Source organism: Diadema antillarum, unplaced genomic scaffold (genome assembly GCF_040938485.1).
Source record: "Diadema antillarum isolate AM-2024a unplaced genomic scaffold, OU_Dant_1.0 seq00001230_RagTag, whole genome shotgun sequence".
Classification (NCBI taxonomy): domain Eukaryota; kingdom Metazoa; phylum Echinodermata; class Echinoidea; order Diadematoida; family Diadematidae; genus Diadema; species Diadema antillarum.
The window spans coordinates 786,617-858,705 of record NW_027272018.1 but is presented as its reverse complement, the minus strand read 5'-3'; the positions used below and the strand labels follow the sequence as shown (position 1 = coordinate 858,705).

Below are 72,089 nucleotides of genomic sequence, written 5' to 3'. Positions count from 1 at the left end.
TCATTGAATCATTATCCAGCGATCAATGTGTCACCGAAGCATGTGGTTGAGAATTTTGGACCGTGACCAAAGGCGCGAAATAGGACAGACAACTTGTGCAGACGACCTTGGCATCATCCACAGCACGGAGGGATAAATTTTAATACTCACAATGTATCGAGTAAGTTCTATAAACAGGTATGATATCTGCAAAATACCGACGAATGTTGTGGTTGGGCGTGATCTCTGCAGTGTTTGCATAGATTGGTAAATACTGAGGTGTGGATGCGTGAGAGCTGGTCTTTACCAATTGAGCGTCCTCTGGTTTCCACATAAAGATTAATTTTTCTAGCATAATAAAGGAACACTTGGCTTACCTCCTTCGAAGCCAAGGGGAGTAATTTTACCGTCAAGATAATGTCAGTAACAAGTGGAGGAAATGCGAGCTTTTCACTAAACCTGAAATTATGTAGAATTCTCTTTATACTTCTTTAAATCGTTGCCCTATACTGTGACATAACAAAATATTGTAGTCTGGATACCTATCCAGTGATGGCGGTAGCCCTACCGAAACATTAAGAATTCTTACCTTTTGGTCGGATTGTCCGATAATTTCCCTCAAACTTCACTGATGTACTCTACTGATATTTCTGCATTCACTAAATTCACACAGATTGTAATTTCCTCACTGTAAAAATACGTAATTTCTTTGCTGTCATAGCATGGCCGAATGAAATTCAACAATAATTTCATTTTAACTTCCAGTGTGTTTTGACACTTCTTTTTTTAATCCTTCCAGCTGTGACGGAATGTACTGAGGATATTGATCTATATCGGAATAGGATAGATCATGAAGCGTTCATTTCACCAATGCGATGAAAATAGAAATATAAATAAAAGCAAACGACATACACAAACACATAATGATACATACACGCACACACGTACACGAACCGCACTCGTTTTAGGTTGGCCGTTCATATTGCAGATAAAACACTTAACTAATCAAATATCAGCCATATTGTGGACTCACTCTAGAATTTTTGCGAAAAGAAACGTTTTAATAAGGATGTAAGACAAGTAATCAGATAAAGGCTCACTTTTATTTACCTTATTGTCCATTAATTTTACAATGCTTATCGTCGTTATCATCATTAGCAATATCATCTTATGTTATCAAAAACACAATTTCATGTAGGATTTCTTTAACAATGATATGTTGGATTCACTTGATTCTTTAACCACCATGCAGTTATGTATCGACAGAGTCAAACACAGAAAGGAATTTTAGCACCGGTTACAGTTTGATGCAAAAAGAATTGCAGAACCAAAACTGACGATATTTTCTCCCCCATCTTTGAAACTTAAAACTGGTCCCTCATGGACCGTTATCCTAAGCGTGGATGATTACTCTTTTACAGTCATATCCAAGCGAGGAGAACTAAAAAGTTACTCGTTCCTCGTTTTCTGACAATCAGTGCGGGGATTTAGACAAGTGCAACCCAGAGTTCACGGGTACTTAAATGGGCTGTCAACACCCTTTCGTCCAACTCTACCCACGATTATCCAATCGACCCTAACACGGCTTTGTTTCGCCAATATTGCTTCAATATGTTGACTCTGTGGTCTCTCTTTTCTTGGGGAGATCAAAGGAAGAAGAAAAAACGGACGGATGTGAGAGAAGGGAGTTGTATCAACCTCAGACATCGTACTTTCGACAACTCTTTGTTAGAACAAAAAGAGAAAGTATTCTATTTATTTGTTTGTTTATTTATTCTATTTATCAGTTGGAAGGATAAAGCCCTGGGATACTGGCTGAAGTTTTCCGAGAATTCTTGTAGTTTATAGAATAATGGAAACCATGAAGATGGTGATGATGACACACAAGAAGTAGGTCTCTAAATGTGTCTCGATCACATAAAAGTTACCATCTTTTCCTTCTTTAATTTTTAAGTTGACCTTCGTGATAAGGTTTGCGGCTTCGACAGTTGAAATAAAAAGATGCCAGTGATAAGCAGAGTAGAGCTCAAAATCAAAATCTGAATTTCGTGATCATGGTTAATGTATCGAGGTTGCAGAGATGCTGCGTAATCATCGACCTTTCCCTAAGTTCTCTTTTTCCATTAGAAAACCTATGTGTAAGGTTTGTCTTATTTTTTTACTACTACTATGCATGATACTACTACTACTACTACTACTACTACTACTACTACTACTACTACTACTACTACTATTACTACTACTACTACTACTACTACTACTACTACTACTACTATTACTACTACTACTACTACTACTACTACCACATACTGCTACTACTACTACTATGACTTCTTCTTTTTCTTCTTTGTAAGTATGACGTACCTTTTACGCAGCGTCTTTTTTTTTTTGGGGGGGGGGGAGTGGGGGTAGAATTCACATTCATGGGCTGCAAGGTGTTGGCGGGACTGTTGCTAAAAATGTTACACATCACATTTTTTTTTTTGGGGGGGGCGGTTTGGAAAAAGAATCAAGTTACCTTGATGAGGACCATACTGCACATGCTGAAACGCGATTTGAGATAAGTAATAATCATTTATACTTTTCTCTCTCGATCTTGTGATATAAAAAAGTGAAAACGCTTTTCAAGACTTATTTCACGCATCACGCTGTCTATCTATCTATCTATCTGTATATCTATCTATCTATCTATCTATCTATCTATCTATCTATAACTATATGTTTCTTCTTTTCAAGTATCTATCTATCTGCTTATTCAGTTTATCTATCTATCTATCTATCTGTTCTAGCTCTATCTCTTTATCTCTATCAATATATCTGTTTCTGTTTTAATGCCGCCGGCAGCGCTGGATAAAAGACTACAACAGTTTGAAATGTCATATTAGGACAACGATATAGAGAAAAGACAAAGAAAATTCCAGAAAAGCTCACTTTTGACAAAAATTACACATTTCTTTTACTTGTTACTGAGATAATGTTATGGGTAATATTATCATTCATCCTTTCTCTGAAAGAGATAAGTCAAGTAGAGCTCTTTCATCAAAGGAAAATGAAAATACAATGAAGTTTCTTTACATTTTCTTAATGTCATTGCCCTACTCTGACATCAAGAATTGTTGTAGCGTCTTCCTCATTTAATACCCAGAGGATGACGGCACATTCATTTGGCAAATCGCTTAAAAACTCATAACATTTGGACGAACTTTCTCAAACTTCACTGATGTGCAGTTCAAATTATTTTCGCATTCACTGAATCCACAATTATATTTGGGGGTAAATTCCCCTTTAAATGGAAAACCATTTTTTTTTTCATCCTCACCGCCTTTCTCATCTCCTCCCACTCTTTTTTATCTTCCTTTACGTCAGATGACTCTTCTGAACTCTCTTTTACTCCCGCCATTCTCTGGAGGAAGGAAGGAAGAGACGCTTTCGGAAAGGAGCGGAGGGGTCAAATCCGCGACAAAGCCGCTGACGACATTTCCATCACGCCGGGTTCCTACGCCGAGATTACGCCGAGAGAGCCCGCCGCCGGACGACAAAGCGAGGGGGTGATTTTAATGTAGAGCACGTGAGACCGGATTTAGTTCGGGGATCTTGTCGCAGTTCGGCGCAAGGGGTTTGGAATTCATATCGAGAGTTTTATCCTCCCTGCATTCGAGTTAGGGTGATAGACAGGACGCCGCGCTCAACTCGACACCTGAAAGAGAGATGTCTTGACTAAACTGTGACTTTAGGCCATGATGACAGGTGAAAGACGGGGGGAAAAAGTGCAGATGAGCGGTCGGTCTCTGTGCATCGTCTGCTCAATGCCCTTCACTGTATATTGGAATCCCGCGCCGAGAGCCAAGTAGAAAGTATGTTAACCTTTCGCGAGCTACATATTGTATACATGACGAAACAGGTTCATCACCGAATAGATCCATCGGGCTTTTATTCATTTTCATTTTCTTGTATCGTAACATGATTATAAGCGTCAGGATAAAAAGATCGGACATCGCTTCTCTCATAGAAGGTCCCGATGAATCCCTTGTCATGTTAACTAAAATAATGATTTTCATCGCATAGCGTTTCACGTCGCCTGACCGTAAATACTTGAAAAGCTTAGCCAGTGTATCATTCTTATCATAACAGGTCCAAATTTCTGATTGCGAGCTACCAACGATTCGGTTTCACATTTAAATTCAGATCACGAATGTTCTGTTAGAGCCCTTGTTGTTGCTGCTAACAACAATGATGGCAACTGGATAAAACACAACCGTGAATAATGGCCACCTGACGATAGTCGTTTCTATGACACCTATACTCATGTCGACATTTAAATTTCCATGGTTACTAGAGATGATGCAACATGAGTCTTTCTTTCTTCTTTTGGTTCTGTCGCAGAATAAGGGGTTACAGCTCGTTATTCCGAAGGTTCGTTATTCCGAAGACTCTTTATTCCTAAGATTCGTTATTCCGAAGGTTCATTGTTCCGAATTTTATTTTCGGATTAACCGATCTTCGGAATAACGAACCTTCGGAATAACGCCACAAATTTTCGGATTAACGAACCCTTTTTTCATTTTCGGATTAACGAACCGCTAAGTAAAGGGAATTTGCGTGTTTCGGATTAACGACCCTTCGGAACAACGAACCTTCGGAATAGCGAACCTTCGGAATAACGAACAGTACCCAAATAAGGCCAAGCAAAACAAAAGAAGAAAAAAATAAGGAAATGGACAAGGAATACACCGTTCTACTTTGACAAGAGGAAACAAGTGACAAACTTGTCATTTCTTCTCAACGAAAAAAAAAAATAACATGTATCTGTCATGTCTGTCACTGACAAAACGGCAATGTTATAAGACGTCATCACATAGGATGAGTGTCCATGCGCTGAACGTGACAGCCAAGTCAAGTCACATCTAAATACATCGATAGCTCAGGATGTGATCGATTCGTCACGTGGTTCCCTTGCTATAAAGTAGGTCAGTACACTAGTCGATGATGACATGTATAGACCGCTGCTGTGCTACTCCTTCTCTTGATTTCACTCTCCCATTTCAAATGCAACGGCTCATCGCGGCACTCTGGACATTAATTTTTGTTTTTCTTAATATTCGAGATTAATACACCGCAGTTAAGGAATAGTGATACAGTGATGTAGTTTATTTGATGAAAATTGGTTTTGAAATGGCTGAGATATCCAAAACAACGAAATCCTGATATACGGTGGGACCCGCCTATTATTAGGATCGCTTTGGTTTACTTTATTTTTGGATATCTCAACCATTTCAAAACCGATTTTCGTCTCAAATAAACTTTGAATTCCTCTTAGGATGGTATGCTCTTACACATTCCATAAAGCTGTTTCCAAGTAGGCCTATCTCACAAAAAGCTGAATACTCACCCCAACCGATACTATACTATTCCTTTAAAAACAACAATAACAAAATAATAATAATAATAATAATAATAATAATAATAATAATAATAATAATAATAATAACAACAACAAAACAAAAAAACTCCCCAAATTTCCTGCAGCATAATACTATTTTCACCACTCCACACAAGCACGTTCGGCGATGGTGCGTGCTACTATAACTGCTCCCATCACAAGAGTCGAGTTGGCTTGGTCATGTGTAGGTGTGTGGGTGTTTGTTTCTATTTGCAGGAGGCTTTGGGGATGATAAGTACGTGTAAGTCTTCATGGAACACAACATGTGGTCTGTAGTGAAGTGTTTGCAAGAATTTAAGTCACCTCCAAGCTCTGACAAAATGCCAATAATGCTCGTTTACCCTTTGTTTGATATTCTACATTTGTTTCACAACAACAACAACAACAACAAAGAATGCGCCTTCCAAATTCATCGCACTTTTACACTAAGGACTGAGTCAGAGGTTCCTAAAACCCTCTGACCATACACTGTAAGACAGCAAAAACTAGCATATCTTTAGTTAAATCAATTTTACAACAATGTACCAAAATCTGGAGTTCGTTATTTGAATCTTTTTATCTGAATTGCAAATTCTAAGAATGTTTTTGAATGGGAAATTTTTTGTTTCTGTGGCTATAAAGGGTGATTTGAAATTATTAGAATACTAATTTCCACACTCTTGACTGCATCTATACACAAACCAACCTTCTCAAGGCTTTTACATCTTGTGGCCACTTTTTATCACTCTTTACTGAGAAGAGATCTTATCCTAAATTTCTGGCAAATTGTGAACATTTCAAAGCTTACAACTAAAATTTTTTTTTATCAGTATTCGGCGTCCTCATCAATAGGTTTAAAGTCGGGTCGCATTCATTGGCTCTTTACCGAAATGTGCTAAAACGTTCTTTTCTTCCTCTTCTTCTGTTATTCCTCCTCCTCCTCTCGCTCCTCCCCCTCCTCCTCTTCCCCTCCTCCTCCTCCTCCCCTCCTCCTCCTCCTCCCCCTCCTCCTCCCCCTCCTCCTCCCTCCTCCTCCCTCCTCCTCCTCCTCCTCCTCCAGCTGCTGCTCCACCTGCTCCTTCTCCTTCTTTTTTCTCCTCCTCCTTCTTTAAAAGAGGAAATCCACCCCCAAAATAAATATACCTCAACAGAAAGAGAAAATTATTCCCTACAGGACGATACAAAATGACAAAAATCGGATGAGAAATAAGGAAGGTACCATATTTTGAAATTTCAATTTTTTTTTTCGGAAAACATTTCTTGACCACTCCTTATGAATATTAAAATGATGTCATGCCCTCTCAATTTTTCATGTATGTTATTATCAAATTAGGAAAAATTATCAATTTTAGCTAATACAAATAAAAGCATGTTCCCATACCAGTATATACCAGCGTTGACATTTGTTCGTTTTATTTTGGGTGGTTTTAAGTCAAGTTTTATACTCATACGGCTGAAATATGAGAATTTTGTCATTTCCGCACATACGAAATGAATAAGAAATTGTGAGAGCATTGTCATCGTGAACTGCTGATTTGAATATTCGTAAGTACTGGTCAAGAAATGTTTTCCGAAAAAAAATGAAATGTCAAAATGTCATATTTTCCTTATTTCTCATCCGATTTTTGTCATTTTTCTATTGTTCTGTAGGGAATATTTATCTCTTTCTTTTGAAATTAATTCATTTTTGAAACAACATAATGCTTTAAGGCACATTTTCTTTAGGAAATATTTTTTTTTGTGCTTTTGCCCAGATTTTCACCGATCTGCTGAAACGTTTCTTCTTTTTTTATAGATAACTATATATGATTCTCCTCCTTCCTTTAAGACAACATAATACATTCAGGTGCTTTTTCTTTAAAGTTTAGCAGCATCACCAATGATCAAACCTCGTTCCGACGATCGAGTCAGGCAAGGACCAGTCAATCCGCTGTCACCTCTCCCATGGGCTCATCTTCTCGCCCACCGGCTCCACTGTCTTGCACAGTGCCGACTGCCGACATGCCGGGAGCATTAAAATGGGATCGCAATAAGCTAGAACAGTCGCCATGTCATGTGGAGAAGAAAAGTGCAGGAGAAGACAGTGTGCATGAAGCTGAATGAAATATCATACGTAGGAAATGAATAAACCAAACAATCTAAAATGAGCACACAAAAGAACGAAACAATGATAACAAAAACATACAAAGATAAACAAGACAAGATGATATTGTGAGAGCATTGAACATTTTTGAATCTGTTGCATTGAATTTCTGCTACGCTATTTCTCTTTTTTTATATTCCGATCTGAAAACCTGCGATTTGTCCACGTCTTCAAATTATGGAAAGCGATATCTTCACTTTTATTGTTTTTTTTTGTTCGATATTTTTTATAGTTCCGCTACGATGCCAGATGTACACTTCATTATTTCTGTATTGTGTCCTATACCTTATTATTATTTTTTTAAATAATATAGTTTGTATACCTTGTATTCTTTATTTGTTATTTTGATTGGTAGGCAGGGCAATGAGAAAGGTTTTATGCGATGATGCCACCATCTCACGTAATGTGCATACAAATTATATTAGTTGCAGCTATTATTGCTGCTAAAGTGTGGAACTTTATAATCTCATTACATTCGGCCAACGTATAGAAAAATATTGCAATTGTTGTTTGATTTTATTCTATTCTTAAAGTCAGCTTGTTAATAGAGTGGAATTGCAAGTTGATTAAAAACCTTCGTTTTACTTAATATTGAAACCAGTGCTTTCATTGTTCCCACCCCTTTCTCTGTTGTACGTTTGGACAATAGCGTTCGTTTGCCAGCCATGGTAGGGCATCATTAGCATTCCATTGTCAACCCTCAGGATGTGATTTCACTTTCCCTTTTCTGCCCTTTTATGCCCTCCATGTTTACACACCGTGTTTTATCTTTGCATGCTCTAATAATGGCTGAGTAAGAACGAGTCTATCTGCGCCGTCTGTTTCTATGGCAACGTTAACCATCTACCCACGATCTACCTTCCTGCTTGAACGTGAACATTTTTTTTTTCCTGCCCACAATGTAACAGAGAGCGCTGGATGTTCTAAATGGGCTACGTGAAATATTGGAGGGAAGATTGGATACCACGTCCTTGCCCACCTGGTAAACGTTTCCGAGAATGTCTGGTTGCCTTCATCGCCATCCCTGACGTGTCGCAGACGACACGGTGATTGTCATTCCGATCCCCCTCCCTCTGCTCAGTCACACATCATACCTTCAAGTTTTGAAATTGATGACTAACTTTGCAGGGAAGAGGATGGGGGATGAGGCTAAGGAGGAGGAGGAGGAGGTGGAGGAGGACGAGTGGGGAAAAGGTGATGGATTAGCTCCGTGATTGCTGGATTGCCAGTCGACGTGATAATTGGAATGAAAGAGTGTCAGCGGGGGAAAGCGACGTGATGTCAATGGCTTGACCATGAGGAAAAAAAAAACAAGGTCTAGATTGCCCTCAGATTCACGCGAGCTGGATAGATAGATGCCTAACGACAAAGCGTCTTTATCGGTCATTCACACTCATTAGGAGAGATTTCGGAGCACGGTTGCCAAGGAGGGCGCCCTTTACTCTACCACATCACGCCTCATGCATCATCTTGTTCCGAAGTCACGTTTCTATATTAATTTCATATTAATTATATCGCTTAATTGTACGTATATCGAGATCACCGGGCATATATTTTGCATTATTTGCATTCGAATAGATATGTAGGGTGACAGAACAAACCATTTGATGACATATCTTGCTGCAGTGAAAGATTAGTACTTTGGACTAATCATTTCTATATGCCTATGGATATTATTGACGGAGAGCTAATCTTTAGTTATCGTATCATGCATTAAAAGACATTGTGACTAGAGGGAAGTAGACAAATGCAACCCTACTTCAAGAAATGATTGATGGGTTGATTGATGAAATGATTGATTAATTGATCGAATGAATTAATGAATGGTTGGGTTTAGTTTCCAATCTGTAATTTTGATTATAATATTATTGCGAAAACGAAAGAAATAATTAAAAAAAAAAACCGCACTGATATGTCACTCTTTAATCTGAAAGCACTGTCTTGATAGTTTGGAATGTTTAGCATCTTTTTTTTTTAACGAAAATGGCGGGGTTAAAAATGTTAAAACAGAGACAAACATTAATAACAGAGAAAACATGGGAAAATAGAAAGAGAAGAGGTAAGAGGATAACAACAGAGGAAAGCAAAGAATAGGAGAAACAAGTCATTTGTGAAATCTGCCACATTTGTAAGCATAAGCATTTTGGGTATGCGTACAAGTGTCAAAATCATTTGCACACGTCTATTCTTGTAAAGAGTGAGTAGGATCCTGCTCAAAAGTGCAGCCTGTAATAATACTTGCAGCCATTTTATTCTTATGAATTCTATACATACGGTCTTCAATTTAATCATTATTTATTATTTTCATTAACAGTTCTATGATTATGACTATATCCGAATGAATTTTCATTCATATTCCATTTTCCTTTCTTGCGAAGTATATCATTAAAAGTGTGAAACATTACAAACTTTTTAAGTAGGGAATTTTTTTTAGAAAACAAATGTACAGCACACAATGCAAATTACTTTTAGATTGTAGAAAACAAAACAACGACAAAACAGAACAAAAGAGAAAGTCATTCTAGATTGCAGATTCTGTCAAATTATATAGGGCTTACACAAGAATGCTACTATGGGAAAGAGACAATTCGAATGATTCGGAATGAAAAGTGTCAAGGTCAAAGTTCAACTAATTTTCAACCGGAAGTGACAGAACGTGAGAAGAGGATTTTTATAGTGATCTTGAGTTTTGTTTCTTGAAGTCATCCTAATTCTAGTTGGTGAGCCCTTTCTGTCTCACCATATCCCTATCCTCCAGCCACCCGACACCGAATCGCCCGTCTCTGAGAGAGAAGGCCCTGTCTACACGTCTCATTCTCACATCATCAAAACTTGTTTTCCTGGTGTCTTTTTGTTTTGCTTTTCAACCCCACTTTAAAACTTTAGAGTAGCAAAAAGTCGAATCGTTTTAGTCAAAATAAGTGTTTTGGGGAGAATGAGCAGCAATAATTCTGTCATTCGTTTCAATTTCGTTCCGGTTTTTTTTTTTTTTTAATGATATGCAATGTGAACTATATGCGAGAGGGGAACGACGCTTGCGGAAATATTGGATGAGGATGTAATGTGTCGTGCTCGACCTGCTTTCCGAGTTCGCTGAATGTTACACGGCATGTCGACAGCCACAAAAGAGATTTTATGCATCCATCAATGGGCAGGAAGCTCCATTTAAAAAAAAAGAGAAGGAAACATTAGCATCTGTCCTGATCGAGGTGTTAGTCATCAAATCATTTTCCTATATCAGTCGATTGAAACATTGTTGGCACTAAGTAGTGTAAGACGTGGCACGATAAATACGAGTAATTTGAAAGAAAATGGTTTATTCTTTCTGTAAGATATTGCTATTCATCTTCTCCATTTTAATATGAGATTGTAATAGCTGGGAATTCGTTAAGAAAGACCCATTGCATGCGTTTTAAGAGTTCAGACAGGTAAACAGGACCCTTGTTTTGTTTGAAAAGAACAATCACATCATTACAGAAAGTAAAATATACCCTTCTTTTATTTTGTTTGTCTTTGAAACAAAACGAACGTTTCATCGGATTTTTTTTCTTCTTTCGTTTTATGTAATATTCAATGAGGAAAAAACAACAACTAAAAAACAGTGGGCGTGGCTTGGGTTAGGTTCCAAAGATGTATTTATGGGATTCATGATTTATCGAGGAACAAGGATAAAATCTGAGTGGGCGTATGTAGTTACCGTTCGATGTCAGCCACATGTCTGATAGCTTTTTCTTTCTTTCTTTCTATCTCTCTTTCTGGTAATAACCCAAGATTTATATCTAGCGCAGATATTAGGAATATCAAATAGAGGTATGGTTGGTGTGGGATGGCGATATGAGCTTGAGCTATTGGAGAATAAACAGAGGAAACGCATTCTTTACCTAAACTAAAGACTGCTGTTGACAAGGCAGCTTAGATCAACACAGTCTGTTAAAAGAGTGTTTATGGACGCTAACATGCGTTAACATGCAATTGTCTCTATTCAGCAGCAACACCATGGGAAACTAGAGACGCGATCTATGTTTACAGCATCATTGAGGCTTCATTTGAAGAGTTGAAAAACTAGAAATCTAGGGTTAAACTGCAAAACGAAAAAAAAAAAATCAACTCCTGTGGGGAAAAGGGGGAAAGGACAGACTCTTTTCAACGTTCATCTCTTCTAAATTTGCTGCCATTAATGAAACTTTGACTTTGCCGAGGATATTACCGCGACTTGAGGTGCGGATTTGTCTGGGTAATACACCGATGATCGCTGGTGATCACCCGTCCAAACCGCGATCTCTCCGCTCAGCTCCCCCGAGCTCACGGCGAGCGAGCGAGGTGCTGACATACCCGCTGCGTGAGCTCAGCTGCAAACCATTGAGCACACAAGCTGTTATACCGCCCCCTTGGGACGAGATAACGGAAAGGGAGGCCCCCGTAATGAATCGAGAGGAGAAGGAGAGAGTGGCTTCAAAGACGTGATGAGTGAGAGAGGTTGAATAAGGTGGTGACACATGACCCCGTGACCCAGGGGTCAGGGTTGATGGGGAAATCAGGGACTTGATGGGGTGAATTGATGAATGTATTCGGGGCCGCTAAGCGACGGGGAGACTTTTGCTCGGCAGTGTCGATGTGACATTTGGGGGTTAGGTCGTAATTGCGGGAACGGAGGGGAGGAGGTTGACGATTTCCACGAGCCAGAACGAGCAAGTCGCAAAACAGAAATTGAAACTGCCAAGCCCTCTTTGGTCTCTTCCTCCTCCGAATGAAGACTAGGTGGGAAGAAGCTTCACTCCGACCGGACATACGGGTCACCGAGGGAGGAAAAAGAAAAAAAGAGTGAACAGTCTGAAGCTATCCGATTCGATGATTCGGAGATGGAGTAGGCGCGAAAGGAAACGAAAAAGACAGCATGAAAAGTGTATGGGGTTGGAGGAATGGGGGGGGGGGGGGGGGGACTCTCTCCCACCCTTTCTTCCGCCTCCAGGTAATATGCCGTTGGTATCTAGCCTTTAGATAGTAAACACGGCTAGAGGCGATTGAGCAAACGCAGCATTTTACACACGCTGATGAATATTATTCTCCTTTCATCTGCGTTTCGTTTCATGCATATTTCTTCAAAGGATAATTAGGACCCTCTATAGGCCCTAGGCCTACTGCTTGTACTCAGCTAATAAGCCTACTGAAAAAGTAAGCAAACTACATCGTATCTCACCTTTAATGCTAATTACCTAGAGAAACATCGCACTTTGCGTGATATGTGTATCAAGTGCGTGTTTAGTTTATGCCTTGAGCTTGTACTTCAATAAAAAACAACAACAAAGCTGTATACTGTCTATTATTAGGAAAGAAGTGAGAATGCAATATCATCATGGTCATAATAGCACTAATTGTTCTGTGTTTGCTAATAGATGATGCACTAGGGCCTATATCTGCGTTTACGCGATGTGCTTAGAGCTACTGGGACACACATTGAAATCAAAATACAAGTTGTAAGTGGAGTGAGGGAATGCATCAACATAAGTAGAGCACGCGTCATCAGCGAAATTTGAAGAAAATCAGACAATCTGTGGAAGGGTTACGAATCTTTGAAGTTTCTGTGCCTCCATCGCTGGAGGAGAGGACTATACAATAGCGCTACAGTTCTGAGAAACCACTATTACTATATATCCGCCATGATGCTATCTTCGGTAGATAGTATTTACTCAATCCAACGGGCATCGAAATTGTTATATTGATACTTGTATCCGTTTTCGAATTTCTTCTTACTTTCTAAGCACATTACACACCGGAACACGCCCATACTCATGCAGACACACATCTACAGTATATATCCATAACCATCTTTTTACTACACGAGCGCATACAGAAGATGGGTTCCTGGGGTAGGGCTACGCCGTTCGATCACACGCCAGCCTTTCGCTAACTTGATCTAAACTGTTCTTTGTGATACGGACTTCCATGTGTGGATGGAGCACGACTATAAGCAAATACATCTACAGTACGTGTAATTTAGAACCAATAATGATTAATTGAGAGGTAACGTTTACCAGTTAAATAACTTCATGTTAAGTATATAGGTAATGGAGATAAAAGTTGTAATTCCTTCCATGATGAAACAGGTAGGCCTATACTGCAGTCGATTGATCAATTTCTTTTAAAAGCTGTCAAGCTTAAAACCCCCATGATCTAATTTTGCACTTGTCAGTTTGGAGCAACAAAGATTATATTAAGTCGGGAGTAACCAATGAATAATAATAAAACATATTTTTATCATCAACGAAGTAACTATAACAAAGTTATTTTCGCACAAATTAACGTATTGATGCATTCTTTCATCTAGATGCGTAAAATTAACTAATGACCTATATATACTGGAGACATTATCAATTACTTAGTGAATACAGAGAACAGTCAACGAATGGATCAATTTAAGAGTTTTGAATGTATATGGATAAATTGTTGGTCATGGATTCGTACTTTTGGTCATGATATTTAAGTACTTGAGCTGTTGCTCGCTGTCCTGATGTGCACAGACTAGAGAACAAGGCGCTGTAAATGGAGACCAGATGAGCGAGGGGATTTAGTCCGAGAAGTGTGGGCCCAAGTGGATGAAGCTAGCTGGTACAGGTGGGTGTGTGTTTGAAGAGAGAGGGAGTGAGGTAGGAGAGGGAGAGAGATTGGTGGATATATACCTTGTAAGAGATATGACTAGGGAAAAGACAGCCGAATGAAAATATACAAAGAGGGGATGGAAATTCACAGTCATATTATAACCAGATGAATAGAAAGATGAATAGAGAAAGTTAGATAAATGTATATACATGTACATAGATAAAAAGATAAGAGAGATAGATAGATATATGAATGAATAAATGAATGAATACGTAAATAGATAGATAGATGGATAGATAATGATAGAAAATGGATAGATAACATAGCGGTGTAGAAAGAGCTTTTTTCGTTGAAGCGTGGTTCCTGTTAAGATATACCAAGTCGGGCAACAGTTATTCCATAATCATTATACATGTACTCCGTTTAAGCGAGGAAATACAAAAGTGGCAATCTTCTGTTCAGTCATTACTTTATTACTTTATACTGGGAAGACAATTAAGGGACGAGATGGAATAGTAACCCTTTATATAACTCAGAAGATCGTTTTAAGAATACCATCATGTTTGCATACGTCATATACAATCATTATTCGTAAGTAATGTATTTCAAGCTATCATTGGTAGTTGTAAAAGAGCCACACAGTATCTTACTTGACAATGATTCGGCATCAGGGATACATTCACATGCTAAATAGTAGAAGAAAGAGAGGATACAACAAGGGAGGTGCAGGGGATTACTGGTCTTCCGCTTTCTCTTGGCAGATCGCCAGCAATGGCGTAAGAAGGATGAACTTTGCGTATTATCGGAAAACAAAGATAACTCATAGCTAAAGACGAAATTCTCCTTCCTTCGACTTAACCCTTGACCGGAGTGGGAGAGCGAGAAAGAGGTTAAAAGATGGAGAAAGAGATCCAAGAAAGAATGGAGCATTGGGGGGGGGGGGGGGGGGACTTATTGGGTGGATGGAAGAGGAAGCTGTAAAAGTACGATAATGTTTCTCCCACTTGACGGCTTTCTCCGGTCCCTTGATAAAAGATATCTGTCGTCGGCAGCGTTCGGCTGGCAATCGGCCCTCTTCGGATTGAACTCGGACAAACCCGACCGGACTTCTTCAAATCCCCGGATTGCTTCATCGGTTCTCATTTTCCATATTTTCAGCGTCCTAAGATGATATCATATCATCATGTAGGCTACACTTGCTCTCCGAACTTGTTCGCATTTTTTTTTTCGTTTTTACAATCATAAATGTATGCACATAATCATTACTTGCTTTTTATATTAAAGAGAAAGTTGTCGATGGTTCTTGAGTGTATCTATCAATACCCCCTATAATTTTTAATTTTTATTTCTCTATCTACTAGCATTATTATTGTTTTCTGGCAGATTACCTCTCATTTTGTTATTGATTGCTCTCTTTAATTAGGTGATCCGAGTATCCTCTCGGATCACCTTCTGTATCTGTACGGATTCTTTCTTCTTCTTCTTCTTCTTCTTCTTCTTCTTCTTCTTCTTCTTCTTCTTCTTTCTTTCTTTCTTTATTTCTCCCAAAAAATTGTGCAGAGGTTAGCTCAGAAAGTGCTATGCCTATCAAGTTCAAACTTATACCATGTATGTATCGTGTCCCAAAGACGACAGATCTTGTTTTGTGTTGTTTTCTGATCTAACCTAACCTCGCGATCTGTACACCTTTTGTATCACAATGTAAGGAAGAAGAAGAAGAAGAAGAAGAAGAAGAAGAAGAAGAAGAAGAAGAAGAAGAAGAAGAAGAAGAAGATGATGATGATGAAGAAGAAGAAGAAGAAGAAGAAGAAGAAATAGAGTAATCAACTCAAAGTACAAATATTAAATTCGCACTCTGGCTCATCACAGACGGGAGTGGTTTAATTTCATGCACCTACAACTGACAATACCAGTGACATCCGTAAATGGTTTCTAAAAAAATGAAATCATACTGAAAAGTTTGCTTTGCTCGGGTTTTTATTTTTAGTTTCCTTAATCGGATCCTTAGAGTGTGGGTTTTAACGTTATTACACCTGGAATCCACAATCATTTTCCCAGTCGAAAATGGCAAAATGACCTTAAAGAACGGATCAAACTATAGTTCCTCATCCCCACGGTGTTAGCCATTTTACCACTCGCATCACATCGTTTATTCAACGTGCTACTGTCATGGCTGTGTATGTTTGTTGAGTCATGAGTGCTGAGCAAAACATTATCTACAAGGCATAGACAAGGTCAAGGAACGGTAGTTATTACCTTTTTCGATAAATCATGCATACATACGTAGTTCTACTATTGTTTTATGTTAGCTCATGGTTTGTTTACTTCAGTTTTTGTGGATATTCCGTGGAAAAAAAAAATCTGGAAAAGATTTCACATGCTTGTCATCACTTTGACCTTGATCGAATCTCAGGTCACCTCCGAAGGTCACCACGTGACCTCCGGTAACGCCGACTGAACCAAGCAACCCGATTGATCCTCGCTGAGTGACAACGTTGTCAATTTGCTACGTGGTCAAGGGGGTCGAAATTAATTTTCCGAGCTGATTGCGGACACGTGGCATAATGTAGTGGTGCCGCTTGCCTTATGGTTTGACGGATGATGTCCGTGAGTGGGATCGTCACGCTGTTTTCGAGAGCCTCAGAATAGATGGATGGGCAAACAATGTAAAGATGATGGCCTGCTCACTTGAAAGAACCTCAGTGTGAACGCGTCGATCTCGGCACGGAATATTGGTAGGCTGGATGGGCGGTAAAGTATAGTTGATGAGCGTGGAGATCTGGTTGCTGATGGTCTTGGAAAGTTGATGGGCAGGGAAAGTTGATAAATGAAGGAAGGTGATGGACGTATACTGGATAGTAGGATTAAACCATTTGTAGGCCTATGTATTGAAACGAAATGGATTGATCACACATAGTAGTCCATTTTGTCGTCATAATCAATTACTACAACTGAAAGAAATGCGTCCGAAAGGGCTAAATCGGGTATAGGCCATTGTGTTAAGAGTAGAAGGCCATACATTACATCTGATACAGCAAAAGTAAACTTGAACTTTCGCCCAATATTTCATTCTGTTTCTAGAATAATGGATGCTTATAATCAGTTTACGTAACGTCGACTTGAGTATGTCTTTACTCTTTAAGCTTCCTAGTCCTAACGAGGTTTTTTTTTTTTTTACATTTTCATATCCGAAAGAATGTGAGTTTTATACATGAAAATTTGTGATGCTTCGAATGGGTACCACTTGACATTCATTTATTTCGCTCATTTCACCTTTGCAAAAGGCTAATTTCACCTTGGCGTTGGTGAAATAAAACTGCACTTGGACGAATAATGCATTTGTCATGAATACAATCTAGTAGTAGGCTTGTAATTCATTAAAGATCATATATTACTACACATTTATGATTAGTCATATATCCACTTGCTTGTTTAAACGCAAGTATGTATATGCCGCTGTCGTTATTTTGAAGTTATTCAACCTGGAATTGCAGTGCCCAGAAAATTGAATTTTCATCAGATTTTTGCACACGATCGACGGACAATAATTGTGAGGTGATAACATCAACTCAACTCATTTGCATATTCATAACAACTGCGCGAGAACTGTCTGAAAAATTAGCGAAACTTCACAGTTTCATAACTTCCTTAAGTTTTATTCGATTTTGAACAAATTGTCACTGTTGTGCTTATAAAATCCATTCTTCTTCTTCAGGTTAATTTTGTATCTGGTCCGAAATTGCCCTTTATAAGAGCAAACAACTCATGAACCCGGTTCCCTTGGCTAGCCATTATGCGTCGGGATTATAACGACTTTTTTTAAAGAAAAAAAAATCATGTTAACTCTAAAATGCGATGCAATGCCCGTTTCAAACGGATTTACATGCGATCGCAGTCAACATTGATCCACAGAACAAGACAAAGCGTAATCAAATCTTTCAGCTTGTAATGAAGAGAATGAACGTTCCAATGTTTACCACAAATTTTACTATCAGAATAGTTACCTTTCCTTAAAAAACAAACAAACAAACACACACACGAAAACTTACAATACAGTGGACACCCGTTATACCGAAGTCCTCGGGACCGGTAGTTTTCTTTCTTAATACAGTGTACAGTGTATATCGAAATTTCGTTAAAACCGAACAAGTAAACAATAAGAAATATAGCGCGGATATTGTTGCGGCCTGAATTTATACTTCGTTGTAACCGGAATTTCGTTATAACGGTGTTCGTTATAACGGAGGTGCACTGTACCAAACTCAAATACTAAGTAATTATATAGTGTTTGGTTTTGTTGTACAGGCCAAATGTGCATTTAGGTGTGTAATCGCGACATCTCATTCAAGTTTCTCGGGAGTGTGAACGCTTCACATAACCGGGGGGCCAAAACCTTAAAACAGAGGTCGAGTTGCACTCTCTGTACAAACTAAGTAGACCATACTTATTTTCAAGTTTTTATTGTAACAAACAACATTCCACTGGTCTACCTCAAAAAATTTGTTGCGAAAGCCTCCAAATCCAAGATGGCGTCCAAAATGGCCGCCATATTTACTGCATTTGTTATTTGAATGATAGAATTCGACAGAAACATCAGATTTCAACAAATGTGATGTCATATGAAAGAGAATAAAATGTTCTACAAGTTGATATCATTTTTGTGGGTTATTGTGATAACTGGATTGAGATTTTAAGGAAAAAACACTCTTTTTTATATCTTTCTGAAAAAAGGAAAATCATGAAAATGCTTGATTCAGCATAAATCAGAAAATGACTAAAGGATTATCTTGAAACGTTTCAGCAATTTTGTTTGACCTATGATTAATATTTGGTGAAAATTAGGGGTCAGTACCGCTTTTTGTTCAGGAGTAATAACGTCTCAAACTTGAAAACTCACTTTGTAAAAATGGGCACTTTAGTTGTGACAAGACCTTGTTGGTCATGAAAAAAGTCTGCGCATGTTAAGACTACTACACGCACCACTGGCACTGGCGCGTGTAGCAGTGCCAGTGGTGCGTGTAGTAGTCTTGACAAACGCAGACTCTTGCTTTGAAAAACAAGGGTTTGTGCCTGCAAACTAACTTTTCGTACCAAGTGGTAGCTCAGGTGACGCTGGTCGCCATTATTTCAAAGTAGATTGTTGTGAAGCAGATGAAATGAAGCAAAAAATATATATATTTTTTCAAAATAGAGGTAGTAGCTTGAAACTTGGCACCAATCTTGTTCTCATATAGATAGTTTGAAGGACAAGTTCACCTTCATAGACATGCGGGTTGAGTGAATGCAGCAATATTAGTAGAACACATCAGTGAGAGTTTGAGCAAAATCAGACAATCTGTTAAAAATTATGAATTTTTGAAGTTTCTACTTAGTCATGGCTGGATGGAAAGACTACTATAGCTTGTGATGTCACATGAGTACAACGATATAAAGAAAGAATAAAGAAAATTCAACATATTTCCATTTTTCTCGCATAACAAAAGAACACACGACTTCTGTCTTTCAGAAGGCAGGGGGAATAATACTACCCTTAACATACGTCAGTTGCAAGTCGAAGAAATGTGCACTTTATTTAAAAAGTAAAGTTTTGTGAAATTCTCTTTTTATTTTCCTGATATAGTTGTACGCATGTAACATCATACACTGTAGTAGTCTTCTCTTCCAGCAGTGACTTCGCAGATTCTTAAAATATTCATTACTTTTGAACGGATTGTCCAATTTTTCTCAAACTTTCACTGATGTGTTCGACTAATATTGCTGCATTCTCTCAATCATTATGTATGTGAAGGTGGACTTGTCCTTTAAGGCAGAATTCAGATCAACCACAAAAAAAAAAAAAAAATCAAGATGACAGCCATCAAAGTTGACATAGTTTATTGCGCCAAATTAAATGTATTATCATGATTTTCATATAATTTTGTCTGTTGTGCTATCTATTTATATGTTTTTACATATTTCAAACATTGTAATGCTATTTCAAACCGTCTTAGGTTTTTATGGAGACATTTTTAAGACCAGTGATATTCTACTCTCAAAAAAAGAGAAAAAAATCGAGTGGAAGTATTCACTTTTGAAGGAGTGAATAACAGAAAACAGTGAATTTAGAGTGAAATTGGAGTGAATTTTGAGTGAAAATGTTCATTTTCACTCATTTTAGAGTGACCTTAGGGACCACTCGTCATTCTTCGAGTGGTCCCTGAGGTCACTCTAAAATGAATTAAAATGAACATTTTCACTCTCGAGTGATTCTGATATCTACTATGGGAAAGCATCTAACAATGGCCTAGGTTCAGATCAATTGTGACACTATAACCAACATGAAATCAGCCTAAAAACAATGTAAGAAAAATCGAATAACAGTAAATACAGTTTCAGCATGCTTATTTGTAAATGTGAATATACAGCACGAAAAAAGACATTTAAAAGCAAATTTGAGAAATTGCCGCCATGTCGGATTTTCGGGGTGGGGGTGGGATCAGAAGGGCTTTCAAGGACATCTCGGATCTACGGACATTATTACATATATAGTACCATCATTATTCACGTTTCTACAACAGCAGAGTAGCATACAAGTAAAAAAGCATATCTTTGATACAGAAGCATTTCTTTTTCATCAAAGATTTAGCCTTACCCAAAATGAGTTCCACCCCCCCCCCCCCCCCCCAAAAAAAAAAGACCCTCAATATGGTTTACACTATACAATATCGTTCGGATGTATAGAAACATAATAATAGACAGCACTATAAGATGATTAAAAAATATATGAAATCATAAGTTGAGATTTAACTTTGACGCAACACACATAATGTATTGTTTACTATTGGGACAGATATTACATTCGATTTATATGTGCAGGTTGGTTGTATCACAAAACATTCTAACATGTATAAAAATTAAAATAAAGACTAAAACATACGAAGATATCACCATTTCTTTGCAAGAAACCATAACCATGATAACTGTTGACAGCTAGGTATTTAAAAAAAAAAAACGTTCTTATCAGATCTATTTAGTATATCTAATAATATTGCATTGATTATATTGATTTAAGTTTGTACATTAGTTGTTCTATCCCTAACTCACAGTATAGAACTAGTTTGAGGAATTAACTAAAGGTGGGTTTTGGTTTTACGTCTTTAATTTTGTGCGGATACTATTTTTGTCGCTAAATATGGCACATTGGCAAAATTTGTCCCAAATTCCAAGCTCCTGTCTCTTTTTGGAAAATACTTTTTGTTCAATGTTCAATCTTATCTGCCTCAGAACAATCTACCATGAAATGCTACAGTAATAGCGACCAGTGTCACCTACCTGTCCACTTGGCATAAAAAGATAGTTTGCAGGCACTTGTAAGTCAATAGACCATTGCAGTATTACATGTGACCATGTATACATGTGACCATGTAAACACATTGTATGCAAAATTTATAATGCATAGATATATCTTTTTGTCAAGTTTTAGATATTAACTTGTCAACAGTGTATGATATTGCTTATAATTCCATAGATATGAATTATGTCTCCTCTCAGTAAATCTCAATCACAATCGCAGGTTTCAAAATAATTATTCGGCTCTTCTTTGATAAATACTAAATCATGCATTTTTACATTTCATTCTTTCTTCAAAACAATATAAAAATATGAATTTCCTCACCCTCCCCCCATTTATCACAATACACAGCTAAAGTGGTATCAACTTTTAGGAAGTTTTACTCTCCTTCACATGACATCAAACTTTCTGCAATCCGATGTCTCTATCAATAGAAATGTTAAATTCAATAAAAATGGTGACCCTATTGGACCGCATCTGTACTTTGGAGGTTATTGTAACAAATCTACTGAGGTGTACTTACGAAACATTGCTTAGTACGTTTAGTAATTTTATGTTTGGTCTTATTTATAGAGAGAGTGGAACTCGAAAAGTAAGCACAAACTTGGATTTGACCCTCTGTGACATCTTTGGAAACAGATGCGTGTAAAAACATGATATTATGTAAAATGAGATTTCAAGTTTGAGACATTACAACTCCTGAACCAAATACAATACTGACCTCTAATTTTCTCCAAATATTGATTATATGGGAAAGATGTTAATTTCTACATGGTTTTCATAAACATTTTTAATTTAATTTAATTTTTTTTAACTTTTTAGAGAAATATTTACGGTGCATTCTAAACAATGTCTCCATAAAACCTTAGATGGTTTGAAATAGCATTACCATTTTCAAATTTATTCAAAAACCATATAAACAAACCATATAAGCAAAACAGACAAAATTGTATCAAAATCGAAATGATACATTTACTCTGGCGGAACACACTATGCCAGCTTTGATGGCCTGCAATCTTGATTTTTTTTTTGAGTGATTGATCCAAATTTTGTCAGAAACTTTCTAAAGCCAGGTTGTTTCAAGCTTCCACCTCTATTTGAAAGATATTTTTGCTTCATCTCATCTGCTTCAGAACAATCCACTTTGAAATAATAGCAATCAGCGTCACCTAAGCTCCCACTAGGTATGAAAAGTTAGTTTGCAGGCACAAACCCTTGTTTATCAAAGCAAGAGTCTGCGTTTGCTAAGACTACTACACGAACCACTGGCACTGCTACACGCGCCAGTGCCAGTGGTGCGTGTAGTAGTCTTGACGCGCGCAGACTTTTTTTATGACCAGCAATGTCTTGTCACAACTAAAATGCCCATTTTTACAACGTGAATTTTCAAGTTTGAGACATTATTACTCCTGAACAAAAAGCGGTACTGACCCTTAATTTTCACCAAATATCAATTATATGTCAAACAAAATTGCTGAAACGTTTCAAGATAATCCTTTAGTCATTTTCTGATTTATGCTGAATCAAGCATTTTCATGATTTTCCTTTTTTCAGAAAAATATCAAAAAATGAGTGTTTTTTCCTTAAAATCTCAATCCAGTTATCACAATAACCCACAAAAATGGTATCAACTTGTAGAAAATTTTATTCTCTTTCATATGACATCACATTTGTTGAAATCTGATGTTTCTGTCGAATTCTATCATTCAAATAACAAATTCAGTAAATATGGCGGCCATTTTGGACGCCATCTTGGATTTGGAGGCTTTCGCAACAAATTTTTTGAGGTAGACCAGTGGAATGTTGTTTGTTACAATAAAATCTTGAAAATAAGCATGGTCTACTTAGTTTGTACAGAGAGTGCAACTCACTCGTTAAATAAGCGAGTTTTTGGGGTTTGGCCCTCCGGTTAACAGTTTAGTCTGTAATAGGGATGTGAGGAAGGGGGGGGGGGGGGGGATGGTGAGGGAACGAATAAAATTGTAGTCCCTGCGGCGTAGAGATGGTGAACACATTACACATTTAAACGTACGTAAATAACTAAAGCGTAAAGTCACAATACATGAACCTTTGAGTTTATTCATGCTCATAAACGTCCACCTTTGCGTCGACATTTATTGACAAATGAGGTAACCTGACCAAGTGCCTTTATAAACAAAACTGGCTGTAAGTAGTGGTAGTAAAACACGCCAATTGGTTCTCGTAACCGGCGCAACAAGCACATCTGACGGACAGTACAGCAGTGTCAACCATTGAAAGCGCATATTATGCACAATGCAACCATTACCGCAGACAAGACTGCAAGACTCGTCGCCGGGAATGCGCGCGCGCTCCAATACATTGGCGACGTGCGTAAATCACTGCGTTATGAATGGGACGACAGGAGTGGGAATTCGTTGGCGCAAGTCTCCGGCCCAAGATTTACCTCCCTCCCCCTCTACTAGCTCTCCGTCTTCTATTCTGAGGAGACATTTCAGAGACGGTGACTTTTATCGCTCCATCGAGGAGGACTCGCTTGTCATCGGGGAAAGAAACATGATATTTTAACCTCTGCAGCACAGTCATATTTATGAGAGCCTTCGCTGGATCAAGACAATTTTTCTTCTTCTTTTTTTTTATATTTGGATTGCCCCCGCCCTCTTTTGATAGAAAACAAACTCAAAAGAAATACGAAATGCTTCGGAAACCCGTCTTTTCGTTTCTTCAGTAGTCGGAGGTGTACGTGCTATAGCAACCGGGTTTCCATGAGGCACCAAGCAAAATGTGCTTCTTTAACTTTTGTCTCAGTATTCTGAACTTTTGTAAACGATGGACACCCACCGTATCACCTTTTGCCTTTAAAAAAAGTAGTCTTAAACGATATCATTGACATTACTGAAGTACGTGTTTGCGCGTGACTACGCAATCATCATGCAGTTATTTTTAGGAATGCTTTGCATGTAACACATATAACTAAATATACACGTGATCCTACACCACAAAACCACCATTTCCTTTCATATTGGGCTACTCCACATCTCTCTTTTGAGCCACGAAAATATCAAAGATTTTCGTGGCCTGAATTACGTATGTGTCAGTAAAATATTATAGCATAGTATAATGGACATCTATGAGCACCAACTTGGCCCTCTATGCTCAGAAAAAATAAAATTCAACAGAAACTTCCTTGCTAAATTGTCAGTATTCTTGTAAAGGCCTACATATTGTGTATGTTTTTTACACTGACTTTTGCTATGTCAAACTATCATGCACACAGGACAAGTAAAATGACAATGAGAACCTTAATGACAATATCAAGAAATGATTTGACAATGATGACATTGACAGAAAGATATTATTCAGAGGGGTGAAGGTTCAGGTGCGAGTTTCTTCACTTTGTTTCCCTCTACAAATTAAATTTGTTAAGATCGCAACTGCTGATCCGTAAATTAACAAACATGTCGGAAAAAAGGAACCAGTGGGACTCGAACCTGTCATCTAATGCTTTCCGGGCAGCGACACTACCACCAGGCTGTCCCTGGTTGCCGGCAGTGACACGATGAACATGGAACATGGAACAAATACCCACGCTCCGAAGCTTCAGAGCTTGGGTATTTGTTCCATGTTCATCGTGGCAATGATCTTGGACAGAATGTGTTCGTAAAACATGCTCAATTTCACCTTTATCTGATAATATCTTCATTGTTGTTACTCCGCTGGTTTACACCCTGTTTTTTGTCCCATTCATCCCACAGCTAGCACGGTTTGGTGAAGAAGCGCTTGAATAAACCCTAATTCAGAGCCTCTTTTCTTGGGTCACACTTTTCCAGAATGTGTGCTTTCTTTCCAATATTTCAATAGGTTTCAATAGGAGAGTCCATTTCAGTTGAGCTTTACATCATTTTAAAGCTTCGAGTGTGTTTTTTCAGTAAAAATCCTTGTCTGGCAACTTTTTGTTGGTTTTGTGATGCAGGGTCACATACGCACTTGGGGTCAACTTGACTGATCTTGTTTTTGCTTGTTTGTTTGCTTGTCTGTTTGCTTGTTGTTGTTGTTGTTGTTGCTGTTTTTAGGGGGGTTGTCACGGAGCTCTCAATCTTCCTATTTTTGTCACTTATAATGGAGGGTGAATCAGTGGGCTTTCACTTAACCATTGAGGATGAGCTGATTTTGCTATAGCACACAATTCCCACAGACAACTGCACGAGTATACTCAGGAATAGTCTTCAACAGGTTTAGAAAACCTTCAAAGCTTCTTTATTTTTTGTCAAAAGTAGTAAGTACTCTCACATGCTTGAATTTCCAGTATTCATTTCGATAAGTGGGGTGAGAATTGAACGTATTGAGGAGTTGACCATCTAATAGTCGAGAATCTTCTTTTTCTCTCCGAATCTGAGCTTAAGGAAAGGGACAGGCACTGATAATTCAAAATCGGGGTGTTGTATCTGGTCACGTCAAGGGTGAATATAACATCAGAGTTCTAATAAAGTCTTGACTTCAGGTGCTTAAGTCCCCAGTTATAGACATGCTTCCATGTGGAACACATAATGTTGGTTTAATCATTTAGAACGTACATTCCTCAAAAGTAGAGAGGCAACACTGAATGAGTATGGCATCGACGCATAATACATTTGTCTACGCTGAAGTACATTGGGATTCCCACATTTTGTACATCACTCAAGGACAAAATACTCTGCAACAAGTGAGAATCTACTGGAAGCGCGGCACATGCAATATTACAGTAGCGCACAGGGTTACGACTGCTTTGTAATAAACGGCAGTAAACAATTTCCTGCAACACTGGTCCAGCGAGGTGGGTGGAGCCGAGGGAAGCCGAGCCTACTCTCCGACTTCCTGCGGACCATAGGTTGCTACACTGTACCATCAGTGCGACAGGTGTGCCATTATTATCTCAATGGCAATTCCAAGCACATATCTAAGAATATGCGTGCGCACACAACCCTCGCGAGAAGTCCTCTGTACACATCCATGTCTCCACTGAGTCTCTTGCTTGGATGCTGCATGGTGTCCATTCTATTCATGCCAGTCTTTGCTAATGGTCTTTGCTAGCTGGAGTAAGCAATGTACTGAGGCTGCACTTTGGCAACTTTTCGTGGCTGCTTGTCGTGAGTCTTTGGACAGATCATTTCACACCAGCTGACTGGAATCATTGGAACACCTTGGTACAGGGGGAAATGCAATAAAAAAGACACAACCAATCATTTCATTATCTAACTGGACAAATGCTGTAGTTCTCTTTTGAAATAAATCATTCAGAATATAAATAGGGTGTTCAAGGTTGCTAGGTTGGTACTCCAAAGTCACCAATACAAAGTCATCAACTTGTGCACTGCATGCATTGAGACACAATGCCAGAAATTTTGGACCATTATTACATTGTGGTGTAGAAGATACATGTACCAGTGACCATATTATATTCCACGCCTTGCCTCACAAAGTTCAAGCTTGATTGTGTGCAAAACATCCAACCAGACAAGCAGCTATCCCATGATTGCACATGGTACACATAACAGGACATGGACACTACTACCTTCATGGCAGGCTGGCATTACTGTGACATGATTTCCAATTGCAGCAATTGTGAAACACACTCTGCATAGCAACAACTAAGGTACCCTACTCACCAGCTTCACTTTTGGCCAAGACAACACCCAGCTCATTCTCTGCCGTAGTCAGGAGGTACGACTGTGCATCCCCAAGAGACAGCTGAGGCCACTTGTTAAGGTGACAAAAGGTCATTGATGACAAAGTGTAACCAAAGCAGTTCACCCCCTTCCCCTCTTCTATTCCCCTTCCTTTGTGTTTGTGTATTTTGGTGGGAGAGCTATTTTAAAAGTTTATCTCACCCTGAGTGTATGTCATGTTTAAAATTCATCTTGTCAAAATATGAGAAGCCCTCATACATCAACACCAATTAGTCCAGATAGACAATTCAGCAATTTTAATTTCAAGGCTGATGTTGTGATTTAAATTTGTAAAACTGTAACTCATAACTCACTAAAGACTTCAAACATCTTCTTGAAGTTTGCACTGAACTTGTGAGGAACCACCTTCTAATGAAATATACACAAGCTTCGTATGGATTCCCTGTATGTTACAATAGGATTATCAAATTTTTTGAAATTGCAATAGAAAACTTTCTGGCCAATAAGTTGTAAGTGTGAAACCATCTCTCCAAACTTCCACTTCACCTTCAAAGAGGGCTCAATTGCAAATCACAGTTGTTAGGTACACATGAACCTCCAATATGAGGATTCCACTTTTTTTTTTTTTAACGTTTGCAATAACAATGATGATACACAAAATATTCAGCAGATCTATGAGGTATTTACTTCCCCAAATACTGCACAGAAAATATCTTTGATACAATAGAAAGTCCGATAAAAGTTTTTGAACATGGAATACCCAATTCAGGTATTTCAAATTGTTCCACTTCCATAAAACACAAATAACAACACAAGCAGTAAGAAAGTAAGTTGTATTATCAAACATAATAAAAAAAAAATAATAATTTCAAAGTAAGATGCAGTCATGAGTGCATGAAATTAGGCATTTAAACATTATAGATTAATTCAAAATACTACAGGTATATCAACATTCTTCATGATATGTGTACAATTTTTTTTTTTTTTTGGAAAAGGGGCCTGAGCTTTCGATCCTAGCAGAATCTTCATCAGAGGCAAGATTCTCCTAGGACTGAAAGCTCACACCCCTTTTGACTTCACTTTACACTCCATTGGTTTACCACTATTGGATAAGCAGTTTTCAACAACTTTTTCTGCAACAAATTTTTAATTTCATAACATTCTTTTGTTTTGGTATTCCACAACTATTAGTTTTTTGGTCAATTTACCTATTTTCCAGCCTATCTTAATCTATTCTTTTTTATTTCATTTCTGTGGCTTCTGTAACTCTATCAGGGTAATGTGATTACTTGTGACACATCAAATAAAAAACAAGAGACCCAATGGGTCTAGCGCTCACCCGAGTATTATTGCAAGTTCATTTTCCATGCATTCTTGCAGACAATGAAACATATTCTGTATGCATCTCGTAATTTTCAAAAGTTGAATTGAACCTTGGGGATAATGGTTAATTCTTCCTCAAATTATTCCCCCTCAATAATATTTCCTAATACAGTGTATTTCAAATGGCAAAGGATACAACTCGGGCTAAAATGATGTCTCCCGGTCTGAACGACTTGTGGACTTCCACTTTGTCCTTCTCCGTGGCCCGGATGTCCTCTTTGCGAATCATTCCCCGAAAAGTGGATGTTAGCTGGACGCCTTCCACGCTAAGGATGTCACAGCGGCAAAACTTGGATGTGATATTCACAGCCTGTGGTTGATGGATGCAAAATAGGTGTAGAAGCATTGGTCTAAACAGTCAAGATTGACTGAGAATTCCAATTATGGTTGAATTTTCTCAACAAATGTTATGATATGATGGTCCTGGGTCAAAGATCACTAATATGTTAATTGCACCATAACTATAAAACAATGTATGATTAAAAAGACAAAAGAAAAAAAACTGCACCATAAAAAAAAAAAGATTTTACACACATCCAAGAATTATCATCCACTTTCAAATCAAATGCCTTGATTCATAACAACTTGATTTGAAAATGCTCAAAAATTTCATGGGGGGGGGGGAACAGTACTCTTCAATACTGTGTACTTCTGCTTTTTCCTTTCTCACTACTTTTTTAATGCAATTTTCAAATGTTTTGACCAATGTTTTTCAAAGAGAAGGACAAACAAACATTATGAATAGATCAGTACATGAATAGAGAGATAAATAGATAAATTGCGAGAGAGAGAGAGAGAGAGAGAGAGAGAGAGAGAGAGATAAAGAGAAAGAAAGAGAAAGATGATGTACATACCTTACATGTTACTAAAGAATTCTGCTGTGGAACTGTTGTCTGTACTTCTTCTCGCAGAACAGTTAACTCTGGAAGCTAGAAAAGCAAACTCGGGTAAGGAATTTATCTAAAACTCTCAAAAATAACAAAAGATTTACAGGAGACAAAGCAGAAAGCATTGATACAACAAGCACTGTTAGTATGCTCCTCAATCATATCTACTTGTATTAGCTGTTCTAGTGTACCTCAAGCATTATGAAGGCAATTTATTTGATATTTTGAGTGCAGGGTATTATGCATTTCCATCTTTATTACATTTATATATCAATCAACTTCTGTGCTGATTTATTTCTTTATCAATTCTAACTAAATGTCTTCTTTTCATATAATTTCTTTCTTTTCTGAGAGAGTACTGATCTCCACTGAACTACAATGTAATTTAAATGCTGAATTTTTTGGATAAAGTATTCTTGTATAAAAGATACTTGTATTGCCGACTAAAAAACAAAACAAAACAAAACAAAACTGTGTTATTAATGTTGTGATAGTTCATATGAGTGCTAAATTATGAAATATTTCATGTTTGTTGCTGGCAGTTACAGTGAAAGCATTCTGGATTACAGAATGACTGTTCTAACCCCCCCCAAAAAAAAAAAAAAAACAAAAACAAAAAAACCCCAACAAAAACAAAAACAAAACAAAACCAAAAAAAACAAAACAAAACAAAGCAAAACAAAACAAAACAAAACAAACAAAACAAAAACAGAAATGCCCAAGACGTGTGGAATGAACAACAAATACTGTACTGTACAACAAAACCCCAAACATTCAAATATTCTTGTACTCTAAATTGAATCGTACATGCCGTTTTTAGAAATCAAATAAGTAATATGACACTGCATGAACTACAAAATGGGAAGAGTAGGGTAGGATATGCATTTCAGATTGTAGCTGGCATATAGATGTCTAAACTGCACAAAATGCAGACCAATGATATTTACTTGCGGGGGGGGGGGGGGGTGTGCTTTGAACACGCACGATACTTAAGACTATTATCATCAATTTATCTTAAAATTATAGCCTTCAATATTTTTTTTTTCATATCATTTCATTATCTGATGCCACTCAAGAGAATTACGGTTGATTAAATCATACTTCTCACCTCCTGTTCAGCATTGTGTCTCGTACACACATGTCCTGCCAGACTAGAGTAGATGAGCCCATGCTTGATGTATGTGCCTGGACCTGAGTGATATTCACTGTCACCTGCAAGCCGCTCTCCTACAATTTCGTAAAATGCATTGAGAGCACAGTGATATTGACTGTAATAACCTTCCATAAATACATATTGTAATATAAAAAGAGCAATTCTGCGAGGGGGAACAGTGGGAACAGTGATATTGACTGCAATAAACTTCCATAATTTAAAAAAGAAAAGAGTGCCACGTAATTCTGCAAGGGGGAACAAAGACATACAATGTTTGTAACGGTACATACCTAATGCACTAAAATGCAAAGCGATACTACAGATAGTGGTAATGAATGCAAACTGCTCATTGACATTGGGATTGAGTGAGGACGTGCATGGCAAACACACACGTTTTAATAGCCCGACCAGACGGCGTGCTCCGGCATCTCGCGTCGGCGACTGGGCTGTGTATAGTTAACATATGATGTGATGCACTTTGTGGTTATTTTATAAATTATAGAAGAGGGGGGTTCCAGCTAGATTAACCATCATTTTGTTAAAAAATGTTATCCAGAGTGGTCCAGCTATTAAAGCCAACCTCCCTCTTTGAGTCTTGCTTGGTTCTCACAAGTCTTGATCTTACTGATCATTTTAAAGTCAGTGTGAATTGCATCCTACAAACTAATAGCCATCAATTATGAGAGCAAGCGAATTCTAATTCATAAATATTCTCAGTAGATCTAGATCTACACAGTGCTACTAGTTAGGGTTATTAAATGAAGATGAACGCAATTGCATACACAATATCCAGTATGTCGGACTACACAAGAGCATGGCTTGGCTACGCACTGCTGCAACATGGAGGCGTTAAAAGACATGGCTTGACTTAAATACATCTACAATATTGTTCAAAAAAATTAATCTAGGTCTCACTTCAACTCTGCGTTAAGAATGAGTATTTTCTATCACTTACCAGGAATGCAAAGTTGACCAAGTTTTGTTACGTTGGTGTCTTCCATGGGCGCTGCCATTTTTAATGCATGGCTAGTCTGTATTTCAGACCGCGCGTGCTTTCATGCAGAGCGCAATCTGGTCATCCGCCAGGTTAACCGCTGACGATGACGTAGATGATAAAGATTACAATTGTATTAAATGAGGACTCCTTTTGCATAGGGCTCGTTCATGACTGATTACACCAAGGAGGCAGCTCGCGTAGTACCTCCCTGATTACACTGGGAGATGAAGAAATACTGTATCGGAGCTGCCATGATGATGAACTGATGACACAAATAATCTAATTTAATTTAATTTAATTCTAACAGTAGATGTTGTCTATCTACATGTATGTGTCTAGTAGTATTGTTCATGTATTTATTACTATTCTATTTTTTTATTACTATAATTTCTATGTATTATTATTATCATTATTTTATTTTGACATCTGATGATGACACCCATGGCTCACACACAATCTTCTTTCATAGTAGGCTTATACTTTTCATTCCAAGCCCCTACACTCTGCCCTCTTTTCCTCTCTTTTTCTCCTTCCATTCCTTTCCTTTTCTCCCTTTTCTTTGAGATGATCTCAATGCAGCCCTGAGACTTCAAATTCCACTACCAAATCAGTAGCTCTACATACAAGGCACAAGATTTCTGACGCTTTACGATGACATACTTGGGGTTCAACCATATGCGTCAAGTCTCACACCTCAGGCGTGAGACTCAAGTCTCAGGGGTTGGTCTCTCTTTTAATAGTCTCACACGCCTGTCATGCTTTTTCTTGTGCCTCACAAAGATATAATAGTATGCCCAAAACATACACCATGTGTATTGTGTACATGTACACACATGCACACACACCCAAAATCCAGAAAATGGATTTCCCACCATCTTGACATCTCTGGGTTCAGCAACAAGTATAACCCTGAGCAGCTGCACTAAGATTAAAATATATCACTCTCCATTTTAATGTATTATCATGATTGCCAACATCATCATCATCATCATCATCATCACCATCACCACCATTATCACTATTACTGTATTATTGTTTTCAATTAGAAATGGTTTGGAATCTGGATTAACCCTATGGGCTATTTGAGACCAAGTTTTTTACTAAGGGGGGTCAATTTGACCCCCCTTCAGATCTCGGCCGCTGATGGCGCGATTGCCGCAAAATTTTGCCTGAACATAATAGAGCCGGATGTCGACTACAAGATTACACGGTCATACAATACAAAAATATTGATTTTCTACTTTGAGTAAATTAATTATGCAAATTTATGCATGAAATCATATTTTCACCTGCAAGTCCACTAAAAAGACTGAAGGATTGCTACATGTTTTGTGTCAGAATTCCTCAAGACACATTTAACAATTTTCTTGTAAAAGAATAGCACAATCAAATTCAATTTTTTTTGTGTTTTATTGTTTTGTTAATTTCTTATATATTTTATTGTTTTTTCGTCCTTTTGTTTTCTATTTTTTTCCAAAATTTGTTGCAGGCACTCTTTCAAGCTTATCTACATTAGAATTAATTAATTTCAATGATTTAAAGTTGATATAATCTAATTTATGTCAAATCAACAACAACAACAACAACAAAAAAAACAATTTGCCTTGGATTTGCACACGATATCATGAATTTGAGCCGTTTTTGGGTTGACATGCACATGCAAAATATTACGTAACTTCAGAACAGTGTGCCCGGTCGTCGCAAATTTGGTCTCAAAATATGCGGGAGACTTCAATGAAAAAAGTCATGAAACGACGCAGCAAAATCTTTGCGCATTACAGAATCGTGGCGCAAAATGTTGAGGGGGGTCAATTTGAACCACCGGTTAGAATAGGGTTAATAACTTCCACAAGATCATCAATCATTCATGACAAAATTCTTGTAACCATAATCCTTGAGAAGAGCTTTAGTTGTGAATGACAACAGAACTGGAAAAACAAAAATAGTATATCACTCGTGTTCTAGTGATAGTCAAAACAACTTCAATTGTTCATTTCTGAGTGAGATCATTTTACATTTTAACCCGTTGAGGACGAGTCCCAAGTATACTCGGGCAGGTGTCTATGGGAAATGCGTGTTGTGTAGCAAAATCAGTCCTTCCTCCACGGGTTAGTAGACTCATGCTTTACTGAGCTCCTTGCTATGCACTTAATTTCAAATGTCAACCTGCAAATATAAGTTACATGAAAAATCCACACCCGAGTCAGACGGATTTCACAGAGGCAGAAACTCTGCAATTGATCCATTCCAGAGGAGCACCCTCCTTTCTTTGATACACAAAACTCTCCTCACCAATGGAATTATGACACAAAAACAGAACACAGGTTGGGTAAATATACATGGTATGTCTCATTTATTGCAGTACTGACATTTAACATCCATTTTTTTTTAATAGAAGTAATATGAGCTAGTATATTCTCTTTTTTTTACCCTCACAACAGGAGAACATTATACATCTTACTGTGGTTAATAAAACATTATCTATGAAGCTAAATATTCTTTGCATCCACTGATTAACAATATAATACAACCCATCACTTTCCATCCCCCATCTAGACAACACATAGCACAAAAATATGCATGCACGTTTTTCTCTCCAAAAGTTTCGTTTAACATGCTTGTCTTTTTTGACAACCGTAATCATTTCCTACCTACACAGGGCCACTAAAATACCATACTCCGAATCACATCCCCCCAGAGAGAAGAATAATTCTAAAATCTGGCTCACGCTGGAATGTCTAATCGCACATTTCTCCCACACAAATCAAGATTCTGCTGGTGAACAGGACATTGCTCCATGGACTCTAAAATATAGGTTACCAGATCAAAATCTGCACACATTTTGGGCTAAAACATCTTCATGGCTTCACTACTGTGCATGTGATGATAAATAAAAAGGGAATACCACAAGCAAGTCACCAACGTTATTATTCTCATCTGGATTTGCTGACGATTGTCAACTTTGCATCGCTGTAATAATTTGGCATGGTTGTATTCATATACAGTTGTATTAGCTATTGTAGCATTTGGTTTGAAGCATTAACACTGAGAAAAATGAATAGACAAACAGTTGACTTGCGCTGCTAAAACAAAAGTTCTTGAAACTAAAATGCTGTTGCGCAATTTTTCTTCAATCAAGCTTCCTGCTTGAGAGGATGGAGTCAAACAGGTCCCGAATGGGCCGGCAGAGCACAGCTTCTTCAGTCACAACTGGGGGCAAACCAATACAAAGCATACTGGACTCCACTGTAGCATCCAAACTATAAGGATTCTACAGCTCAGACATGTAAGTTTGTCAATACTAACCAACACTATAATATCTATGGCATCTCTTGGCACAAATTGGAAAAGCATTTACATAAACATTCCACATGAACTAGAGGATATTAGACAAAGGAGCAGAAATGCACAAAACCAAGCTTCTATTTGCAACTATGATGTACAATGTAGCTAAAGACATTGCTAACATATTTATTTTTCGCATTTGGTAATTATCCTTCTTTGTTTGTTTGTTCATTTGTTTTGTATCAGCTATCAGCGCAAGACCCTTTACAGACCCACCAAGACGAGTAGGAGACAATAGAAAACACATCTGCAGCACAAATTTCAGAGCAGAAAAAAAAAAGAACTGGTCTGGACAGGCTTGGAATCCATCCATTTGTCCTTGGACAGGCAAGTTCTTTGAATGCAGAGGTCAACATGCATAGCTTACATACTGTGGACGTATAATTATGTACTTCATACATACTGGGACGGCTAGCACATCCATGTAAACACAAAAAAATCAAATAATATACAACCCTGGGAGCAGCAAACATGAACATGCCGACCATGTGCGATTGAGAAGCTGTAATCTACAAAGAGCTATACCAAACATTGAAATATTTTGCTTCTGCGCTCCTTGTTTCACCTACTTCGGCTACTCCAAAGATGCCTTGCCGTCTCTGCTAGCCGAAACGCAATGCACAAGAATTTTTATCACTATTACTCACAATTTGTGAAGGTAGTGTTCTAATTGTCAATGAGAAAGGCATCTTACTTGACATCCAAAGTTCACATTAACTTCTTGTTGCTGAAGTAATGACAGAATGTACATGCATATCCAGTGAGTTCTTCCTAATTCCTTTGGCCTCACAATACAGACCATTACAAATATGATATCAAGTGGGCTCTTTCATTGTTTGCTACATGTATTCAGTGTTCTTGTGTTTGGTTCTTTAAAGTGCCAATACTTGTGTATATCAAATGTGTCCCCTTCAACTTTCGAGGTGTACATGCATTAAAAATGACCAATTGAAACTGAAGAAGAAGTTTCTTCATGGAAGCAAGCCAGGGTTAATATTTTCACCAAGTCAAATGCTCACAAAATGCACAGATTATTCACTGATTCACTTGAGCAGATTAAAAAAGTAAGAAATGAAAACAAAACATTTAATTGTCCAATATGCGTGCAGTAGAGTGATTGTCCTACATGTCTCACATCTCTACCTGACCTACACTATCTCAACAAAAAAATGAACATAACAAATATCTATAACTGATCACATGACTATGTGAACAACCAATATCAACTTTCCCTTAAACTCACATGGTAATACATGTACGTACTGACCCACTTGCGTGCCAAGCACCATTCATTGATATGCTACCTCTTGCAACCAATATATTATTTCATGAGTTGACAGCCAAATACCAAAAGTCTGCAGTTGCAAATATCAAATAAGTCACCATTTTCTGCTCCTTCACGAACCATTCCATGGCCAGCTGTGTCAAACAAACATACTGTGTACAGATGCCGGAGAGATAAGATTCTTCTTTCTTGCTGGATCCAACCCTAAATGCCTTGCCCTTCCTATCAAATGGATAAACCTAACACACCTTGGTTGGAGGAGACATACAGTTCACTTTTACAAGCCTCCTAAATAGCCATCCTGGCAAGCTGCCATGTGCAGTGACAAGTTCTCATTAAACTGACAAAAAGATAGATGAAATTTCACCCAGCTGTATCTATTTTCAAGTCCAGACGGATGAAATTCCAATCTCTGCAATTACACATCCATTTGCAAGTGTCCTTTACTAAAAACCTAACATGTGTAAGTTCTGCCTCACATAGTTTGCATACCTTGGTGTGATGTAGAATAACAATCAATGATGACTGTTGTCCTAGCTTCTCAATGTATTGTCCTTTTGACAGAAAAAGGCTGTCTCAGGAGATGGATACCACAGCAATTAAGTAGCAGGGAACACATTTCCAGTACAACTCAAGGTATGACGCATACAACAGATACCAGCAAAACCGTTTCATCCACATACATTACTGCCCCAAAGGAAAGAAAAAAATAGAACAAGAAAAGGTTAATGCTCATTAAGCACAAGACAAATGCCCACTAGACGGGTATGAAGAAAGAGCGGGATCTTGACATAGTAAGCGAACACGGATAGAGGTCTTTTAGCGTCTCGAGTCACGGGGGTAGTATTCTGCCAGCATGTTCTGGGGGATTCTTTTCAGCATCTCCTTGGGGAAGATTCGCAGCAGCTGCCAGCCAATGTCCAGCGACTCAAAGACGGTGCGGTTCTCGTAGTTACCTGTATATTTACACAATAAACGAAGCACAAGTGATGTCACCTTTTATAATCCATGATGCGTTACAGCATGCCAGGGTAACAAGGTTCTTGAAAGAAGACTACATCAGCATGTATGCTTGTCTATTTGTCTGCACTCATTTCACATATGGCCACTACAGCATACAGCATACTCGTGAATTCCACAGAAGGTCTAATCATTAATGAAACCAAACGTGCAGGAATATAAAAAGTCCACACACAAACAATGTCGGACGTAGTCAATAAGTTTGTTATTAAAGATTTGACACGTTTAACACTCTACTGTCAGAAATACAGAACTCAAGGCACTGTGTCTGAATCATTTCCTCCTAAGAAAACCACATGTCACACTAAAAATCAAGTGGCAGTTTTTTAATGTACCATAATTCTGTTATACCTAAACAGTTCAATCTATGAAATCATATGCCAGTGCAAGTTTGGTATCCCTTGTACATGTGAGGAAGGGGGGGGGGGGGGGGGGAGGTGGCGGTCCCTTTCCTATCTTTGCAGAGGCTTTGCCAAAAGCCAAAAAATAAGTGTGATTAGTTATCGTATTAGAATCTGATAAAATTGTGTCAACATCACAGTCACTGGAAACGATTAAAGGTGATGTTATCAAGAAAAAGTTATAAAGAGAGTTGATGTTTGCGCAGAACTCAGTGGCTTGATACATTTGCTACCTATAGTCTGAATTTCAGAATCTTAGAAAGTTCTGAAATTCCAAACTTTTCAGGGTTTATAGTATTACAAATTTATGGTGTTTTGAAATCACCCACACAGTGAATGCTTAACACCACATTTCTTGCTAGCTTGATCATGTTAATCTTTAAGGACAATTTTCCGAAAACTTGTGTGTGTGACAGCCGACTTTTTCACCGTTTTGGGGGTGGGTTGAAACAAACAAAGTGGGACAAATTTGATATCACTGCAGCGGGGGAATCAACAAATCGAAAAAGCAGACAATTTTTTGTTCAACGATTATTATCACCCTTCTGTAGCAACCCTCACATACATGATTTAGCATTTCAGAAGTGTCTAAGTGATGACAAATGGGCTCTTGAAAGGGATCTTCAAGTTTCCCCTCATGGACATCCCCTCTCCTCCCACTACTATCTTCCATACATAAAAACAATGACAAAGCTCACCCTGAGTGATGAAGTTCTTCTCAAATTTGCCCAGGAACTCGAGGTAGAGCAAGTCATCCGGGGTCAGGGCCTCCTCTCCCACCACTGCCTTCATGGCCTGCACGTCTTTGCCAATGGCGTAGTTGGCGTACTGCAAGGTGGCAAAGCAACGGACACACAAGACAATTATAGTACGTGTATGTGCAAGGTTTTTACCGGTCTCAGGAGCTGTGCAGCATGACTATGGACATGCTGCAAGGAAGGGGGCGGGGGAGGCAGGTGAAGAGCTGCAGAGAAGGGCGCGGGGGAAGTGGGTGAAGAGCTGCAAGGAAGGGGGCGGGTTAACAAATGTGGGGGTGTTTTGTACAGGATTTCACTGTAGGATTACAGGTGAATTGTGAGTGGAGTAGGGAAAAGGGAATGAGTAGCTTGCATACTTTTGGAATACAGCAATCAGAGCTGTATGTGTGGAAAGTTCTACAGGTCAGCAGTTGTAGACTAGGAGGTAAAAATTGTTCCAGCGCACAGGAAATGACAAGAAATGTGAAAGGGGCATGGGGAGTGGGGCTGTAGTGACTGGGGTTGTGGATTGATGTGGTACTAAAGTGGTAAAGTGGAATATGGGGGAATTCATTGGACATACAGTGGGAGGTGTACAGAATGGATGGGGGTGATGTAAGAAAAAGAGTGCTTTTACATGCTACATGCGAGACAGAAAGCTTCGGATAAATGAGCAAAGTTGAAGAGGCCAGCAGTTGTATGAGTACGAGGCAGCCTTGTTCCAGTGAGGAGGAATGATGAGAAATGTCGAAGGGGTGCAAATGTATGGCGAAGGTCTGTGGGGAAAGGGTTGGGGTGGTTAAAAGTTGTGGATTGATTGGACGTAAGGTGGGAAATTATCAGGGATATAGCGGTGATGTGGGGAGGGTGATGGGGGCGGGGGAGGGGTGGTGCCAAGGGCACAAATCCATAGCAGTCTATATAAAATTGGGATAGCAGCAAAATGTAAGATTAATGCATCTGTATGAACACTGAAAGACAGTAGCAACAAGTGGAACTTATAATTACCAGCTGGTTGGACACATCAGAGTGGTCTTTCCTCGTCATGCCTTCACCGATGGCAGACTTCATGAGACGGGACAGCGAGGGCAGCACATTGATGGGAGGGTAGATCTGTCGATTCAACACAAAATAATGCAAATGAATTAAAATCTTACGTGCCGACAGAGTGAAGAGTTATTATCTAATCATATATTTGACAAGTCTCCTGCATGGCACATCCTCTGTGTTACTACTTTTTACATGCTGGTGAAAGTTTTATTGCCACATCGACCTCCAAATACTTACCTTGTGGGTGGGTTGAAAATGATTTGATCAAACTCATTACTTATGATAATAATTCATTGTTAACATGAAAAAGACGAAAATACTTGGGACATTTATTCATTTTTTTTACCATAGGGAGCATATCACTCCACACAAAAATAAAATTGCTGTGATGATAGGGAATATCCTACCTGCAATATGCATGTGTCATTCACGTAAATTTGGAGTAAATCCTACTCTAACGAGCACATACATGCAGCAAGCAAATTTCCTGCATGCAAATATTAGCAGACACACTTTTAGGAGGCAACCTTTGGATGCTACTTTAGATTGCTTGCTTGCTGGTTGCCAGGAAATACACTTCAGAAACAGCCCAATAAGGACGTACCTGTCTGTTGTGAAGCTGCCTGTCGACGTAGATCTGCCCCTCAGTGATGTACCCAGTCAGATCAGGGATTGGATGGGTGATGTCTAAAAGGGGGGGGGGGGGAAGGAAACAAAACAAAACAAACATCATAACATGGCCATCTCACATTAGGATGTTGTGGTCAAGTGGTAAAAACATTAGTTGACTCCAAGATCACAAGGTTGTGGTGTGGGTTTAAAGCCAAGCTGACACGATATTGATATTTCATTTTTAATATTTGTAAAATTCCTCTTGCGGCCGCTATTTATAAACTCCTGTTTTAGGGTCCTGCAACCAACTATTCTAAGAATAATGGCAATGCAGATGTTGGCTAAAACTAGGATATACTTTACCAGATTCACTCAGTGTACGATTTTAACCTGAAAGTAACATCAGGAAACAATGTGCTTCTTGGGGAGCAAAGAAGGAAAGACAGGTATCTGTTTATTATATTTCTGAAGGTATTAGCTGCTCATATGTTTTCACAAAGGGGATGCTATATTGGGTTTTACACCTTAAATACAAGAGTTAAGGGTGCAAGTTGAGCCCTGATAAAACCTGTTTTGTTGCAATGACATACAAGGGAGCCATAGAGAGTGGCTAGAAAAAGAGCTGATACTTTCATTATTTTCATTCTCTGAAGAAGGATTGAGTGCTTACGCAAAGTACATTGCAGCTGGGCAATGAAGAGCCCAAAGAAAACTCAATGTAATATCTCTATAATGACTTGTTCTCCTTTGTGAAATTGCTCTGCTTTTTCCACAAGTCAACACCCTCCTTTGCCCGAGACTGAGATCCTACACCATTGATGTTGACGTCCCAAGCAGTTTTTAGCTGAGAGTAACCTCAAGAAGCAAGTCTCATGTACAAGCTACTCGTTACCTAGGAGAAAATGGCATTTGGGCAGGGTATCTCATATCGTTTACGTGGTCAGACATACTGATTCATGAACATCGCAAGCATGGAGACCTCCACTCACCGTCGTTCGGCATAGTTAGGATGGGGATCTGGGTGATGGACCCGTTGCGCCCTTCCACACGCCCCGCCCGCTCATAGATGGTGGCCAAATCGGTGTACATGTATCCAGGGAAACCGCGACGACCTGGAACCTCCTCACGGGCAGCCGAGACCTGGGCAATTCGATTGCGAATGTTGAAAACTTCAGTTGAATGAATCTCTGCCATAATTGTAAGCACCCCATGTGTTTAAAAGAATATATGCTATAAAGAATAAACTCTATCACAATGTTAAATACCTTCTGTTTCGATTTTGTTGTTATTATTGCATCTTGCCACTCCTAATTTCATCCCTATCAGGCTAAAGACCACAAACATGACAATTGTCATGCCCCTGACTCACTACTCCCTGTGAAGTTAAGGTTGGTATGACGCACTTGTTCTTCTAATCCACAAACTTACAAGCAAATCTTACAGGGGTTAAGAAATGTTTCCTGTGTCTGTATGCATGTCTGTCTTTGTCTGTCTGTCTGTCTGTCTATCTGTACATTTAGCACAGCCTACCTCTCTCAAGGCTTCAGCGTAGGAGCTCATGTCGGTCAAGATGACCAGGACGTGCTTCTCGCACTGGTAGGCCAGGAATTCGGCTGTGGTCAGGGCCAAACGGGGAGTGATGATACGCTCGATCCTGAAACAAAATACAGCATGAAGGAGCAGAGAATTAGCAGATAATTATGGATATTTCTGTCCACAAACCTTCAACATGAAGGGACTGATTCGGCAGTGATTTAATGTCTCGGACAACACATGTAGTTGTCTGATGGAAAAACCCGTAACATTCCTAGTCATATAAACCTGGGCCCTGTTGCAAGAAAGTTGCAATCAATTGCAAATAATTGCTAATTTTGAAACAACCATTCTGATTGGCTCAGGGTCTGCCCTATTAAGACATGCATGCAACAATGATTTTGATTGGCCAGTGACAATCAGTTGCAAGTTGCGTTTGAATGCAAAGTTTCTAGCAACGGGGCCCTGGTCAGGTTTAAAGACAACACTTATTACGAGAAGCTTCAGTACTTCCCAGTAGCTCATGGCAACGTAACATACCATGGTATTTTTGTGCCCACCAAAATATACACACCGCAATGCTAATATGCCAACCAATACTTGAATTCATATTGATGGATATCTTTCATCTGAGGAACTGGAAACAAGCAATTTCAGCCATCTCTTTATAGTCAATGTATTGTCATACTTGTCATCAAGTTCACATGCATATTAGTTGCTGTTTTGTCCGATGCAGGACGGTGGGGCAAGGGGCAAGCTTTCTGCTTCTGATGCACACCTTCTGTTTAATACAAAAGGCATGCATGGAATTTGAATGCTATTTACTGATCTATTCCTTCTGCCATGTTAAAAAGTCTGCGCTTATGCCCTCCCCACCCCCCCCCCCCCCAAAAAAGAGAAAATTCGAAAAAATGCATCAACTTTCATTAAGATGTGTTTCACGGAGGTGGGAGCATTTGATTTTCTTACGTTGGATCATTGGCCAAGTTGAGGAAGAGACACACGTTGTCCATGGAACCATTCTCCTCAAAATCTTGCTTGAAGAATCTAGCCGCCTCCATGTTCACCTGTTGGGGAAGGTCAATGAGGAGGAAAAGAGAGATGAATATCAACCCATTGAGGATGGACTGATTTTGCTACAACATGCATTTCCCATAGACACTTGCCCGAGTATACTCGGGACTCATCCCCATCGGGTTAATGACAGACAAAGGAATGGAAAGATGAAGATAGAGAGCACACGAGAAAAACCATGATGACTCGTTATCATATTTTCAGCACTGGCATCACTCATTTCAGGGATTCATATGATTTCACAGGGTGGTGAGGTGGCTCCTGGGGGGCATATCATGAAGGAACTTGTTGGATAAAATGTCTGACAAGTCAATTATATCCGACAAGTTCAGAGGAAGCAGCCAATCAGACTAAAGAATTTCTCAAAACTTGTCGGATAAAAGAGACTTGTCAGATATTTTATCCGACAAGTTCCTTCATGAAATGCCCCCCTGATCAGTCAGTTGCCTGTCTTCCCAGCAGTCAAATGGCTCTGGTTGAAGTCCAGCTGCACAGTGTTTTGTGTTCTCATCTTGTGCATTCCAGAAATAGGCAGAAACCCTATCTGTCCCTTGGATAGGATATTAACCCTTTCAGTGCCAGAGACTTTTGACAGTGTGTACAACGCTATGGGGTTTTCTGAGCCAATCAGTAAGCAAAGCACACAAAGGGTTAACAGATGGTCTGTGTGTGAGAGAGACACAGCTCCTGCATATGTGACCGTGCACCTCAAAACGAACATAAAGTCGCACACACTGATTTTGCGTGAGGACTGAAAATAAGTGAAATGGGTCAACCTAGCCAAACTTGCTTTTTCATATTTTCTGAAAGAGCGGGTCTTCTTTTACATTATGCTAAAATTTGGTATCATAAAACGGGCAGGAAAGTGTGTTTTTTCAGCAGTTTATCTCGAACATTTTTCATAGAATAGTGTGATTAGGTGTGTCTTTAGAATCCCTTTTTCATTTCTGAAAAACCTTGTCCACACTCTTCACTTTCAACTCTAATAACTTTTGAAAGGATAGTGCTACTACTTTGAACGTTGGCATTAATTATGGACAGAATGTGTTAATGAGGCATGCTTAATTTCAATTTAATCTGATAATCCCTTCATTGTTGTTACTCTGGTGGCTTACTTCCTGTTTTTTGTCCCATTCACCCCACAGCCAGCACGGTTTGGTTTAAGCGCTTGAATAGACACTGTACTTCAGAGCCTCTTTTCTCAGTTCACCTTTTTCCTGAGTTTGTGCTTTCTTTCCAATATTTAGATAGGTTAGGAGAGTCCATTTGATTTGAGTTATACATCATTTTAAAGCTTAAAGTCTGCTCTTTCAGAATATGGTCTTAACTAAAAATTCATGTCTGGCGACTTTTTGTTTGTTTTGAGGTGCAGGGTCACATATGGATGTGAAAGATCCCTCTTCCCTTTCTCACACAGAGCAAGAGGGGTCATCCAGGCAGTGTGGGCTACCCTCCCCCCGCCCCCATACCCACACCCATACCATATACACGTTCAATAACACAGGTGAACAATACTGACCCCTCTCATAGTTCGCCCGAGGCAAAGAGCAAGAGCCAGCTAATGGTATCGACCACGCATATATTGCCTTTTAATAGAGAAGTATGAAGGTTACGGTTTATCCACTCCCATGCATGCACAAGTATCCCTATGAAAGCCTCGCCTTCACGCTATACATGCTTGAAAGAATGTGCAAAGCCAGTCTCTGCTCATTGAGATGATATGAGTGGAGAAAATGCACAAAAGAGCATGCCTTGCAGCTGGGAAGTGCACTGACTGTGGATCTTTGATCTCATTTGTCCTTACTCTTCTTCCAGTAACCTTGACTACTGAAACCTATACATGGCACTTACACCCATGGCAGCGAAAATGATGGCAAAGTTGTCCTCGTGTCCATCCAGTACGTCCTTGTCTGGGAGCTTGACCAGGCCGGCTTGACGGCAGATTTGGGCCGCAATCTGTGCGAGGCAAGTCAAACACAATAACATACAATCATTATTATTACAGTGACAGAGCACAAGCTACACATGTACATACATATTACAAATGATGGGAGAATATAATCATGAACTACAAACAAATCAATCCTTCACCTCATCAAGTTCATGATTATTGCAGAAATGTTTGTGATGTTGTTTGCAATAAAACATTTTTTTTTTTTTTTTTTTTTTTTGGGGGGGGGGGGGAGGGGGGGCAGTACTACCTACTTCTTTTCTGTAATAATTAGTATAACTAGAGTAAAGTACTGAGATATAATGTATGATGTACTGACTTCATTGTGAGGTAGACCAGCGGCGGAGAAAATAGGTATCTTCTGGCCTCTGGCGATACTGTTCATCACGTCGATGGCTGAGATACCCGTCTGGATCATCTCCTCGGGGTAAATGCGGGACTGTGGGTTGATGGGTTGCCCTGGAAACAGGAAAAGGTGCAGCATGGGAGATGATGATGATGGAGAGACAGGCACTTGAGCGTCCAACAAAAATCCCATATCCTAAAATGTTCACACACCCAGTAAAGTCTGTGTGTTCAGGTCAGTTATGATACAGAGTATACATATCATATTTGTCAGAAGTAAATTTTTGCAAATTTGAAAATTGAAGAAAATGGAACAGGAACTAACGAAATCAGTTATGAATTCAGCAACCAGGGGGGTGTTTCACCAACGAGTTCGTCGGAGGTTTTCACCGACAAATTTGAAAAGCTACTGAAATCCTTGCGTCTGATTGGCTGATTGCAAATTTGTCGGTGAAAACCTCCGACGAACTCGTTGATGAAACGCCCCCCTGAAGGCTTTTGATCATTCTGCAACCTACAATGTATGTAAGCCATTGGCCAATTGTTCGTGAAACTTACCTTGAATATCCAAGAAGTCTTCAGCTAAGACTGGTGGTCCTTTGTCGATGGCTTTGCCAGACCCATTGAATACCCTACCTGTTGTGGGAGAGTGACAATTAGTCCACTGAACAGAGACAAGCCATTTTTTTAAAAAATCCATATATATGATTATGTGTACAGGGAAACGTGGGGAATTCATGGAATTTTCAAACACAACTGCATGACACAGAGTAAGCAAAAAGGTTGAATCAAGTGAAAACTTTCGCTCATCTCACACTACAAATATGAACAAAATAAGACTAAGGGGAAACTAGAACAAAATAAATCATCAGAGATAGTGACAGACACACTAAATCAAAACTTTTGAATGCACTTTTTTATTCTTCACAGTACATCCACTGCTACAATTGCGTTCTTACGGGGCCTTGTTGCAAACAAGAATAGATATTCTGGCAATGTATCGAGACCCTACCACTAAGGGAGCACCTGTAGAAGTTAACCCATTGAGGACGAGTCCCAAGTATACTCGGTCAGGGGTATATGGGAAAAGCGTGTTGTAGCAAAATCAAGCCGTCCTCAACGGGTTAATATCAAGGTAATTGTTGAGGCAATGAGGCATAGATACACAAGATGTTAATGCACATATTGCAATACTTATCAATATTTCAAAAGATGCTCTGCATATATGCATGTACAATGTATAACTAGTACAGAACCTTGGTTGAGCATAGTGTGCATAATACAATGTGTATGATTATCTTGAACAGGTATGACTTCATATTAAATTGGACAAGATGTAATTCATTCTCTCCTAAATTGTATTTTGCCTTTCACAGAAATTCATTTCACATACACATGAAAGATTATGATGTTAGCAATGTCCCTTTCATATACTTTCTTTTTTTTAACCCACCTAACATGTCTTCTGACACAGGAATCCGGAGAATGTCGCCTGTGAATTCACATGTTGTGTTCTTTGCATCAATTCCTGATGTACCTTCAAAGACCTTGGGAAGAACAAACAGAGATATCATTTTTGATGGGTGAGCAAAGCATCCAGTGTCTCAATGTTTGGAAAATCTCATTGTCACATTGATAGTTACAGTACCGTAGTGTGACTGTTGTATTTTCTCTGCTTCGTATTTTCATTTGGTTCAAAGGAGCCTTTCTTAACCTGTTGAATATACTGCATAACGACAGTAATAATGCCACAGACAATGCTTTCACCAGAGACAAGCACATTGACCACTGCAAAAAACAGCTATGCCCTTCCCTGAATGCTTTTGCCTGTTCACTTTACTCACTGCACTAGTAGTTGACAATCAGAGTATTATTTCAAGATGTGGAGAGCTTTAGCATGATGGTGGAATGTCCATTCTATCATCCCCCTTTCACAACGGTCATTCCCATTTTACGATGGTCATCCTGTATCATTGCCACATCTTCTTCTTATCGTATGGCATATGCATAGTCAGAGTGATAAGTCCAGGCTTGCCGAGCCAGGCTATGTAGGGTGTTGTCTGTTGTCTTTAATTCCCTTGAGGTCACGTGGACAGCATCTGAAGGGGCAGTTTTGCACAACATGTAGAACAGTGTGGTCAGGACTATTATCTCCACCTTTAAAGCAGAAGACTAGCTTTAGCATGATAGTGGAATGTCCATTCTATCATTCCCTTTTAAAATGGTCATCCAGTATTAGATTGTACATTATCAAAACCACAGGACAAGCTTCAACATGATGGGGGATGTTTATCATCATTTTTCCCTTTTTTGACGGTCATGCCTCTTTCACAATAATGGTCATCAGATCACCCTGTATTATCTCCGCCTGCATACCACAAAGTTACATGTACATGCATTGCTAACAAAAAAAATAAAAAAATAAAAGCAGAAAGAGAGAATAACCAACATTGCTCACCTGTACGACGGCCTTTGACCCGCTGACCTCCAGGACTGATCCACTCCTCTTGGTGCCATCATTCAGGGTCAGGGAGACGATTTCTGCATACTTTGGAAACTAGGGAAGCAAGGCACAGGACATGTTCACACTTACACTGTATGTGTCTCACACTTAAAAGCTTGCTATCCCTATGATGAGAACTGAGGTTCTGTATGCAGTGATTTTGATCTTCTGGGAGGTCAAGGATGAGATTCAGTTACATATCGACCAACTCTAGACCAAACTCTGCCACGAGCTGTCACCATAATACAAGATAAAATTTGCATACTTACATTAGTTTGGTGTGTGTGTGTTTTTTTTTTTTTTTTTTGAATACAGCACAATTGGGCCAGTTGGGTACAAAATAAGGACATTTTTGATGTGGTCAAGAATGTAAAATTGTGGTAAGTTAACTACCTCTTACCTGAATTCTACAGTAAAAGAATGTTTAGAAGTGCAATGCTTCTAAGGTTTTCAAGAAGCATACTGGGGTGTTTAAATCAACCCATTGTGTCTGAATGCTCAATTTCCTACAAGCTCAATTGCACTATAACCTTCAAAACCGATCTACAAATGTACATGTACTAGAAAAAATGTGCTAAATATCTGGTCAGGTGGGTGGCCTTCTTACCATTTCCAAGGTATAAAGTGGAACAAATTATAAAACATTGTAAAGTCTCTCACTCCCAGCATTTTTTTTCTTCCTGAACCAGATATCAACCACTTTTAGAATATCAAGTTTAACTTTGATTTTATACACTTCTTCATCAGTACATTTGTGTACATTTTAGAAAAAGAAATGAAACAGCTCCAAGAAGTGTCGAGGTTCTTTCTTTCCCAACCCTCTTGACCAATGATGGCACTGTCTCAAAGTAATCTGAACAGGATGGAAGCAATCAATTCTCATTCAAACACAAATGTTAGGGCAATTTAAAAATGATGTCCAAGTTGTTAGAGCCTGTCATTAAACCAAATTTCCAGAGTACACTCTTAGATACGATGGAGGATATTGCAACAAAACCTGCCTCCCTGATGAAGCTGTTAATTTGTAACGAATGAAAATTTGCACAAGAATGGCATGGGCAGGGTACACCAAAGTACAAAGCTCTCAATTCTATGGGACTTTTCATGTTGTGACAATTTTCACATTTATAATCATATACATGTACACATGTATGCCTTTATAAGAAAAAAAAAAAAAAAACATTGATTACTTTACCTTTACATTGTCCAAGATGACCAGTGGACCATTCACACCACACACCGTCTTGTATGCTGTTAGATTGAGAGAGAAGAAAACACACTTGTGACTAAAATCTAACCTGTAATGCTTACGCTGTACGCTATGAAAAATAAAATGAGGAAGTTACGGTTCTAAAGTGAAGTTCACTTGTCTTGCTATTCACTTTGTACAATATATTTCATATGTACAATAGACTACTTTGGGTGAATTTCCAATGGAGTACATTGTACTACAGTTGTTGCCCATTTTGGTGCAAAATGTAACTACATGTACACTGTAACAACATAAAATGCATTAAAGTTAAATTAGGAACTACATCACATATGAGCTTTACATCGATAATGTATGTATGTATGTGCCCAGGCATTTTATAAAGTGTACAATATATGGTAGCTTTATTTGCCAACCTTTTTCATCAGCAGTCAGAATTCTTTCCTAACTTGACCTACAGTAGAAGTGGAATAGCAAGCTCACTCAGGTGTAGCAACTGCTTGCATTTATACAGGAAGGCCATGGTTACACAATACAAATTGTACTTGTTGGAAATAGCCCTGGGGATTATAAAGTAATACCCATAATGTAAGCAATCAGTAGTTCAAATGAACAATTAATTTGATATATAAACCTTTTGATTTGTGTAAACAGAGATGGGAAAGAGAGACAGAGAGAGAAAGCAAGCGGTACAAACTTTGTACATGTACTCTAGTGTACATGTACTCGTATACAACTACAGTGTACATCTACAATTGTATAGACTGCAGGAAAAGTACATTTTGCAGCATGTGACATCCTGGATACTGTGGACAGAATTCATCTCTAGAGTTGAGACAGGAAGTGGAGGATGTTACTCCATGCTCCTGATTTGACTGTACTACAGTTGTATACTGTCCTCATTTCCTCTACTGGTGGCAGAAATTGCTCACAAACCACACCACGACACCTGCTTCTTCTACCCAGGCAAGTTTTATGGAAACATACACTGCATCGTACAAAAACTGCCAAAATAAGATCAGACACATGAATTTGGGCTGCTGACTTATACAGGTATACATATATAACACACTTATGCTTAAATATGAAAAAAAAAAACCACCAAACAAACACGAAGGAAATAAAAAAAATGCTGAAGGCAAATACAAGTATTATACTTGTACTTTGATTTTATTTTTTTGTTGTAAAGATAAGTCGCTCATTGAGCATGCTAATCAACTTCCAGAAGAAAACAACAACTTACCCAGTTACGTACATGTGTGTTCATTGCTAAAAAGCCTATCTTCTCAAGTTCTCATTTCTGATTCAGAAAAATCACAACATATTACACCAATTAGCAGCTCTGACGCATGCAGCTCACATGGAGGATGAACTTACCACATGTATCACAATTATACACTACATGCTGCATGTACAGCTCATAAGGTCAGCTACATGTATACATACTGTATTTAGAATCCTCTATGACTTTCAAATGTACAATACTATTAAACTGTCCATAACATACACTTTGTACAGATAATACTGTGAATGCAACATGAATTTGAGAATAGACCTAAACTGGACGAATAAAGTCAAACTCAAGGTATTAGAGGACTTGCATCAAACTAACTTTGTACAGGTACTACAAACTGCAAACTCCACTCAACATCATAATACACCATATACACATGTACAATACATTCATTATCAGGATGTACAGGGTATGCAATGTACAGCTGTACATCTTAAAGGTCCTGTAATACCTTTGAGAGCAGTGATTTACAAAATGTTCAAGATACCATATTTGATGCACTACGTACTCTGTAGGTCTGTTGTACCACAAAACATCCTACCATACTGTATAACATTTTTGCAATAAAGCCTAAAATATAAGGAGATATCAATATTTTTCTCAATAAACCGTAACTGTAGACGGTTTATAGTCTGGAAGCATTTTTATTATGTACAACTACTGTTCACATTTTGTATTATATTCAACAATACTTAACATTGATTTATCTGATTCAAATTTCTACAGTGGTTGTTTCTATTCCTAACTCATATTTTAGAACTATTTTAAAGCACTAATGCTGGGTTTTTGTTTCATCTGCAAATGGTAAATTATGCCTTTAAGTGTGTTAACGTACATTGTAGTGCATACACATATCCAGTGGTCAGTGGACAGTCTGAAAGCATCTGTATGCCCTCTGTCACTGATTATTGGAACATTCTTGTTGAAATAGCAACTACTGTGCTTACATTTTGAAGATGTCTATAGTATTCGCTAGTAAATGATGCAATCTTTGGCATGCTGTATCATAATTTCCATCTCTAAAAACTTTGAGACAATTTTTAACAAAATCTCCCAGCCTCCCCCTTAAGTTTGAATTTTCCCCCTTGCTGTCAGACTCCTGCTTCAAAAGTATTTTTTTCCTGCTTAAAATCAAAGTTTCTCCAACCAAACTCTAGTTTTGTTAAAACGTATGTATTATTAGCGCATGTGTTACAATTGTATACACACACATGTAGGATGCATTGTGCATCATCGCGTTTGAAAAACTGTGTTAATCTGCCACCTGAAATCCATTCGAAATCAAAAACATTCTCGCATTAAAACTGGTTTTGTCACCTGTATAGACATATTTATTATGGTAAAATACATTTGGATTACAAAAATTATTTGTGTTTTTAGGGAGGAAAAAGGTGAATTAGGAATATAATGTCTTTTGAGAATGATGAAAATCCGTTGCCCCAGCTGATCTCCGATCGCGGTGCACGTTTAACATGCGATGTGAATGTCTGGCGACTTTACGTAGTGGCGACTTGATGGTAATCGACGTTAGTTATATATAGAACTAGTTTAGAATGATCATGAATGAATTCCAGACATCTCACACAATGAAAATTAAAATGGAATACCAGAATCACTCTTCTCTCCTGCCTGTTGCTGAATATAGTGAATTTATGCATCTGGATGGTGCATACATGTTGATCACGTGACGTAGATGCCAGATGGTCTACACTGTGCGTAGATAATTGAAGTGCATGGCATGTCATGTTGACTGTTGTTGCTCTTGTAATCAATGTGAAAATCTCTGCAACGGCAAAGTTTTCCACTGCCAGCAGCAACTAACACTAAGCAACCCGTTTATCATTTACAACTTTAAAGAAAAGTCATGACTCATCTCTCCCTCTCTCTCTCCCTTTCTCTTTCTCAGACAGAGTTTTATTCAAAATATTCTAGAGTAGAAAAGAACAACCAGCCGGAGTAACCATGCTTAATTAAAAAGGAAAAATGAAAGGAAAACAAATGCCTGGCTGGGGTTTAGGGATCATGCGACCTCCCTGTATAATACCCCTGTTAACACGTTTCGTAATAGTGTAGACTAGTACATAGTAGGCCGACATAGATTGGTCACCAATGGTCACAAGACACAAAACTCGCTTGTTCAATAATTATGATAATGCAAGGCCAATTAAATATTGCAATGGGCATGATGAGTGTGGTCCTGTGCGGACCCTAACCCATATCAAAATTCGTTTTGTACACGACCATGCACTGCTACAGTACCATCATTGACTACAATTTTCTATGTAATTTTACGGATTAATTTCTACTCACTTAGCCTCGGTTGAGAAATGTAATTTCTCGTCACTGCTAAAGTGTGTTCTTTAGCAGCTTCGAGCCTGGTTCTCGCCTGCTCGTACGACATTGTTGGCGGATGGATTACACAGTTTTAGAGACCGGGGTAGAACTGATCAAAGTGTCACTGTTAGAGAATTATAGTTTCACTGGCATTAGCTAGCTGGCTGGGTGTGATATTTTCTCCCTCTTGATCTCGATCAAAGTACCTCTGTCGAGCTGCGAGCGATCCGAGCTAGGACTCGAGTATAGTATCGAGAAGCCAGCAACTTATCGTGGGCCACCTAGCTGTAATGGTGGTGTACTGTGCTGGAAAATATCGTCTCGTACATAACGTGTACAAGTACGAGTGATCCGTGAGCTGATGGTCGATCATGTGACGGACTCCCGACTAGCTGCTGAGCATAATATTTTTCTGAATGCGTGCTGTGTAACTTCATTCAGTCGTTAGTGCATAGTATCTGGAGCATATCGCACAGGCAAAGTGAACTGAACATAGACACTATACAAAGCAGCCAACGTATGGTATCCGTAACAAGCAAGCACTTTATGGCCTTTTATGCCTCGTACAATACTGTAATATTTGTACTGTGAACATGCCGTCATAAAATGTCACACATCATGATGTGATAATAATTGTAAATTAAAAGAAAATGGTTTCAGGCTCTTCTAAGATGCGTTCTTTTGCACATGTAATATTTCTGTACAAGTCCCGATTGAGAGCGTACATACAAAGACAAACGATTCTAGTGTGCAGTAAAGAATACTGTCAGTAATCGATGTAAAACGCCCTCTCACGTTTGCAGCAGCTTAACCGGCTCTGTTGTTTACACGTACCACTGGCAAGGAATGCAAACTACGTTTTTGCCCTTTCTTACTTTCTTTGCCGGGAAAATGAGTTGATAATAGTTATCCCTTTATATATTTGTCTCACCTTGCTTCCTTTCATTTTCCTTGTCTATTCACATTCCTTGTTTTTCTGTATATGTGTCTATCATAAGATAATCATAATGGTTTATATATAGGTCTACGTATATTATACTCTCATTTCGTTTTACTTTACATTTTTCCCTGGTCGTCCACGAATACTAATCTTTTACAACCTTGCTTGTGCATTTGTCTTCTTTTTTTAAGCTGGGAAACATTTAGCCTGTTTGGATTTTTGCAAATCTTTGGTTGTTCTCTCCTGGGCAGAATGCGAAGCCTGAACTTGAACACTAAAGCGGAGACGGTGATCGGTCAAGCAGTTGGCACCACCAGGTCATGATGGGACTTGAGGTCCATACGACAGTGCCTTTAGCGTGGGCGCGACCGTAACGTCTTCTTATGAGAGGGTAGACAGAACCCGGGGTGATATGGTATGTCTTCAGAAGGTATACGTTATTTTGAAACACGCAAATTCCCTATATCTATAAACATACTGAATTCCCATATTCCGGAAATGAAATAAATTTTGTTATTCCGACAATGCCGAAGATTCGTTCATCGGCAACAGTGATCGGAAATGAAATGAATGGTCGTTATTCTGAAAGTTCGTTAATCCGAAAATGAAATAACGTTCCTTATTCTGAAAAACTGAATGATCATGGGCGTCACCAGGGGGGGTGCGTTGGGTGCGAACGCACCCCCCTTCAGATCCTTAAAAAAAAAAAAAAAAATCAGTCTGCGAGCGACCTCAACGCCGGACGCTAAATAATTATTCTTTTCTATTTTTTTTTTATATTTTGCACCAGGGACACACACACACACACACACACACACACACACACAAAATCGTCGGCAAAAACAGTTCGCACCCCTGGTTCTGGCAGCACTGATTTTTTACATATCTATTAGTATTCTACAGTGTTTACTATTTATCGACCGTACTGTACATCCGTACGATACGGAGCACTTATACACGTTTGCATGTACGTGTGCTACTTACAAGTATGTAGGGACTATGTACGTTACTTCTGACCAATCCATATTGCCAGCCCAAGAGCGAGCCTTAGCCTCATTAAAAAAAGAAATGAAAAAAAAATGGAGGGGCAAGCATATCATTTTGCCCCCCCCCCCCTCTCCATAATTCCAGAGACGAGAAGATTGTCTTATCTTTTTTTTTTTGACAGAAAAACAAAAAGTTACCACCATAAAAATATTGGAGGGGCAAGCATATTTTAATTTTGCCCCCCCCATAATTAATAATTCCCGAAATGAGAAGATTTTCTTGCTTTTGAAAGAAAACAAAAATGTTGCCCCCATTAAAATATTGGAGGGCAAGCGCACCATTTACCCCACCCCACATAATCATAATTCCCGCGATGAAAAGATTGTCTTGCTTTTTTGTTAGAATTCAAGAAATCTGTCCAATCATTTCACCCAAAAGCAGTGGGGTAACTACGGAGGGGGGTGCGCCCCCTCCCAATCCGCTGGTAAAAAAAAAAAGAAGAAGACTTACCGAAATAGTAGTTCAAGTGTTAGTAAACTGCTTTTGAATGAATTTCCAAAATTTCCAAAGCGAAAAAAAAAAATATAGCTTCAAACGGCAGTTTTTGGACAGTAAAATGTCAAAATTTTCAAGCTCGCTCGCTCCTCTCGCTCGCAGAATAGTCGTAATGTCATTTTCCTGAAGTTGCTGCCAGTAATTGCCGGCAGATGCGCCTGGTGCGCCCCCCCCCCCTTGATTTCCAAAGCGAAAAAATATAGCTACAAACGGCAGTTTGGGGACTGTAAAATGTCAAAATTTTCAAACTCGCTCGCTCCGTTCCCTTGCATTTAATCTTTATGCCATTCTTCTGATGTTGCTGCCAGTAATTGCCTGCAGTTGCGCCCGGTGCGCCCCCCCCCCCTTAATTTCCAAAGCGAAAAAATATGGCTAAGAACGGCAGTTTTGGGACTGTAAAATGTAAAATTTTCAAGCTCGCTCTCTTCGCTCGCTCGCATTTAATCGTTATGCAATTCACCTGATGTTGCTGCCAGTAATTGCCAGTAGTTCCGCCTGGTGCCCCTCCCCCCTTAATTTCCAAAGCGAAAAAATATGGCTAAGAACGGCAGTTTTTGGACTGTAAAATGTAAAATTTTCAAGCTCGCTCTCTTCGCTCGCTCGCATTTAATCGTTATGCAATTCACCTAATGTTGCTGCCAGTAATCGCCAGCAGTTCCGCCCGGTGCCCCTCCCCCCTTAATTTCCAAAGCGAAAAAATATGGCTAAGAACAGCAATTTTTGGACTGTAAAATGTAAAATTTACAAGCTCGCTCGTTCCGCTCGCTCGAATGTAATCATTATGCTCTCCTGATATTGCTGCCAGTATTTGCCCGCAGTTGCGCCCGATGCGCCATCTTAAATTCTAAAGCGAAGAAACATAGCTACAAACGGCAGTTTGTTTTTTTACTGTAAAATGTCAATATTTTCAAGCTCGCTCGCTCGCTCGCTCGCATTTAATTGTTACGCAATTCTCCTGATGTTGCTGCCAGTAATTGCTGGCATTTGCGTCCGGTGCGCCCCCCCCCCCCCTCCTTTATTTCCAAAGCGAAAAGATATGGCCCCAAATGGCAGTTTTGGGACTGTAAAATGTCAAAATTTTCAAGCTTGCTCGCTCGCTCGCTCGCATTTGATTGTTATGCCATTCACCTGATGTTGCTGCCAGTAATTGCCGGCAGTTGCGCCCGGTGCCCCCCCCCCTTAATTTCCAAAAAAAAAAAAAAAAAATATGGCTACAAACGGCAGTTTTGTGACTGTAAAATGTCAAATTTTTCAAGCTCGCTTGCTCGCTCGCTCCCATTTAATTGTTGTGCAATTCTCCTGATGTTGCTGCCAGTAATTACCGGCAGTTGCGCCCGTTGCACCCCCACCCCTCCTTTATTTCCAAAGCGAAAAAATATGGCTCCAAATGGCAGTTTTTGGACTGTAAAATGTCAAAATTTTCAAGCTCGCTCGCTCGCTCGCTCGCTCGCATTTAATTGTTATGCCATTCACCTGATGTTGCTGCCAGTAATTGCCAGCAGTTGCGCTCGGTGCGCCCCCTTTAATTTCCAAAGCAAAAAGATATGGCTACAAACGGCAGTTTTGGGACTGTAAAATGTCAAAATTTTCAAGCTCGCTCGCTCGCTCGCTCACATTTAATTGTTATGCAATTCTCCTGATGTTGCTGCCAGTAATTACCGGCAGTTGCGCCCGTTGCGCCCCCCATCCGTCCTTTATTTCCAAAGCGAAAAAATATGGCTCCAAATGGCAGTTTTTGGACTGTAAAATGTCAAAATTTCCAAGCTCGCTCTCTTCGCTCGCACGCCTTTAATTATCATGCCATTCACCTGATGTTGCTGCCAGTAATTGCCAGCAGTTGCGCCCGGTGCGCCCCCCCCCCCTTAATTTACAAAGCAAAAAAATATGGCTGCAAACGGCAGTTTTCGGACTGTAAAATGTCAAAATTTTCAAGCTCGCTAGCTCCGCTCGCTCGCATGTAGTCGTTATGCCATTCTCCTGATATCGCTGCCAGTAATTTGTCGTTTCACACCGTCATTCCATAATCCATTTATAGGGGGTACAACCCCCTCCGGCACTTCCACACCCTTGCTCGCTCCCTCGCATACTAACCCCCCCCCCCCCCCCCCCCACCTCACCCACCCCCACCCCCACCCACCCCCAAGATGAAATCCTAGCTACGCCGGTGCCCTTTCCCCGCTTGGTTTCCCTCAAAAACAGTAAAAGTCTAGGGATTGAGAGCTTCCTATATTCCAAATGTCTGTCCAAAAAATCTCGTAAACATTAAGTGTCAAAACGCACCCCCCTTGAAGAAAAGCTGGTGACGCCCCTGATGATCTGTGGTGAAGAGGAGGAAGGATGGTTTTGTTGAAACTTACGTGATTCAAAGTTCCTTTAAATATCATGTACTCATGTTAGGCGTTATGTATACTTTGTATTACCTTATATGGAAATGAAATCATTTTGAATTGAAAATTGAATGGCATACGGAGGAGAAGAAGAAAATACAGTGTATTACTTTTGTTTTCATCAATATTGTGTAACATAATGATTACACGTAAGATTGTATTCTACTTTGCCAATAAGTATGCATATTGCCTGTGTTTACTTTATGTGTATTTACATACATGGCTCTGTATTAGGGTGTGTGGATGTGGTGTTTTCATTAAATTTCATTCCTTAATATTCTACCATTTTGTTCTTTAGCTGCAACATCGTATCTTGTAACTGAATAAAGTTTTTTTTCGGAATTGCGAGCTTCATTTCTGTTTTCCGATTAACAAACCTCTGATTTTCATTTTCGGATGAACGAACCTTCGGACCAACAAACATTTTTTTTTTCGTTTTCGGATTAAGGAACCTTATCGCACTTTCAGATCAAATAACTTTTTAGAATAACGAACCTTATTTCATTTTTTGGATTAATGAAACGTCAGAATTATGAAGCTTATTTCATTTTAAGAATTACGAACATTCGGCATAGGGAACCTTCGGAATAACGAACTGTAACCGACGAAACACTTGCAGAGCGTTGGTCTTGAACGCAGACGGGATAGACACATCACAGATCAATGGGGCTACATACAGAAGGGCTTCAGAGACGTTGTCTATTATACTCCTATTTAACATGTCTCCTCTATTAACCAGTAGAACGCTATGACTGGTTTGATGTGAATGATTATGCTATAATACAAAATAATACTGACAGTGAAACATCCGCTCTTAATGAGCGCATCAGAACGATCCCTTATGTCACAAGCCAAGAAAAATGCTCTTGCCTGTGCAAGTATAACGCTGCAAAAGGAGTTTCAGAACATCTGGGGGCGTTTCATCAACGAGTTCGTCGGAGGTTTTCACCGACAAATTTGCTATCAGCCAATCAGACGCAAGGATTTCAGTAGCTTTTAACAGTTGTCAGTGTAAATCACTGACAAAAAGTTTCATGAAACGGTCCCCTGGTCTTGCAAAGAGGCAGATGAAAATTAATTTAGACAAAAATGTGCCAACAGTTACGATAGGAGGCTGTACGGACCCCAGTCCTCCCCATCCACCTCTCCTGAACCCAGCAAGAGATTACCTTAAAGTTCATGGGGAGCATCGACATCAATTTAAGGGAGACGCTTGCTCGGGACCGTCCGGAGTGGTGCTGCAAGATCACCATGTATAAGGGCACGGTGAGATGAAAACAGGCACATCACCTCGTCGAAACAAGAGTGCGCTGTGCGCGAGGTTCGAGCTGCATCCTCTGCCACCGACAGCACTCTCCAACTTGTGTCAAACACGAGGGGGTGGGGGGGATCTTGAGGTCACAAGTAAACCCATAACACCATCAATCATCGACCATTATTTGAAACTATAGTCACCCTTAGAAATCCCGAACATACAACAACATGTATCTAAAGTACTTTGTATCGGGTCTTCTTTTTTTTTTTGGCCTTCTTGGTGACCTGAAGTACTTCGCCCCTCCCCATCAGGAGGGCGCACAAGGAATTTCGTGACAAAACTGGAAACAAAAGTTTGCTCTTATCATCATCGGCAAAATAAATCTTGTAAAATGTCACTATTTGTGAAGCCCTGACGTGCACTGAGTGAAAAATCTTGTTACATTCCGATACAACTATTTCATTACTGTTTACTAGATAGGAAGCCAGTATGAGAGGAGTGAGTAAGGTTTGAATGAATGATAAGAAAACATGAAAGAAGGAGACAAGAGATGGAGACAGAGATAAAAGAGGTGAACGAGGGAGAGAAAGAGGTAAAAACAAGGTAGGATGTGGAAATAGTAGAAAGAAGGACCTGAAATGTATAGAGAGAGTGGAGGGAAAAGAGAAATGTGAGATAAAATAAGTGTTAAGAAGTTTAACTCAATACCAAAGCATCAATGTTTGGGGAATTGTTAATTTTTTGTCGATTTTTTTTCTTGTAATGGTTCATAAACAACTAATATGTTCAATAAGCAACGTAGATGAAAACATCGCATGTTGTATGTGCCTTGTAGCTCCTACACTCTTGACATTATGAAGGAGATAAAATGTTTAATGTATGAATATATATGATAATATGAATAACATATACCATAATGTATACATATATATTATATTATAATATATATATATATATATATATATATATATATATATAATATATATTATATATATATATATATATATATATATATATATATATATATATATATATATATAATTATATGATCGTTGGTAAAATTTCAGAAAGTCAGATTTATCGAGCCTCATGGTCAGGATTGAGGAATTTGCATTCATAAAGGGAGACATCCAGCATTAACATTGTTCTTTTATCATTTATCTCCTCACGCTACTCCCTCAACCCCCTCAAAAAAGAACAACCTCCGTTTGAATGTTTCCATGGTTGCTCTGTAACAGTGATACTAAAATAGAAGAATGAAAAAGCCTAATCGGTTGGTATGTCAACAAATGTACATTCCATTTACTCATGTATTTGTACAATGATTGATTATGACTGATTACCATTGATTCAATGATATTCAAAAATGTTGAATGTCATTCATCCGCATTCAAATTTTAAATTTATTGGCCTTAGTGTTGTGTTGTGTTGCTAGCACATGAAGATCTTTGCGAGAGGGACGACTATGGGTGGATGTAATATACTTGTTTTCCCCGTAATTGTATTCTCTTTGAACGAATACTATTTTCTACATTGTTGCGTAACGTCCATCTTTGAATAATGTTCAACGTTTTCGGCGCTTGAATAGTGACCCATTATGCGACAGCCATTAGAGTGCAAACATACATACCTTATTCCATTATTGATTATGACTTATGTTGTCATGTAGCAACACGTAGGCTTGCAAGCACATCCACACTCTTTCAATTCACATTAATCACACACTCCTTTCCTTATAGCTTTTATTTTCTGTAACGCTGTATTTCATTTCAGGATCATCAGCGCTAATATCTCTCAATACACAAGAAGAAAATAAAGGCAAATATGTACATGTATCTGGGGGATCATTATTCCTGATATTTTATTGACGACATTAAGTCAGTGGAGGATTTCAGTGATTTCTGTTTCCCCCTTTTCCAAGGGGTCAAATTGAAAACGATTGATTAGGCAGACGTAAAATCTTGCAGCAGTTTTCTCTTCTTTTTTTTTTCATATTTCTGTTTGGTTTCATTCTTGTAGAACCACCTATTCGGTGTAGAGCATGAGGTTGGGTGAGAGGAATCCCCTGCCGGTAACCAGACCCCTGGTGGCGCTGTTGAGGATCGCAGAGTAGACGGAAGAGGGCGACATATTTGGAGAAGAGGCGAGGGTCAGAGCAGCAACACCTGTCATAAGACAAGAGGGTGAAGTTATTAATGTCGAATGGTGATGGGGAGAAACACTACAAATCGTTAGGACGCTTAGCCAGCCCAGGACAAGAATACATAATATATCTTCTAAATTAACTGAACATTTCAATCCTGAATTGTTAGCCTCTCCTCCACATTTCGTTTCATTTCATTTCATTTATTATTAAAGTTTCTACACAAATCAGAGTGTGTTGTGTTTACAACATTAAAAATTAAGTATCAAACGCCTAACATTTTCAATTTGGACAATGTTTCATGTTCAATATATCAACGATCACAAATCTTGATTTGTATATTAATGCCACCCAAAGCTGATAGACAACACGTAATGGTCAATCAGTTGAACAACAGCAACAACAACAAAATAATACAGAACAAAAAAAAATGAGACAGCCCAAAAGATAAAAGTAGGTAAAGAGGATTGGAAACAAATGGGGTCTATGTCATACCGGAGACATGGGGGCAGGCCATGGAGGTACCGCTGATGGTGCTGGTGGCGCTGTCGGATCCCTTCCAGGCGGAGGTGATGTCGACACCAGGAGCGAAGATGTTCAGGCAGGAGCCGTAGTTGGAGAAGTAGGCACGGGCGTCGGTGTTGTCGGTGGCTCCAACGGTCAGGGCCTGTTCACACACAAAAACAAGCCAGCACACTAATACTCATCTTTAAATGCACATGATTATGACATAGTCACACACACACACACACACACACACACACATACATACATGAATAAGTAGAGCAAATTATGTCAAGGACAAAATTTCGGGTGCTTACGCCATTCTTCTAGGAGTACAAGAATTCAATACTGTCATGGCACACTCAAGATTGAAGTTTTAGCCATAAGTGATTTAAGCCTCAGGGCCAGGGGTGCATAAGCATAGATTTAGATTTAACATTCTACACATTGCATGATTTACACCATCTCTAATTCAAATGCACAAGTATACTTACCGTTCAGAGCAACACATGCTTTACAATCAAAACATACACCATAGACTTCCTCGTAATATTGATTTAAAGAGTTTGATCGGAAGAACGACTAAGCGCCATTTTCAAACCTTTTAAAGTAAGTCCATCATCAGATTGATCAAAATAAAGCCGTTTCAGTGTTCCTTCACTTCTTGCATAACAAGGAATATTCTAGAGGTTATGGTAAAAAAGCCCATATTTTCTTTTTGTTTTCTCTGTTTTTCTTTAGCAGGTATAATATAGTCGCAAATATCTCAAAATGAAAAGAATGGAATTAGATGGTTTTGCGATCAAATTTTCCTTGCATCCTTTCAAACAGTGCAAAGTATTTCGAAAAGGAATAAAGAATGTAAGGCAGCAACAGTGAATGAGATGGAGAAAGAATCTATACTCACGTATCCGGATCTGGCGGGGGAGGTACCACAGGCATCCTCGTCGCTGTTGCCAGCGGCAACCGAGACGGTGAATCCGGCGTCGTACATGCGCTTGACGGCAGCGTCGGTGGTAGAGGAGGCTCCTCCGCCGAGAGACATGGACACAACTCCGGGCTTCTGGCCGTTGGACACAACCCAGTCCATACCTTTCATTGAAGCAAGGAATACAATTCTAGCCTAATTATTGTCTAATTATGTAATCATAAATATAGTTTATTGCTACAATTGTATAATTTGTCGAAATTTGTGACAACCTCTGTAACAGCAAGGGAAAAATCCAACCTTCTGATAAAGTCATTTTTGAAGTTTAAATGCATCTCAAGTAGTTAAGAAACTTGACATTAAAGCGCATTAAATACAAGATCTAAGAAAAAACACACACCATGATAATATAAATTTACGGAATGTATGGTGAAATTCACTGAGATGGAGCTTATTGTGAACATTCCTTTGAATTCATCAAAATTACATCTTGTTTGCAATACTAGTAACTGTAATACACTTTTAACCGAGACGAGACAGGGTCAATGTCATCACAGTGCATTAGACATGTTGGTAAGCAGCACTGCTGCTGGATGTTGGTAAACTCACCGTCAACGATTCCAGAAGTAGAGCCAGAGCCAAGACAGCCGAGAACGCGGATGCCGTAGATGTTGGCGTATTTAGCGACACCATAGTTGGTTCCGGCGACGGTTCCAGCGCAGTGGGTACCGTGTCCGTTGCAATCGATTCCCTGTATGGGAGGCACGAGAGAACAAATTGATTGATTGATTGATTGATTGATTGATTGATTGATTGATTGATTGATTGATTGATTGATTGATTGAATGATTGATTGATCGATTTTATTGTTCAATCTGTAACACAAAGTCTAGTGAACAAAGTGATTGAGTAGAATATAACAAGTGTAACAGGCAAGTGATTTTAAAAAGTACATTTTCCATGATAATACAAGATGAAGACGAGCAGGTGTTATTTCATGCTATGCAAACTTAAGAATCGCATGAACCTGCCGTTCAAAGGACAAACAACTCAAAATACAATGTCAGAATATACCATCATCATAATCCGATTCAAACTCTAGACGAGGATCAAAGTGGCCTAAGAATTAGTTTTCTACAACAAATAATGAGATACTCTACAGTCACCACTCACAGAATGGAGAAAGAAAATGAAGAAAAAAGGCGCAGCGGTGCATTGTGAAAAAAAAAAATGTGAAAACTTCGTGTGAAGATGAGCTGTGTGTAAGTGATACAGTATTGAATGTGTCTTTTATGTTCATGTTTGTTGTGTAGGTAAATTAATTGTACATTATGGAAAGAGCGAATACATATCCGATAAATTAAAAACTAATTTGAATATAACTTTGCTCTGCCTGCAGTTGACGTAATTACAAAGTGATACTCACGTTGTTGTTACCAACAGCGTCGTAGGCGGCGACAGCACGCCCGCCGAAGTCGTTATGGGTGGGCCAGACACCGGTGTCGATCACGTACACGTTGACGCCACGACCATTGTCTGAAAAAAAAAAATGTTAGAAACTTATTAAAACGTAAACTTAAACATAAACGTTTTGCTGATTAGGACTGCTTTCATAAGGTCAATCATGCTGGACGGAAAGCATTTTATGACATATATATCTATGCAAACAAATACGTTTAAAAGGTGCACTTGTTGATTAGCCGGACAGCAAGAATAATTCATTCATATTTGTCATATAAGCTATATGAAATTGCGATGATAGAATCAGATCAAGATACTTCTGTCTGAATTCTTCAAATTTTCACTACTTCATTCGTAGGATTGTCAAAATGTTAATAAAGCACATTACATTAGATTGCTATCAATTATTTGATCACGATCACAATGGGAGCACCATAACGGGTGCAACTTTGCACCTTTCAGACCAGAAAGGTGCATTTGCACCCATCAAGTGCTCCCATCATGACACTGCTCTGAAAGGTGCAAAGTTGCATCCGTAAAGGTGCTCCAGGGGGACATTGTTAAAGGTGCAAAGTAGACCCTATTTTTCTTAGGATGTAGGCCTATACGGAATTCAGCTAGAACGGGAATCAGAGAGAGGAGGATTCTTACTGGATGGGGAGTAGGTGTTGTCGAGGGGAAGGTACCTCTGGTCGATACGGTCAAGGCCCCACGAGGCAACAGCCTGGGTGCGGACCACACTGTCTTCTTCCACGTGGACGACGCCCTCAAAGCGACGCAACTAATGAAATCATGATAATGAAACACGTCTGTATTCTATATTGATAAATATGTCATTTTCATTGTATTAATCATCTTGTCTTGCCATTTTTCTTCTCTCGCAACTAACCTTACATGAGAAAATGTGTTCATATTGTAATCATTATTTTTGTCCTACTCAGTGAATACACGGGTGGCAAATATTTCACCAGAAATAATTAACCGTATTCCTTTCACGCTGTCTTTGTTCTTTATCGAGTTATTTCTCATACTTTACTTTTCGAAGAGACAGCTATGACATTTTTATTTCTTAAAATATCCTTGTATTCCTAACATGCCTAAATTGTAAAGTCACGTAAATGGATCACGGTGTTTTCTAAAGGGAAAGAAAAGATTGATAATTAAAATCGTGGTGGATTTTACTATTACTGCCTGATTACTATTATTCTTATTGCTTCACAAAATATCATGAGAGACTTACGAACTCGACGGCGTCATCACTGAGCTCGACTGAGAGGGTCTTCATGTTCTTGAAAGACTTGAGGATCTTGGCGAGCTTGAAGCGGCGGCTGGCGAAGGCGGCGGACAGACGACCACCGAAGTCACCGACGTCGAGACTCTCCTAAAATCAAATGATTTTTGTTGTTGTTGATAGAGATCATGCCTTGCAACTGTCGAATGGCAGTGAACGAGGGTCATTATTTTTCATAATCAAAAGTGGCCGTTGTCTTAAACTGACCAGTGGACTTGTTCACTGTCAAGCACACTTCCCTTTTTTCTTATGGTTTGAAAGCTCAATCAAAATTTCGAACCCCAATTAATACCATGTCGGAAGTACACGAAATCGAAAAAAGCGCACTATTTCGTGTTTGCTTCACACGGCATCCTTAGTGAAATCAAAGAATACACAGACAACATTAAGCTACAAACCATGAGAAATAAATACCCCCCCCCCCTTAAAAAAAGTAGACCATAATGCTCTGACGAGTCCAAGTCGATGTTAAATGTGATAAAAAGCAAATCATTGTGCATTGTAATTTTTACTGAACCTATATATCTCAAGATCAACAATTAAATGTAACTTTGCATGCAGGCACATCATTAATTTTTTTTTGTACACTCTTCCTAAACAACCGAAGGTGAGACATTTAACAAGAGTTCCAGAAAAATACGTATTTCTGTTATTCTTTAAAGTTATTTCGAATGAGGTATCGAACGGGAATAGGCGGGGCGTTCTCACATCGATGACGACGAGGTACTTGTTTTGGATCTTCTCCGCGACGCGTTGGAGAGGAGCGATGCCGTAGGCGGCGGCCACGAGGGCGGCGAAGAGGCAGAGAGTAAGACCACGCATTTTCTGGATTTAAGAGTTGAGACAAAGATTTTTCTCAATCAATATAAAAAAAGAAGATATTCCACTGATATATCAGTTTAGATAAATTTGTAAATCTCAAAAACTCACCTGAGCAAAATTAATTGGAAGGTCAGTCATGAATGTAATAAAACATAATGTTGCACATTAATGATAATTATTGAACGAGCCTGTATGACGTCTACTCGGTTATGGAATTTTGACTACGATCTGCACTGGTAATATTGGGTGAATTTATTTTCTACTATACTAAATACACCCATATACCTCACACGATCCATTGTCGAAGAAGTGTCATTGGATGTTCCAAAGATCCAAAAACATATTGGGATAAGTTTGAAACAACTGGTCGGAAATTCCGATTCTTAAGGCCATGAAGGCGGATCGCTGTATCCCCTCTGACACAAAGGTGTCGATCCATTAAACTGGTATACTGAAATCAATACAGAGTACTGAAATTCTAGTGATCACTTACCAGTGTCTTCTTGATGATGGCTTGGAACCAATAACAGAATCGTCTCCTCTTCCAGCTTTTATAGAGGACGAAAAGTCCGTCACCTGGTGGCTTCACATGTTTCTATAAGAGGATTAGTGATAAATGACGATCCATCGTTCCGGTTACGTCACTTTGATATTCTGACACGTACTCGCATATACCGCACTGACGTCAAAGATTATCATCACGTGTCTTTTTGAAAAAGAAAATTGGCATAAAACAAAGACGTTCCTGCACGAGCTTGGATTTGTTTTCAATGGAATGTATCGAAAGCCCTGAATGTAGTAACTTAACTTTTGTCAAAATGATTGTAACCACTAATGTATTTACTTTAATCATGGGCATTACAAAATCATGGATATTAAACAAAACCTAAAATTATGTACGAGTGTTTCTTCAAACAGGTTGTTGCTGTTGTTATTCAGTTGTTATTCAGTGTCATTCAGTTTTGAATATCTAATAATAATCTAATACATACTAACAATTCATATACTGGTATCTTGTTTTCATTTAAAGAAAACGAAATCAAATTAATAAAGGAGGGGAAAAAACTACGCTGCATTATTGCCGCCATTTTGGAGATTCTGGACAGACTGTCATCACCCGTCATGGACCGTTTTTTACGTATTGGTCATGCGGTCACACGAATGGATCATGCGGTAGGTTAAGGCGTCTTTTTTATTTTATCTCTTTATCTATCGTAATAATGTCACTTATTTATACCTTCGCCAAACCAAACAAAGTGCAAAGGGGTGGATGGAAATCATTGTGATTGGTGGGTAGGTTAGTAGGTCTGATGTGAAACTAGACTGCTTCCGTGGTGTGTTAGCGTTTAAGCGTTTAAAGTGATATCTCATACATAAGTATGTTGGCTTTCATGTACTAGTACAGCTTTTTAAGATGCATTTTTTTCGAGGGCTGTAAAAACTTGCTTTGTCATGATAATTACACGTTTGTTTAGGTAAACGTATCAAGATAAGACAACAAAAACGTTCTAGTTTTGTAGAGTAAATTTGCACAGACGTTGGTTTTGCGGTATTGATGTGGAAGACTTGATTTCGAAAATAGTAGCAAAACGTGTGAACAGCATTAGAATAAGAGAAAACACAGCAAAAAAAAATACTGCAATATTAGATAATACAACAACAAAATATCTTAATAGTGATTAAGGTGCTAAAAAGAAATCCACATACTGTTCTTGAGGTGCTGATGTGCAAGATCAAGCAGAAATGTCAGTGCTCTAATAGGGTAAAGACATCATTATTAAAAAATGAAATGAGGTAATTAATAACAGACTTGTACGTTATTAAAATTTACTTTTGGTTGTTGGTAATTCGTGGCACAAAAACGTACCACGACAATGATCTTAGCTATGAGTGTTATGATTATCATCTCACCTTAAAGAACTGTTCGTTTAGAACTTATGCTGGTTGACAAGGTGGACAAATTGTCTTTCTCCCCAATTATCATCCCAGAGCAATATTGTTGGGCAGGGATATAAAGTACCTCAATGATTTTTGTTGCTATCGTTGAAGGATTTTAAAAAATATGTCAAGAGGAGGTCTGAAACAATTGTTTGCTCCAGTAGACTCGTTATTGTGTACTGTATTATGCCTTACATGGGAGTCAGTTTATATAAGGCAACGCAAAGTGGTTAACGTTGCCCCGTACGTCGACAACCCGACTTATAATTTCTTATTAAACGTATTCACTTGTATTCAGCTTTTTAATTGATATTCTACGATCGTCCGAGAGCAACATGAATTCAGCAGTCATTGAATAATCAGTTCATCTCGGCACATCTCATATCATTCTAAGTATGACGGGCGTGACACGCACGCACACACACACGCACGCACACACACACACACAAACACACACACATTTTCAATCATTTTGTGGTCCTCTCTCAATTGGGCCCTTTAAATAATTATGTGAATGGTGTTGCTGGGAGATTTTTATTTATCTTTCTTAATTGATCAATTCTTGCGGCATTTTTTTTTTACTGCAACTGATTTACAAATTGCCCTTCATCGACGTAGATAATTATCAATAATTCAGTGTTTCAGAGGTAGCCGGGACAAAAATACATTAAAAAAATCGTCATGGCTACATTCAAAAGACTGAAAAATCGGTGCTAATGTTTCAACTTAACATTAACAATTAACAATCCTAAACTATTCATCATTCCGCTTTACGGAGCGCAAAGGTTATCAGAATTAGAGTAGTGTATAATTCACTAGAGTGTGATACTTTCATTTTTTATAGTTTTTCTTTTTAATCCAGTTCATCTATCATATATACAGGGCTCCACAATAGCGGTAGCCCGATGGACCGGGTCTACTAAAAATTGGGGCCGGGCCACCAAAGATTCAAAATGGATTTTTACTTTTGCTTTTATTTCGGGCCACTACATATCTTTCTCAGGCCATCAAAATTTCAGATTTAAAGATTTTTAGCGGCCCGATAATATATTGTGGAACTCTTTTCATTCCACATAGCTTTACTTACCTTAATTTCTGTTAATTTCTGTTAGTGATGTCTAAATGTTTTCATCGGAAATGAAATCAATAATTGAAATTGAAATGGAAACATATCTATACCGACAGAAGAGAGATACGCTTTGAGCAGACGCGGTGAGAGGATATTCAAATCGGTTTATTATCAATCCTCCAAAAGATCTTAAAACAAAGCAAAACAATACAATAAAAGCTAGAGTTTAAAGTTAATATACTTGAAATTTCATTGACGATTAATACTGAAATGAGAAAGGACTACTTTGTACTTCATACTCCGTAGTCTTAAAAGACAGATGATTAATTGTTAGTCGGATTTAGTTTGCGAAATAAGCACATAACCGTTTCACGAGCACTATAATCCGTTTTATTTAACCGTCTGTTATCTCTGTAATGATGTAGTGGTGACGTTAGAGTTTAAGTATATGATGCTCTACGGAACAGAAACACCTGGTGTAGGACGCGTGTCTTTGATTTTTTTGTTTTTGTTTGAGCAACTGACATTTTCTTTCATTTTTAAAAAGGGTTTTGGTCGTGGACGTTGCCAAACGCAATGCAAGACGAGATTTTACTACTGTGACATTCAAACGAATTCTGCATCTTTTTGTTCTTTATGACTAGATCTTTAACACAAATGAATCGGACCTAGTTTAGGAAGTAAGGTGCATGTTCATGTACCTGATTGGCAGGATAATGACTTGGGACTCTTCAAGACCACTTCAAAGACGTGAGAGCAATATTATCTTATAATTATGGATTCCCCTCCTTCTCTTCACCTTACAATGTTAATGACAAAAGTAACTTCATCATTATTTGTACAACATTTTGAAGTTTTGCCGATTGATACCAGTACAAAGTAAGGTAGTGTATAGGTCTTTGGAGATTGAGAAATATTTTTAGTTGTAGGTATCAATTTATAATGTTTAAGTAGATATTACTCGTACTTATTTCAGTGGGTATGGTGGAAATGCTTTGAAATGCAAATGAAAAGCCATAGTCACACGGCTATCAGATAATCATTTGCGGATTTCACCTCTTTATACTGACCTGGATAAAATTTATCCCCTTACACTCTAAGAAGTTTTCACCTTTTGTCACACTGGGAGCACAGTTACCAGTGTCGCACTGTGACCACATTTCCGGGTGCAACTTTGCACCTTTGAGACAAGGAAGGTGCAAAGTTGCACCTTTTAAAGGTCCCAACTGGTCTGAAAGGTGTTACACAAAGTAACAAAGTTACATCCGTAAAGGCGCTCCCAGTGTGACACAGGTGAAGGTGCAAAGTAGAACCTATATTAGAGTGTATTGTGATGTGCAAAGCATAGTTGTTCAGTAGGCCCTATTAATTTTTTGGTCTATACTTAATTGATCAAGTTCATCACATTTAGTTACGTGTTTTGTTTTTATGTAGCAGTTTATTTGATTTCTGTTCCTAATTCTAAGCAGGGCAGGTTTTTTATTATTAAAAGCAACTAAAATACCGAGTGTCATTGTTCAAATGAGAATGTGTGAATCACAGTAGTACTACAAATTAGTTACGCTGTCTATCAAATACTTTTTGTACACTATTGAATAATCCCCTCCTTGAATACCACCAAGCAAATGGAATATCAAAACTTTTCCACATGTTCTTGCAGGGATGCCAGCTGGCTATCTCAGTCTCACAAACTATTTAAGATCATGATGCCAATCCCTCACATACTCCAGCAAGACAAATAAACGGTAGAGTAAGAGTAAGTAGAGTCTTAATGTTACATGTTACATGCGTTATGGTTCCCAGTCCTTTATTTACACCTTCCCCACCCATTGTCGCAAAGCAGACGTGCTTTTGTACATGCAGTCCCCGAAATTACTTCCTCCCCCGCCAATCGGTGAATACGTTAAACGACAGGTCCACCTTCATATACATGTGGATTGACTGAATGCAACAATATTATTAGAACACATCAGTGAAAGTTTGGGGAAACTGATCAGACAATCCGTTCAAAAGTTATGAATTTTTAAAGTATCTGCACAGTCACTGCTGGATGAGAAGATTACTACAGTGTATGATGTCATGTGCGTGCGACGACATAAAGAAAATTAAAAGAGAATTTCACAAACATCACTTTTTGAATAAAGTACGCATTTCTTCAACTTGTTACTGACATATGTTAAGGGTAATATTATTCCCCCTGCCTTCTGAAAGAGAGAAGTTAAGTATTCTTTTGCTATGCTAGAAAAGTGAAAATATGTTGAATTTCCTTTATTCTTTCTTGATATTGTTGTACGCATTGTGACGTCACAAGCTACAGTAGACTTCTCATCCAGCCTTGAGTGAGCAGAAACTTCAAAAATGCATAACGTTTGAACAGATTGTCCGATTTTCCTCAAACTCTCACTGATGTGTTCTACTAATATTGCTGCATTCATTTAGTGCACATGTTCATGAAGGTGAACTTGTCCTTTAAGCTTTGCAACCATGATTTATCATATCGCTTTATATCCGCAAAACCACAGAAAAGGTACAAAGACTGGTAAACAGATTGCTTTTGTGGTTTAGATGCGGTCAACGCCAAAAGCGTTAAAACGTCCAATTAACATGCTTCGGTAAAACTCAAAACCGTTGAATTTCTAAAATTCTTGAACGTTCACCGGTTGCTAAGATCTCAAACTTTTTTTGTTAGATTCTTAAATTTTAACCAAATCAAATCCCTACTTTTGAAATCTGTGATGCACGTGGTTACATGGAGACGAGCTATTTTTTTAAAGGTTTTTCTAATGAACTCAAAGTATGTACCTTTCATTGTTTCTATTTCTCTACAAAACATTTATTTAAAAAAAAATGATAATTGAAGTATTTTTTTCTCATTGCCATTGTAAAGAGTATTCACGAAAAATTGTTTTTTTGTGAGTGATAAAGTGAGTTTGATAGTGTGATTGTTCGTTTGCTTATTTATTTATTTATTTATTTATTCATTCATTTATTTATTTAATCTATCTATTTATTTAATCATTTGCTTGTTTGATTGTTTGTTTTTGTTTTGTCAACATGACATGGCATGTATGAGAATGGTGGAATGCAATGTTGTGCATTAGCATCTCTGCTATGGATCTTGGATAATGTAGACGTCTGTATTGATCTTCGAGTTCAGGATTAATGATGACTTATACATTGTTACTATGTATATTTCTTATATTTTTCTCTCTCTTTCTACTCCCCTCTTTCCTTCATTCTTTCTCTCTTTCTCCCTATTTCTCTCTCTTTATAATTACACCACATACATGTACATGCATACGTGTAAATACACACACACACACACACACATGTATATATATATATATATATATATATATATATATTATATATATATAATGTGAGAGATAGTTCCCTGGGTCCCGAACGTACGCGGTGCCGCATTGTTGGTTGCATATAATTGAAAGAAATTGGACTGAGGCGGGACGTTGCTCTCGATCTCAGTCTCCCTTTTATTTGTCAACCTTTCGGCCCGTCATTGGGCCTTCGTCAGGACCTACCAACAGAACGATTATTATATGAATAACCTGATGTGTCATATAA

General features: G+C 38.7%; 3 protein-coding genes across 3 annotated transcripts; all 3 read right to left on the bottom strand.

Annotated features, from left to right (window-relative positions):
- Positions 1 to 26,235: 26,235 nt before the first annotated feature.
- LOC139745034 (exosome complex component CSL4-like) lies at positions 26,236 to 31,550 on the bottom strand. Its single transcript, XM_071655441.1, has 6 exons — positions 31,492 to 31,550; positions 30,492 to 30,610; positions 29,351 to 29,425; positions 28,633 to 28,806; positions 27,093 to 27,174; positions 26,236 to 26,626 (listed from the first exon to the last, which is right to left on the bottom strand). Exons 1-6 carry the CDS (start codon positions 31,547 to 31,549, stop codon positions 26,514 to 26,516), a joined length of 621 nt encoding a protein of 206 aa, XP_071511542.1. The 5' UTR covers position 31,550; the 3' UTR covers positions 26,236 to 26,513.
- Positions 31,551 to 35,202: 3,652 nt separating this feature from the next.
- LOC139745038 (V-type proton ATPase subunit B) lies at positions 35,203 to 52,468 on the bottom strand. The gene is made up of 14 exons (XM_071655450.1): positions 52,204 to 52,468; positions 48,585 to 48,640; positions 47,345 to 47,443; positions 46,340 to 46,433; positions 45,445 to 45,522; positions 44,861 to 45,000; positions 44,442 to 44,546; positions 42,486 to 42,583; positions 41,514 to 41,637; positions 40,973 to 41,123; positions 39,976 to 40,058; positions 39,330 to 39,434; positions 38,283 to 38,412; positions 35,203 to 37,119 (listed from the first exon to the last, which is right to left on the bottom strand). Exons 1-14 carry the CDS (start codon positions 52,292 to 52,294, stop codon positions 36,983 to 36,985), a joined length of 1,491 nt encoding a protein of 496 aa, XP_071511551.1. The 5' UTR covers positions 52,295 to 52,468; the 3' UTR covers positions 35,203 to 36,982.
- A 7,908-nt stretch (positions 52,469 to 60,376) lies between these two features.
- LOC139745024 (aqualysin-1-like) lies at positions 60,377 to 65,500 on the bottom strand. Its single transcript, XM_071655432.1, has 8 exons — positions 65,387 to 65,500; positions 64,628 to 64,768; positions 64,039 to 64,168; positions 63,353 to 63,462; positions 62,536 to 62,677; positions 61,906 to 62,090; positions 60,990 to 61,161; positions 60,377 to 60,516 (listed from the first exon to the last, which is right to left on the bottom strand). The coding sequence occupies exons 1-8, from the start codon at positions 65,498 to 65,500 to the stop codon at positions 60,377 to 60,379; spliced, it is 1,134 nt and encodes a 377-aa protein (XP_071511533.1).
- Positions 65,501 to 72,089: the final 6,589 nt, after the last annotated feature.

What these genes read in the sequence shown, in the direction of transcription:
- LOC139745034 (XM_071655441.1), bottom strand. Translation starts at nt 31,549, where the DNA reads ATGGCAGCGCCCATGGAAGACACCAACGTAACAAAACTTGGTCAACTT. An exon ending in TGGTCAACTTTGCATTCCTG is followed by an intron (nt 30,611 to 31,491) that starts GTAAGTGATAGA and finishes ACGAAATTGTAG; the next exon opens with GAGAGCGGCTTGCAGGTGAC. An exon ending in ACATCATTTTAGCCCGAGTT is followed by an intron (nt 27,175 to 28,632) that starts GTATCCTTTGCC and finishes AAGTGGCCTCAG; the next exon opens with CTGTCTCTTGGGGATGCACA.
- LOC139745038 (XM_071655450.1), bottom strand. Translation starts at nt 52,294, where the DNA reads ATGTCGTACGAGCAGGCGAGAACCAGGCTCGAAGCTGCTAAAGAACAC. An exon ending in CCTAACTATGCCGAACGACG is followed by an intron (nt 40,059 to 40,972) that starts GTGAGTGGAGGT and finishes CCCCCCTTTTAG; the next exon opens with ACATCACCCATCCAATCCCT. An exon ending in CTGATGTGTCCAACCAGCTG is followed by an intron (nt 38,413 to 39,329) that starts GTAATTATAAGT and finishes GCCACCTTGCAG; the next exon opens with TACGCCAACTACGCCATTGG.
- LOC139745024 (XM_071655432.1), bottom strand. Translation starts at nt 65,500, where the DNA reads ATGCGTGGTCTTACTCTCTGCCTCTTCGCCGCCCTCGTGGCCGCCGCC. An exon ending in GTGATGACGCCGTCGAGTTC is followed by an intron (nt 64,169 to 64,627) that starts GTAAGTCTCTCA and finishes TGATTTCATTAG; the next exon opens with TTGCGTCGCTTTGAGGGCGT. An exon ending in CCCCCGCCAGATCCGGATAC is followed by an intron (nt 61,162 to 61,905) that starts GTGAGTATAGAT and finishes GTGTGTGAACAG; the next exon opens with GCCCTGACCGTTGGAGCCAC.